Source organism: Crocuta crocuta, unplaced genomic scaffold (genome assembly GCF_008692635.1).
Source record: "Crocuta crocuta isolate KB4526 unplaced genomic scaffold, BGI_CrCroc_1.0 scaffold223, whole genome shotgun sequence".
In the NCBI taxonomy this organism is placed as follows: domain Eukaryota; kingdom Metazoa; phylum Chordata; class Mammalia; order Carnivora; family Hyaenidae; genus Crocuta; species Crocuta crocuta.
The window spans coordinates 52,834-124,922 of NW_027529426.1; the positions used below are offsets into that span (position 1 = coordinate 52,834).

The 72,089-nt window shown below is 36.4% G+C and overlaps 1 protein-coding gene across 1 annotated transcript; it reads left to right on the plus strand.

Annotated features, from left to right (window-relative positions):
* The first annotated feature begins 24,298 nt into the window (after positions 1–24,298).
* Positions 24,299–49,468, plus strand: LOC144227288 (BTB/POZ domain-containing protein KCTD8-like). The gene is made up of 2 exons (XM_077758867.1): positions 24,299–24,371; positions 48,135–49,468. Exons 1-2 carry the CDS (start codon positions 24,299–24,301, stop codon positions 48,593–48,595), a joined length of 534 nt encoding a protein of 177 aa, XP_077614993.1. The 3' UTR covers positions 48,596–49,468.
* Positions 49,469–72,089: the final 22,621 nt, after the last annotated feature.

Genomic DNA, 72,089 nt, shown 5'->3' on the forward strand with positions numbered 1-72,089 from the left:
AATAATATATAAATCAATAGGAAAATATTTGAAATCACCATATTTACACACTCTTTATAGAAATGCTCTACAGTATGTTTATGCCAATAATCCACAATGTTAAAGAAACCCTGATTCTTAGAAAAAAAATACATAAAATTATTAAGGACCATATGAAAGATGTTTTTCCTTTCTTAGAAAACAGAACCCTTGCAGTAAATTGTATTCTCAATCTAAATGTTGATAACCTTTGATATCCCACCCCAAGATACAGAATTTATATGAAAAATAAAACAAGGTCAAATCAACATAGGATACCTGACATTTCTATATGACGGTCACCCAGTCTCTATCCTTCAGTTCATTGTGTCTAAACCTGGGGGCAATGGCTTTTGACACATTAAAGCAGGTTTAATCTTAATGAAATCAGGAATGGACAGATTCAAATGCTGTCCAGATTGCTCAGTGCTAAACAGCCCAGAGGGACTGGACCACCACACAGCACTGAGATGAATTAGGAAGCTACCTGGAAAAGAACAGATTCTATCTGTGATTGTTAGATTCACAGAAACACTCTGAATTGAATTGAAAGATAAAAATGGTAAAAGAATTAATCTTTAGGAAAATATGATCTTGAGGATTTAAGGCGCTGAAAAGACAGAAAATATTCAGGCAAACCAAACATGTAAAATAAAGAACCCAGATCATAATTGTGTAAAGATAACAATTAAAATGAATAGTAAGGAAAACACACATTTCTTTTTTTTTTTTTACTTTCCCTCTAGCAAGAGTTTTGTAAGGTAAGCACCTAAACAAATCAGTTTGCCTCTAGGAAACAACAAAACCAAAAAAAAAAAAAAAAAAAAAAAAAATTAAACAAAAAACAAAATAAANAAAAAAAAAAAAAAATTTAAGCCAAAACCAAATGAATATAAACATTAGCTAAGCCAAATGAATATAACCATTAGCTAAGCTAGTATGCTTTAAATATTTTTATTTAGGTTTTGCACTTATTTAGTAGTGCACAATGAAGTGGAAAATGTCAAATAGTACTATAAGATTTGTAACGAGAGTTCCCCATACCTTCCCCCACTTTCCCATTCTTCAGTTTAGCTTCTCTGAGGCAGCCATTTCCTTGCTCATTACATAATTTACCTCCATGTTTTAATGTAAATATATGAGACCATCTTATTTAAATAACTAACTAAATCAAATAGGCACAAATAATAATGGAATGAACCTATGTCCCAACTTTAGAAACAAAACGCATTAGCCAGAGTTGGACTGCCCTTTCTTTAAAGGAAACCATTATCCTAAATTTGTTGTTTATTATTTTTAGTAAGCTAACATTGTGATAGCTCTATGTATTTTGTTACATTTTAGAGAGTAAAACTAATACAAGGTTTCTTCTATTATAAAAGAACAAATGCTGAATTCCTTTTTTTTTTCTTTTTCTACAAATTGAGTGGAATGTTATGGCCACCTCATTCTCTGGCTATGCGGCTACTTTGACAACTGTGGTATGTTAATGACTCTCCCAGTCCTTCCAGTCAATCAGACTCTGCTAAGTGTACCGGATCTATGACAGGGCAGGTGACATGATGGATCAAATGGAGTTGGGACTGGCTTGAGTCTGCTCTGCTACTGAAGTTTTTGACAGCTCTCCTAACCACTCCAATCATTAATGATGGAGAGGTGAGATCTGGGCCCTGGGGAAAATAAAACAAGATCTTGAGACAGTAATCAGTAAGAAAGATATGAAGGAATGTTTAAGGCAAGATGAAAGAGCCTTTTAGTCTAGAAATAGTTGTTTCTGAAAATGTCATTTGTGGATACCTCAGCACTTAAGTGACCACTAAGACTCATCTGGACTTTTTCAAAAAATAAGTCTCACTTCAGATATATTGAGCCAGAGTTTCCGTGGTGGAGCCCTAGAAATTGCATTTTAACCAGCACAACCACTCCTCAGATTATTCTAATTAGATACAAAAGTCTGGGAATTAGTAATAGTGACAATATTACCCAATTTCAAACTGCTTACATCATTTTGTACACCCTCGAAGGTACTGAAGAGATTTCTCTTTTGGCCCTTGACTTTTAGAGCAACCTCTGGCATTTCATTTCTGGAGTCGCTGCATAGAATTAATCTGGTAGCAACTTGTTATTCCATCGAACAGACACAGGAAAAGAAACAGAGAGTCAGAGTCAGAAAAAAGAGAAGAGAAGGGGAGGGAAGGGAAGGGAAGGCAAGGGAAGAGAAGAGACTGATTCATTCCAAGACAAATTTTCTATAAGAAGTTGAAATTAAAAACATATATAGTTAATTGTTTTACTTTGCCTTTCTCATACAAGAGAAACATTGAAATGATTTTATCAGTGGGCTGCAATATTGATTTTTTTTAATGCTTCTAAAATAATGCTGAGATTATTTATCTATTTTTTAATTTATTTTTAATGTTTTATTTATTTCTGAGAGAGAGAGAGAGATAAACAGACAGCATGAGCAGGGAGGGTCAGAGAGAGACGGAGATATAGAATCTGAAACAGGCTCCAGGCTCTGAGCTAGCTGTCATCACAGAGTCCGACACGGGGCTCAAACCCATGAATCATGAAATCATGACCCTAGCTGAAGTCAGACGCTTAACCGACTGAGCCACCCAGGCGCCCCATGCTGAAAATATTTAAACTACATATGCAAAGATAGCATTTCATTTTGGTCAAATATAGCTTCATCATAATTGTTTGAAAAAATAAGATAAAGGCCATGTAGTATTTCAAATAAATGAACTAAAAACCAAGGTCTAAGCATCAACCAAGTCAGAACTGGTAAATGTCACAGGTGATTTTATATACATTTTATTACAAATAAACCCCTTCCTGGAGTTGAGTGTTCTGCATCAACACCTCAGGCTTACAGTGTTTGCTAATTATAGTGTCCTGAATTGATTTTCCTTAAATGCCCACTTAATGTTGTTATAGCATTGATTGAAGCAATTATAAAAAGACCTGAAATCAGAGATAGGGCCTGTGTGGGGAGAAATTGGGTGAGATATATGATCTTTTTCTGTCCTACATATGAAATGAATCACATAGCAGTTGGGGGATAACTGGGATTATTGAATAGCGACCAACTCTTGGCTCAGGTGTTTGGAATCCAACATAATCAACTAAATGTGCATATCTGAGTTTGTCATTACCACTTAGTGTCTCTGCTGCCCAGTGGAGGAATACTAAACAAATACAGAGAATTCAGAACCAAATTTATAAATTTGCAGGCGAAATCAATTTTTTCAGGGTGTTTGCCTGGAACTGCCTAGCACAGATGGCCAGATGGGTGCAGAAACCACTCTCCTTTCCCATCCATTATGCTTGAGAGTCTGGATATTCCCAATTGGTAGCTGATGAAAATGGTATGTGCTAATAAGATCTCTAAATCCTGAAGATGAGCTTTGAATATTAAGAGATTTTAATGGCAGAGCTGAAATGAAAGTTTGGCTCAAGAATTCCCCCAAGAGAATGAACACTCAAGAGTAAAAGGAGCATTGATGCTGAATTTTTGGTGCTTGAGAGAGGCCCTGAGACATCCTACTTTCTGCTATAGATTTCTGCTAGTCACTGGGTCCATTCAACCCTTAAAGAACCTTTCTTAGAAATACTGTAGGAGGAGTTAATTTGTAAAATCTAATTAAGCCCCTTTTCAATAATGCTTCTAGGAACACAACTTTGTAATCAAGTGACAAGAAATGGTGAAGTCAGTACTAAACAGCACCTTCCTTTTGATGTATGATGTATGATATATGATGCATAATCTTGTTAATTATATTCATGTTTATTATAATTATTACCCCCAATGTTACATTTTATGTTTATCTTCTTTCATATGCTTTGAATTAGTAAATTGAATTTTATTTGAATAACTTAACTTCTATAGTCTCCCTAACTGTATAGTAAAGTCCTTGTAGGCAGACAGTGGCCTTAATCTCTTTTTTATCAACTATAGCAAATAATACTATACTGTGTATATCTTTGGTAATAATAATGATAAAATAATAATGGCAAGTATCTATATGGCATTTACCATGGTCTGGGCATACTCTAAATACTGTGTGTCCAAGTCATTCAATCAGAGTAATGATCCAGTGTCATAAGTATCAATGTTACCTCCATTTTGCTGATATGACAATTGAACAACAAGGAAGCTATTCACTTTGCTCTAATTCAGAGCTATGAAATGACCAGGCTAGTATTGAAGCCCAGTAAGTTTGGCTTCAGAATCTATGTATTTTAAATCCAGAACATGGCAAGAAGTTTGAAAATATTAGATGATTGATCTGATTAACTTTCCTATCTTCTATGAAGTAAAAGGAACAATCATTCATTCATTCACCAATTGCTCCTTGAGGTCCTGTGAGACATGAGTCACTATGCTATGCATGGAGGGACTACGCAAGAAATGAGTGAGACTAACACCCTGCCGTGGTGTAGATTATATGTTAAGGAGGGACACAGACAATAAATATGCTAAAATACATTATGAGGGGGTAACAATGGTTTAGGTTAGTTGGCAAGGAAAGACCTCTCTGAGGATGTAACAATGAGAATAGAAAATAAAGAAAAATTCAGATATGCAAAGAGTAAAACAGTTTACTGTCTCACATTTCTGGAGGCATGAAGTCCAAAACCAAGGCGTCAGTAGCTCTTTGCTCCCTCTGAGTCCTATAGGAGAAACACCTTCCTTACCTCCAGCTTCTGCTAACTCCAGATATTTCTTGGCTTTTGGCAGCATCACTTCAATCTCTGCTTTATCTTCATATGACATTTTCCTTCTGTGTCTTCACATCATCTTTCTTCTGTGCGAGTTTATCTTTGTGTCTGACTGTTTCCTTTTTATGACACCAGTCATATTAGAATAGAATCTATCCTACTGACCTCATTATAATTTGATTATCTCTGTAAAGACCTTATTTCCAAATAAGGTCGCATTCTGAAGTACTGGTATTTAGGACTCCAACTTCTCTCTTTATTTTGTCTGAGGGAGGGGGAGCACAGTTCAACCCAGGACAGTTTCTAGAATTGTATAACCACATACTTCCTAAGACTATCATATATTTGTAGTAGGGACCATCTATGAATATTACCCTTACATCAAGAATATTGTCTCTCAGGAAATATTCACTGAATCCATTTCTTCCTGTGTCATCCAAATATCAATCTTAGTATTATAGGGATAAGAAAATTCTGGGTGCTTTACTCATAAAAATAATTTCCTGAACAATATATTCAAAATTAAATCCAATGCAAGGATTTTTCACTCATCACTACAGTGGATACAAAGAGTATTATGAATAATATAAAGGATATTATCAGCATAGTAAAATGAGAAATAAAGTATAAAAAGTAATAGAAAGACATATAATAAATATCTGATAGACCATGCTCAGAACCTAATAATAGATTTTTTAAAATGCTACAAATGTTGAATGGGAAACAGTGCTCATTTGAATAGGAAGGTAGTATGGAGATGTCCCATGAAGGATGGTTTGGCAGAGACTGCTAACTGCTCATCAAAGATTCATGCTCCTAACTGCTCACATAGACCTTTTGCTGAGAAGCAGATGCTTAACTAGGGACTTTATTTCTCAATTTCTCTTGAAATTAGGTGGGACCATATAGCTAGTTCTCACTAATGAACTGCAGGCAGAAGCAAGGCATATGACTCCTTTGGGATTAGGAAGAGGTGCCCTTTCTCTACCACCATTTCCCTTTCTGTTGGCTGGACATTATTGCCCAGGTTGATCTTGGATGACCTGAAGATGGGTGGTCTTGATTCACTTTATGATCTAAACTACAACGTTCACCACACCTCACCCCATACCACTGACCGAGAAACACCTGTATTGAACTACTATGGGAACAAGAAATAAATTTTAATTGTGTTATCACTGGAATTGAAGAGTTGGTCTGTTTTAAGAGCTAACATCTTAATAAATGCAGGTGAATATCACTGAAACTGCAAAGAGAATGTCAGAAAGAGGAGCTTTCTAGTACAGGGGATGGTATATGAAAAAAGGCATAGAGAGCAGAAATCACAAAGGAAAGAGACCAGTTTGGCCAAAGCACGTCTACTGAGGTGTAATTGGAGATAAGCCTAACTAATTAGGCCTTTATCATATAATGGAGGCTTTCAAATGCTAGATTGGATTTTTATATTTAATTCATAAGGTAGTAGAGGTCTGTGGAGAAATTGAGTGTGAGTGTTATATATTCAAAGGCATTTTTAGGACACTTCTTCATTTTTATTTAAGTATACAATGTCTCATTAAAGAAAGGATTATAGCAACCTTTGAAATATTAGTATAGCAGTGATGTTTAAGAAAGATTGGATTGAGGAAAGAGAGGAAACATAAAAGGGTATTACAATATTTTAGTCTAAATCAGGGATCTGCAAATGTCTCTTAAGAGCCAGATAATCAATATTTCAGGCGTGTAGGCGGGATTGCAGTTAGTCAACTCTGCCTTTGGAGTATGAAAGCAGTCATAAACCATACAGCAAACAATAGGTGTAGCTGTGTTCCAATAAAGCTTTATTTACAAAAACAGTTAAAAAGCCATGAGCCTTTAGTTTGTCCACCTCTGGTCTAAATGGAAGAGTAACAAGGCTTCAAATATGGGGGAATGGGCAAAAGGACAAAGGAGGAAAGATGTATAACACGAAGAGAAGTCAGTCAAACAGAACTTGGAGAGCTAATGTAGCACTTTCAATGTTGACTCTGTAAGTAGCATACCTACTCTTTTCTGCTACTACTAGACTAGCATCTCTGTGAAGTGAAGACTCAGTTGTATTCATCTTCATATTGAGAATGTACAAAGTTCCGAAAGAAATATTTACTGAATCAATTGGATAAATTTTGACTTACTGAATATGCAGAGTGAGAAAAAATTAACAAAGGCCCAAATGTTTCAGAATATCTATTAAGCTTGAGTTAATGTCAGTCCTAATGTCACTATTAGAAATATTCATGACTTTTACAAGTTATTCAACCCTTCCACACCTGAATATCCCAGAGGCATCTCAAAATTAGCAGGTACAAAGACCACATTTTGTTTCCCTTCCTCCTTCATCTCCGAATCTAATCTTGTAGTGTTCTCCATTTTCATCAATGTCTTTGCCATTTATCTAGTCAATAGAAACAGAAATCCTGTCAGCCATCCTTGGATGATTGCAACTTGGAAGAAAATGTCCTCTCTAGATCCTACACTTGAATTAAATTTATAAAATTCCATCAGTTTCTCTCCACCGTCATTCTTCATATGGATTACCGCAGAACAGCTTTGATTCCAATATTGATACCCTCCTTGCAATCTCTACATAAACTCATGATTTCCTATTGAATTTGTAATAAATCCATACTCCACATCATGACCTGCAAGTACATCCGTAATTACTCCGTTGCCTATATCTTCAACCTAGTATCTAGGCCACTCTCTACCTTACCAAATAGCAGCCCGTCATAGTTACTGCTATTCTCAAGCTCTTCTTTGCCTCCAAGTATTTTTGCTCTCCCTTCTTTCTTTCTGGTTCTTTCCTCCCCTGTTTGCATATTCGGCAAGTATAGTGGCTTTGTGCATGGTCTGACAAAAGAGGATACCCAGAATTTTCTCCTCTGTGTAGCTACTAGTTAGCCTTGGACCCAAAATATAATTTGTATGAGATTCAGAAAGTGGAAAGTGAGGAGTCAGCCACATTTTTAAACTTGCTGAGGGTCGCCTGGGTGGTTCAGTCGGTTAAGCGTCCAACTTCGGCTCAGGTCATGATCTCACGGTTCGTGAGTTCTAGCCGTGCATTGGGCTCTGTGCTGACAGCTCAGAGCCTGGAGCCGGCTTCAGATTCTGTGTGTGCCTCTCTCTCTGACTCTCCCCCGCTCATGCTCTGTTTCTCTCTGTCTCAATAAGAAATAAAACATTAAAAAAATAAACTCATTGAATGATGATGCAGAACATGAAGACCTATGGCATCTCACTGATATGGTGGCTTGTGTTTGGGTATGTGGCAGCACCCCACCCCACAGCTTCCCCAGCTCTGGCAAAAGCTCCAAAGTTAGCTACTCTGGGTCCCAGGCATATGTGTGCAGCTGTGGAAACATGGGAGTTTCCTGCAGGTCACCCACAGGATCAGGGTTGGAGTTCTTTAAAGACAGACCCAGTTTTAGTAGTCCTTGTTTTTCATTTGTCCCTGTAGGTTCCATTTTGTCATTGCTTTCATCCACATCAGCTTTCCCTCATGACTTCCAATCTTCAGGATTCTAAAGCAACTTTAGGTTCTCCTGTGCAAACAGAAGCAACAGGCTGCCTGTACTGTCCCATCAGCCCCCACACTCACATAAAGGGTAACTTCCTTTTAAGTTGGTAGAGAATCATGGAGACAGGAAGTCATGAAGGAAAGCCTAGGGTAGATTTCATAGATCCAAGTTTAGAGGTCTGGTATATAAATCCAGAACCTATCTCCTCTAACAGGCACATAATTGAGACCAGTTCTGCACAGAAATTCACTTTAAATTTTAAGGATGAACCTTTCTAGCTTATACACAGATTACAGCAACTCTCCACTCTATGTCTATTTGTTTTCCTATGTTCCAACTCACAGACCCTTTTTTGCCTATCTGAAACAATACCTCAAGATAGATCTAACAGTTCCTCATAGAAAATGCTTTATATCTTGTGTTCAAAGCCTTGCTTATTTTCTAGTCCCATAGAGTTAAGTTTTTCTAGCATGTTATCTCTCTGACCGTTAATTAAAGATTCCAGCTTATTAAGAAATGGGCTTATAATGAGTCTTAATTTTAAAAATTGAATAATTTCACTAGGGATTTTTGAAAAATTCCTTATTGATGAGACCTAAATCTCATCCTCTAAAAAGAATATCCAATTCAAAATTGAAGTCTCTAAAAATTATTTCAATTGTAGCATGCTCTCCACAGTCTCTTTTACTCTGGGTCCAATTAAGAATCAGAAACTATAAATCACTTTAAATAGAGAGGTTTAATATGAAGATTTATTAAGTGTGATAGAAGAATAAGTATAAAAATGTAGTAAGAACTCTAAAAGGTAAAACTCCTTAAGGCTGAGTGAAGGTGTCTGAGGAACGCCACAGTTGGAAGAAGGCCTTCCTCCTTATTATGGATCAAATCATGTTCACCTACATGTTGAAGTCCTAATCTCCAGTATCTTGGAATGTGTGACCTCATTCAGAATAAAGTTGGGGCAGATGTAATTAGTTACATTAAGATGAAGTCATACTGGAGTGGTATGGGCCCCTGACCCAAAATGGTGGGTGCTCTTATAAGATGACCGTGTGAAGACAGAGACACACAAGAAGAATGCCATGCGACAATGAAGACATATATTTGAGTGAAGCTGTTGTAAGCCAAAACACATCAGAGATTACTGGCAAATTACCAGGAGTTGGGAAGAGGCAAGAAAGTCTTCCCCTACAGGTTCCAGAGGGAACGTGGATTTGCCAACACCTTGATTTCAAATGTTTAGCCTCCAGAATTATGAGATGATAAGTTTCTGTTGTTTGAAGCCACCCAGATTTTGGTACTTTGTGATAGTAGCCCTAGGAAACCAATACATTCCCTAAATCCGACATCAGACCTTTTTGAAGAAGGTGAAATTGCAGCCGACAGGATGGAGACATTGCTCAGAAAACAGTCCTCTGTGGCATCGATGAGCAGAAGCTGGTGGGTAGGCATGTAGAAAAAGTAGAGGCACCAGTCTGGGCATGTGTCCTGATTCAGGCATTGTTCATGTTAAGAGAGCAATAGCAGTGACATCTGGAGTGCCCCTCTGAGCACATGGCTAAGACAGAGCGCCTCTGGAGCCCCTTCACACACACATGCAAACATATACATCTGATGGACCATGAAGTAGGAGGAAGGAAAGCAAAACACAGGACAAACCAGAGCTTCTCCATTCCTCCTGCGGAATTTCTCCTACCACCACCCTAAGCTACCAGTTCTGAACATCATATCCGTTGTAAAGGAGAAATACTGAAAATGCTTAAGGAATCTGGTCTGTTTTTACAAAGAAGGTCCTAAGGGCGAATTGGAACTGTGAGACAATAAACTGATAACTGCCACAGAGCCCTTTTGGTATGTTGGTATCATTTCAAGGACAGTCATGGAATTCCTGCTGATGTTTCCCCCATTTGTACACTTTTAAGTCCTGCATTATACAGTGACAATGACATGCATTTCTAACTCACATCAGGATGGTGCATTTATTCTGTTTATTCAGGTGTGTGTGTGTGTGTGTGTGTGTGTGTGTGTGTGTGTGCTGGCTATTGATCCTTAAGTCCAAACTCCATTACATGTCTCCCAAAATATAACAAGCAGAAAGCCAAGCTCGTGGTCTAGGATTAGAATGGTAATATGGTCAAAAGCCTTCAACCAAAAGTAATTTCTCAAACACTGTGAAGAGACATATAGCCCATGTTTAATTTTCATTTTTCATCTTCAGTTTATTTTCCTTACATTCCAGAGTAGTGAATCCTTCATCCCAAGTATTTCTGAAACTTTCCAACTTTGATTCCAGCTCCAAATAACTGTTGTTCTTCTCTTCTGACTTCATTTATCTCTGTTCAGAATTAAGATGGCCCAAAGTGCTTTGCGTAACAAGGCACATCCCCTCGTGGAGGGAAAGTTACAGGAGAGTCACAATCAAACTGCTCCTAAGTGGATAGTGTGACCAGTATGTCTAGTATGACAGACTTCATTTTGATGATCACATCTTTCTTAAAGAAATTAAATAGGGGCATGGAATGGCAGTTGGGGCATGATCAGGAGTAGAGTATGGTCTTGTCTTCCACCACACCTTCTCACTAGTCAAACCTGAGTGGACTCTTTAAGGATATTTCTTATGTGCCTTTTCATCAGTGCCTGCCTTACTGCTACTACGTCCTAGGTGTTAGACAACGTTAGGTGTACCCTTTACAGACCTACTTGTACCTACTCCCTATTGTAGAAAAAACAAGTGAATATTTCACTGTCACTCTGATTATTTGCAACCTATAAGGATACTCCTATGTTCCATCTCCAAAAAGTCCCCCACATATCCCTGTTTTTTTATAGGTCCCTACATATTAACCAACTCATTAAAACACAACGATTTTGGGATTAAACTATATAAAGGAGGGATCTGTGTCCCCATTAAAATTCTTTTAACCTCCTCTGACTTGCCACTCCACTATTAACTTTTTAAAAGGAACGAGCATGCTGTTTTATAACTCTTGTCATGGGTGCGATTGACTGAATTTATGAAAGCATGTAGTTTCTCAATACCAGTTTTCCTAAGATAGTAAGTAATTTAGATCTATCACTTTGGTGGCATAGCCTCATTCTCTACCAGTATGTCAAATGCAGGCATTCCCCTACATAGTGTCATACTAGATTGAGGCTCTATTATGTTATCAGTCATCACTGGGAATGCCCAATCCCACAAGGAAATCCATAGTACAGTTTAGAGATTTAGGTACAACAGACAAGTAACATTTTGTTTCTAGTTTTCTGTATTCTTTCAAATTGCTACGAAAACTATATGGCAAGCTATTAAGAATTTATCCTTTGGGGCACCTGGGTGGTTCAGTCGGTTAAGCATCCGATTTTTGCTCAGGTCATGATCTCGCGGTTTGTGGGTTCAAGACCTGCGTTGCTCTCTGTGCTGACAGCTAGCTCAGAGCCTGGAGTGTGTTTCGGATTCTGTGTCTCCCTCTCTCTCTCTGACCCTCCCTGTTCATGCTGTCTCTCTCTCTTTCTCTCAGAAATAAATAAAACATTAAAAAAAGAATTTATCCTTTAACTTAGATAAATATGGGATAAAATTCCAAACTCATCTTGAATCCAAAGGCAGGGTTCAAGGTACAATATCTATAAATGGGAAGTAACGCCAGTGGAACCATTAATGATAACATTTTGTGTACCAGAAGTGCTTCTTTGATTTATGTATATAAAAATTTTGTGCTTTCCTTCAACATGAGTGCAGAAATCAAGTCTTGTAATTGTTTATATCTTTATATTGTTTATATATAAACATTCAATTTTGGCTACATAAACACTGAAATAATAGTTTTCACTTGCAGGAAATAAAGTAACATTTTTATATTCATAAATTACACATTGTTTTGGTCTGAATCTTATAGGTAATTTGCCTTTGGCAGAATGTTTAAATCATCCTAACTTTATTCTCACTGATATAGGTCATTGTTGGGAACATGATTATAAACTTTATTTCTATACAGATATGGTGACCAAAAGTTGTGTGTAAACATCACTACTGTGACAAATATTTAATTATAAAATGATGAATTTCCTAGGGCCACCATAATAAATTACCACAACTGGATATCTTAAAACAAAAGAAAATTATTTTTCATTGTTCTGAGGCCTAGATGTCTGATATCAAACAGCCATGCTCCCTCTGAGACTCTGGGTAGAATCTTCCCTTTGCTTCATTCTAGCTTCTGGTGGTGGCCTTCAGTCCTCAGCATACCTTGACTTAGAGCTATATAACTCCAGTTTCTGCCTTTATCTACATAGGACATCCTTCTTTCTGTGTCTTTGTGCCCAAATTCTTCCCATTTTATAGGGACACTGACGATCATATTAAGGATCATCTTACTAATATGACCACATTTTAAGTTGATTAGATTGGCAAAATCCTATTTACAAATAAGATCACATTCAAGGTACCGGGGGTAGGACTTGAACACATCTTTTTGAGGATACATAATTCAACCCACAATATAAACTAAAAATCTGTTGGTTCTTTGCTTCACATTGACATTTCTATTTGCTTTCCATGATCAAAGTTTGACTTGCAACATTTAAACAATTTGTACAGATAAACTAATTAATAAAATCATGGAATGGGCCTAAAATCAGGAATAAATTGTGCTTCATAATATTAAAGCTTATTCACCAAGGGTATTTTAAGATTTCGTTCCTTTGTAACACTTTCTAAAGTTGCTGAAGAGAACCAGTGTTAGGCTCATGGTTGAGTGATGGTGGATGAGCCAAGAAAACATAGAGTTATGCCCTACGATATGAAACAGTGAACCACAGCACTGTGAATTGAGGAGAATGAAATTGCTTGTCTAGGTATATTTAGGAAAACACAGTTCCAGTGTTATGAAAATCAATGGCCATAGGGCCTTGGTTATGGTTTTATGAAGCAGAGGAAGTGTAATCATTATTTAACTCAGAATCTCACTTTTTCTTGTATCTCTAACTCTTGTTTCACTTGGCTACACTGACCCAGAAAGAGTGGAAGATGAGGCTCAAGGAAGGAATTTGGGGAAGGCCTTTGACTTAGCAACAAAAACAAAAACAGATGTTATGGTACTTCATGTTTCTTACCTTTGGAGACTAGTTCAAATGGCTCTTGCCCACTTCTGCGTAGGCGCTAATGTTTTGTTGTTATTGTTGTTGCTTTCCACGGGCGTTCCTCTTCTAGCCAATAAAAATTTCCTATAGATGGGGCGCCTGGGTGGCTTAGTTGGTTGGGCGTCCGACTTTCACTTAGGTCATGATCTCGCGGTTCGTGGGTTCGAGCCCCGCGTCGGGCTCTGTGCTGACTGCCAGCTCGGAGCCTGGAGCCTGTTTCAGTCTGTGACTCCCTCTCTCTCTGATCCTACCCTGCTCACGCTGTCTCTCTCTCTCTCCTAGAAATAAATAAAAACATTAAAAAAAATTAAAAAAAATTTTTCCTATAGATGAATTTAATAGTCCCTTTGTTCCTCTATCCCACCTTATTTGGGGGGAAGAAAACCATAATCCTTATGGCCTATCATTTCATTAGACTGCTTCATTTATTTTCTTGGAGTCTTAGAGATTCTTAGGGAAATGATCTCTGGGTGATTACACTAGGTATCTACAGATTAAAAAGTCACTTTGGCTAATAAGGATAAGAAAATTAATTGTGAAATTCCAAGATGTGTCTACTGTTAATCTTTATACGGCAAAGTCTTTCTATTGTCATCAGGTGTAGTTCAGAATTGCTACTCTGAAAAATTTAATGGCAGAGGTAGTTTTCACAAATAGTAATTTCCTGCTCTGTGCTATTTTCTTTCATTCAGCGTCTCTGTATAAAAATCGAAAATGCCTTTTGGCTAAGTGAATGTTAGCATTTGTCTCTTTCTGCACTTCACTGTGTTATCAACCTGAGTAGTTTTTTAAGCTGCAAATAAGACATGACACTGCCCAGGCAATCTGCTTCTGGTGTTATGTTCTAAGAAAGATACAGTAGTTTGGTCAGACACCCTGCTCTTTTCACATTTGTGGGTTCTTTCCTTTCAGGAGAACTAGACAGATTAATACTGGCCTACAAGTTTCCAAAAGCCCATTTTGTATTATATAATTCTGGATTCATTAAATCTCTGTGTAAATTTAATGAAGCATTACAAACTGGGAAGATAACCAGATCCTCAAAATAGTCCTGAGCTAAAATTCATGATCAGTTCTATGCAGCATTTTTTGTTACTTCTCTAAGAATCTGAATTAAGGATTTAACTTATTTAAAAAATAATGTTTGTTTTTGAGAGAGAGAAACAGAGCTTGAGTAGGGGAGGAGCAGAGAAAGAGGGAGACACAGAATCCGAAGCAGCTCCAAGCTGTCAGCACAGAGCCTGATGCGGGGCTCCAACTCATGAACTTTGAGACCATGACCTGAGCCAAAGTCAGATGTTTAACTGACCAAGCCACCCAGTCACCCCTAGAGATTTAACTTATTGACCTCCTTGTTAAATATCATAATAAGAATATATAAACCTGAAATTTAAATGTCTTTAGCTTTCAGTTAAAATGGACAAAAATGTTTCCATATAAAAATTATAATTACTTTTTAAAATGATATCTAAAGTTAAATAAGTAAAGAATTCTATTATTTTATTATATAAATTTTGTTTAAAAATGAATAATCACTCATTAACATTTTTTAATTGAAAAAAGATCTTAAAAATAAAACAATATTATATCTTGGTTATGGTATTTTATTACTTTATTTGATAAATAGTTTAACTTAGATTTAATATTATGCTGGTAAATATTAAGTTGTATAAGTTGTATAGTAGTGCTCATATTACTATTATGTATGGGTAATTAAAATGCATTATTTCCATTATAAGCAGAACTGAGAAGACTTTTAATATGGAAAAGACTGCATTTTTGTGTACCTCAGATACTACCCCAAGCAGAAAGAGAAGAGAGACCAGGTCAAGAAAGTAGGAGCTAAAGGGTCCACATGGATCCTACTGAGTCATAAACAATGAAAAAGCGTTGATTTTTAGAATTCACTTAGATATTCAAAAGGTAAAGGGATAAAGGGATAAGGCAATACCATTGCCTAACCTCAGAGATTTTCCAGTCTAGGGAGACAAATTGATATTCATTAAAAATAAATGAACCATAAAAATGAATATAAACTAAATGATGATGGATTGGATAGTTCATGTTATACTACACTTTGAGTTCAAAGGGGCTGATAATAATGGACTTGATCACTGAGAGTCCATTATACTTTCCTAACAGATGGAATAAATATTTGAATTTTATAATGCCACCTTTGCCATTTTTTATGTGTATTGCTTTAGAAAATTTGCATGATCTTTCTTTTAGTTCTTATATGTAAGATGGGTTAGTTAAAGGACTTGGTGTTTTTGTCATTGTTGATGTTGTTTTTGTTTGTTTGTTTTTTGTTTCTGGAGAGAGTGAGAGCAAGTGGGGGAGGAGGAGGAGGAGAGAGGAGATAGAGAGAGAGGGAGAGAGAGAGAGAGAGAGAGAGAGAGAACCTTAAGCAGCCTCCACACCCAGGGTAGAACTGGACATGGGGCTCTATCCCACACCCCTGGGAGCATGACCTTAGCCGAAATCAAGAGTCAGAAACAACCCACTGAGCCACCCTGGAACCCCAGGAATTGTTTTGTTGTTGTTGTTTTACAGCAGTAATCTTACCATACGTTCTAAAGAATATTCTAAAAAATAATCATTCTACAAGTAGATCATTGATAAGCTACCATAATAATTTAAGACTTTGGACTTCCAGGGAAATCCCCAAGGGTCAAAAAAAGAAGGAAGAGTAGGAGCAGGGGAAGAAGGAGAAGGGAATTTGGATAGTGTCTATAAGCCAAATGTAGACAAGCCCTATACAGAGACAGACACCAATAAGGGAACTAAGATAGCCAAAATCAGAAAAGAAGGATGGGTTGTATTATCACAAGTCAGAGAAGCCAAGCTGATATTGTGCATTAGTCTTGAGCTGATAGAGGTAAAAGTGCCAATTTGGGGAAACCTGGACCCAAGTAAAAGGAAACCCAAATTCTCTTTGCAAGAAAGTAATTTATGCAATTAATAAAATTGATAAACCCCTGGCCAGACTGATCAAAAAGAAAAAGGAAATGACCCAAATAAATAAAATAACAAATTAAAGAGAAGAGATAACAACCAACACCACAGAAATACAAACAAAAATAGGAGAATGTTATGAGTAATTATATGCCAACAAATTGCAAAATCTGGAAAAAATGGACAAATTCCTAGAAACATATAAACTACCAATACTGAAACAGAAAGAAATAGAGCATTTGAAAAGACCGATAACCAGTAAAGAAATTAAATTGGTAATCAAAAATCTCCCAACAAACAAGAGTCCAGGGCCCGATGGCTTTCCAGGGGAATTCCACCAAACATTTAAAGAGGAGTTAATACCTACTCTTTTGAAACTATTCCAAAAAATAGAAATGGAAGGAAAACTTCTAAACTCATTCTAAAAGGCCAGCATTACCTTGACTCCAAAGCCAGACAAAGACTCCACTAAAAAGGAGAAATACAGACCAATTCCCTGAAGAACATGTTGCACAAATTCTCCACAAGAAACTAGCACACTGGATTCAACCATGCGTTAAAGGAATTATTCATCACGATCAAGTGGGATTTATTCCTGGGATGCAAGCCTGGTTCAGTATCCACAAATCAATGAATGTGATACATCACATTAATAAAAGAAATAATAAGAATCACATGATCCTCTCAAAAGATGCAGAAAAAGCATTTGACAAAATATAGCATCGTTTCTTGATTAAACCCTCAAGAAAGTAGAGATAGAAGGATCATACCTCAAGATCATAAAAGCCATATGCCAAATACCCACAGCTAATATCATCCTTAATGAGGAAAACCTGAGAGCTTTCCCACTAAGATCAGGAACACGACAAGGATGTCCACTCTCACCCCTGTTATTCAAATACTGTTGGAAGTCCTAGCCTCAGCAGTCAGACACAACAAAGAAATAAAAGGCATTCACATCAGCAAGGAGAAAGTCAAACTTTCAGTCTTCGCAGATGTCATGATACTTTTGGAAAACCCAAAGACTCCACCAAAAAACTGCTAGAACTAATACATGAATTCAGCAAAGTCACAGGATATAAAAATCAATGCACAGGAATCTATGGCATTTCTATACACCAAAAATGAAGTAGCATAAAGAGAAATCAAGGAATTAGTCCCATTTACAAGTGCACCAAAAACCATAAAGTACCTGAGGATAAACTTAACCAAAGAGGTGAAAAACCTATATTGTGAAAACTATAGAAAGCTTATGAAAGAAACTGAAAAAGACACACAAAAATGGAAAAACATTCCATCCTCATGGATTGGAAGAACAAATGTTGTTAAAAATGTCAATACTACCCAAATCAATCTTCACAGTCAATGCAATCCCTATCAAAAAAAGAAAAAAGAAAAAAAAAACCCTAGCATTCTCAGACCTAGAACAAACAATCCCAAAATCTGTATGGAACCAGAAAAGACCCCAAATAGCCAAAGCAATCCTGGAAAAGAAAAACAAACCTGAAGGCATCACAATTTATGGTATTACAAAACCATAATCATCAAGACAATATGGTACTGACACTAGAACAGACACATAGGTCAATGCAACAGAATAGACAGTCCAGAAAAGGACCAACAAATGTATGACCAACTAATCTTTGACAAAGCAGGAAAGAATGTCCAATGGGAAAAAGACAGTCTCTTTAGCAAATGGTGTTGGGAAAAGTGGACAATGACTTGCAGAAGACTGAACCTGGACCACTTTCTCACACTATACACAAAAATAAACTCAAACTGGATGAAAGACCTAAACATAAGGCAGTAAGCTATCAAAATCCTAGAGGAGAAAATAGGCAACAATCTTTTTGACCTCAGTCACAGCAGCTTCTTACTTGACTCCAGAGGTAAGGGAAACAAAAGGAAAAATGGACTACTGGGACCTCATTAAGATAAAAAGCTTATGCATAGTGAAGGAAACAATCTGCAAAACTAAAAGGCAACTGACAGAATGGGAGATGTTTGCAAATGACATATCAAATAAGGGTTAATATCCAAAATCTATAAAGAACTTCTCAAACTCAACACTCAAGAAAACAAATAACCCAGTGAAGAAATGGGTAAAGGACATGAATAGATACTTTTCCAAAGAAGATATATAGATGGCTGACAGACACTTGAACAGGTGCTCAACATCACTCATCATCAGGATAATGCAGATCAGAACTACAGTGAGAAACCACCTCACACCTGTCAGAATGTCTAACAACTCACGCAACAAAAGATGTTGGTGAGGATGCGGAGAAAAAGGAACTCTTTTGCACCATTGGTGGGAATGCAAACTGGTGTAGCTGTTCTGGAAAACAGTACAGAGGTTCCTCAAAAAATTAACAATAGAACTATCCTGTAACCCAGCAATTGGACAATTAGGTATTTATCCAAAAGATACAGGAATGCTGTTTCAAAGGGGCACATACTCCCCAATGTTTATAGCAGCACTGTTGACAATAACAAAAGTATGGGAAGAGCCCAAATGTCCATCGACTGATGAATGGATAAAGAAGATGTGGTGTATATGTACAATGGAATATTACTTGGTGATCAAAAAGAATGAAATCTTTGACATTTGCAACAATGTAGATGGAACTAGAGTGTATTACGCTAAGTGAAATAAGTCAGTTAGAGAAAGACAAATACCATATGTTTTCAGTCATATGTGGAATTTAAGAAACATAATAGATTAACATAAGAGAAGAGAAGCAAATATAATACAAAAACAGAGAGGGAGACAAATCATTAAGAGACTCTTAAATACAGAGAACAAACGGAGGGTTGCTAGAGGAATATTGGGTGGGCGGATGGGCCAAATGGGCAAGAGGCATTAAGGAGGACATTTGTTGGGATGAGCACTGAGTATAATATGTAAGTGATGAATCACTAAGTTTTATTTCTGAAATCATTATTACACTATATGTTAACTAAATTCGATTTAAATTTGTAAAAAGTAAGAAAAAAAGTTAAAAGTTTGAAGAAAAAGAAAGTAATTTATAAAAGAAATATTTCAAAAAGAGAGAAAATCATTCTAGCAGAAAAGCTCAATAACATAGAAATTAATTAGCCTCTGTGCATATATATATATAGTTAAATATAATAATGAGAATGTCTAAATTACAGAATTACAAAAAAAAAGTTAAAAATAAGACAGTACTGGCTAACAATACCATATACTCAGAGAGGGTGATAGAGTTCAAATTTCTACTTCCTTGTTTTGTTCAAGAGTGTGACCAAAATATTGATCAAGCTTAGGCTTGAAGTATAAAGATGTTACATATTCATGGTAAAATTTCATACCCACTAAAAAGAATAAAAACAGAGTTTATAAATCTCAAATTAGTTGAAGAAAAAAATATGAAATCAGAATAAAAATATAATTTAAAATTTCAACAAAATAAGAAAAGGAACAGTGGATGAATATGAGAGTGGAAAAAATAAAAATTAAAAAGTAAGATAGTAATCCAAATAAATATAAATGAACTGAAATTTCCAGCTAAAATTCATAGATTTTCAGATAAGATCAAAAACAAAAATCCAACTAAATACTATTTACAAAAATCATTTAAAACATAAGGAAATATACAATTTGAAAGTATGTAATGTAAAAAACAAATACTGAGTTAAGTCTAATAAAACAATTTGTATTTTTTTAATTTAAATGTTTTATTTTAAAATATTTATAACATCACATGCAATTGTAAGAATGGGACAGAAGACTCTTGTGTACCCTTCATTCTATTTCTTCCAGTGATAATGTTTTTTAAATTGTAGTTGAATATCACAAATGGGAAATTAACATTGATGCAACCCATTTGACCTAATTCAAATTACTGGTTTTTGTGCACTCATTTTCATGTGTGTATTTATTTCTATGCAGTTTTGCCATGTGTGTAGGTTTGTGTAATCACCACCACAGTAAGATACAAAACTATTCCTTCACCACAACTATTCCTCATGCTGCCTTTTGATAGTGACACCCTAACCCCCATCTCAACCCTCTACCAACAATCAGTCTGTTCTATTTCTATAATTCTGTCATATTAAGATGTTATCTAAGTGGAATGACATATTTTTAAGCCCACAAATAGATTAAGTAAAAACAGGAATACTATGAAATTATAAAAAAATGAATTTACCAGGAGTATATAAATACTACAAAACTATAATAATAAAATACAACAAAAGTAAAATAATAAAATGATAAGTATGCAAAATATATAAGTAACATGGGGAATTTTACAGATTATGGGAATTTTTTCCACTTTCAATTATATAGAAGTCAAATGGACAAAAAGAATTAGTAAACAGGGAAAATGTGAGAAAGTGATGTGGCATTATCTTATAAAGTTAAAATATTCCTGCTTATAATATACTCTACAGAATTTGTACATGTGTGTACCAGAAGACATTAGTCAGAATGTTCACAAAAGCAATGTTCATATTTGCAAAAAACTGGAAAATGCCCCAGCATACACTGATGGAAGAATAGACACACAATGGTATAGTAGACAGCTGTGAAAAAGAATGAACTTCAGCAACTCACAACTTGGCTAAATCTTAGAAATATAGTATTAGATTAAAAAAAGACTAATAAAATAGGACAGTCTTTTCAGAAAGCTCAAATATAAGAAAACCCAAAGCAAATGTGTGTGTTCATGTGTTCTAAAACTATTTTTTTTAATTTTTTCAAAGTTTATTTATTTTTTAGAGACAGAGAATGAGTGGGGGAGGGGCAGAGAGAGAGGGAGACACAGAATCTGAAGCAGGTTCCAGGCTCTGAGCCGTCAGCACAGAGCCTAATGCGGGGCTACAACCCACAAACTATGAGATCATGACTTGAGCTGAAGCCAGATGTTTAACCAACCGAGCCATACAGGTGCCCTCTAAAACTATTTTTAAAACAAGGTAAATTAATTTTTTAAATGAAGGATAATAGCTAACTTTAGGGGATACTCAGAGGAATAACATCAGAGAGAAGCTACAGATTTTATGAGGAATTCTTGTCAAGTGTTACTTTTTAAGTTTGGTAATATAATCAGTTATTTGCTGTATTATGTTTCACCACATAACACATATGTTGTTTGTGGTTTTGTATGTATGATATAGTATGTAATAAATGTTTTAAGTAAATAAGATGAGCCTAATAAATTTCCCCCATATTATTATGGTATTTTAAAGATATTTTAAGGATATACGGAGCTAATGTAAGAGGAAGTCTCTTTGCCAAATATAAAATTGTTTACAAACATTAGACAGAATCATAATGAATACATTTCTGCTTCTAGATTACTGGTGAGCTTCGTCTCTGCTACAGTCCCAACTTGCCTGCATGCTTAGTTCTGCTGTTACGCTCACTGATGGTGACAGTAACTCTCTGCTCACCGCCGGAGAGCAAGCTTTCCTGCTTCTCTCTTTTAACTTGAAGGGAAAACTCTCCGAGAACCTAAACTGTTTAATATCAGGCTACAAGCCCCAGCCTCCAAGCACATCTTAAAACTAGAACCAGTGGTCCCCCCATTCCTGTCTTTCCATCAAAGATAGATTGTACCCAATCTCCCCATACCTACAAGAATTGATATTATCCCCTTCTTCCAAGCATTTGTTGATCAGATTTAACTGAAATCTCATGGGGGATTTTTAGTAAGACTTTTTTCCTATATGATTATCAAAACAAGTAATGGAGAGGTGCTCTTTGAGGTAGACAGTGACAATGAAATAGCAGTAAAAGAACTACTCATTTTTACAGCAAACTGCTTTATAATTTCCTAATCACTTAGATATATATCCTCATTTGATAAGATTTCTTTCTTGGTTATTTTACTTAAAAATTTTCCAGATTATGCTCTTACTTTCAAAACAAAATTATTGTGCCTGATAGGGGGTAAATATACAAGATAAATGCTTTAGCATTATTTTTCCATTGCCGCAGATATACCCAGAGAGTTAGAGAATCAGGAAACCTCCATACTGTGATCTTCTGACTTCCTGAAACTCTCTCTCTGTTTTTTTAATTTTAATTGTGGTAAGAACAGATGACATGAGATTTACTTTCTTAACATATTTTTAAACATACAGTATAGATTGTTGACTATTATCACATGCTGTACAGTGGATCCCTAGAATTTATTAATATTTGACTGAAACTTTACACCCATTAAATGGCAACTCCCCATTCCCGTAACTCTTAAAGGATTTAGAATCACTGAGGACACTAATGTTATACAGGCTGGGGGAAAACACTTTCAGGGAAGGAATTGTGAAGCAAAGGTAAGAGATAAGCGCTATCCGATTCACTGGAATCAGTGAATATTTATATAGTGCCAATCAGTTGGAATATTTACATAGTGCCAAGAAAAACATATATGATGGGCATTCAAATAGAGAAATTTCAGAATGAGTTCAGAGAGGTTAATTTGCCTTGAGGTCTCTCTATTTTAACTGTCCTTTTTATTATACCATTACTCCATTCTAGAACTCAAAGCAGCTTTCACCTCTTAGAGTTACTTAGCTAGAACTCAGCAGTGTCCATTGGTCTCTGTAGATTATGTAGCCCTCCCACTTAACATTTTACAGCTCAGTCTGTCCAGGTTCCTTAATATCCCTCTGCCCATGCATTCATTTTTGTTTTGTGATTTCACTTACAATCTTGTGTTTTTATTGTTTGTAGTGAAAGAAGGAGAAAAGGAGACCCCCTTTCTAAAGTCTATCAAATAAAATGTTTATTTTTTATTTTATTGGCTTCAAGAGTGAACTCAAAGAGATGAAAGTCATATTTGAACCTGACATTCCCAGTGGGTATCTTGCCTTTGAATAGGAAACCTGCATTTCATATTCTTCATTTAAGTTCCCTGCTCTATCACATCTTTTCTCTGTTTCTCATTGCAAGAAAAGCCATTTTAAAGCAAGCCCTGCTATGGATGCATAATAAAAACCCTTCAGAACAAGCCCCATTTTAACAGATCATTAAATTTATTGCTTGTGAGGGGGTAAAAATCCAAGATTTCAGAACAAACACATTTTTATTCTTTTTGTTTTAATTTTTCTATTAGGATACTTAAACAGAAAGTGCGTGCCATTTCTATAATAACAAATCCTCAACTAAAATCCACATACAAGAAAACTAAATGTCTCCTAATAAACAAACACATAAAATCCTTTTCCCATATTGCTAGAGATTTAGATGGTAGATTAAAGATGGATCTTCAACTTTGTGATTTTCTCTGTCTTGACATCAGTTATCAAGTCAGAGCTGACAAGCACCATAGAAATAAACAAATCCTTGCTGGTCTTATTTCTAATTCCAGTATGATGACACAGCCTTCGCTTTATTCAGTAGTTGTGGTATTTATAAGTGGGGAGTTTCCAGTTGAGTTTTATGAGGACAAATGAATGGCTGGTCAGGGCAATATATCAGCGAGAGTTAAGAGGCACAGGGCTTCCATAACAGGAGCCCAATTATTCTACTCCTAGACAAGAGCTTTCTCTTTAGGATGACAAATTTGCATACATTGTACTTTTGGAGCATACCAAACTTCTTATTTGGGTTTATTGTGCAGTTTTCAACCTACTCCATAGTGCCTTCTTGTGGCCTGATATGATGACCCTCATTAGGGAATGCCTCATTTTATGTAAGTAGTGATAAGAGGTGGAGGTGCAGATTCAAAGGCTACTTATTAAGATGCATTCTGGAGGTAGTACAGTTCCCTGACGGTCCTTGTTGCCATGCTCCCAGGTAATTACTCCCCTGCTAACTGGCCCTTCATGGCGCCAGGATACAAGGGAGCAAATCTGAGAGATGACACCAATCAGTATCGACTCAGGAAAACCATTGTAAAAATAATTACCAATCGTGCCCTTGGCCAAACACTGAATGCAATTACCATATTACAATGATTAAGGTAGTGATCAGAAACTCTCTTTCCACAGAGAAAAGAAACGAAGAGGACAGAGATCATTGCTGGGGTAATTGAGAAATTTTCTTTTCTAAGGAAAGAAATTTTCTTTTCTAAGCACGGAAACTCTTCATAATGGTTACAGTCACCGCTTATACTCAAAAAGTAAAACACTGTAATAGATACAGGCTTTCTTAGCCTGTCACAGTTTCCTGGGACTTCTTTAATACTTGTCTCTTGAACTCCACAAGAAGTTCTGATGTCACTAAATAGGTCAAGTGTGATCATCTCAGCTTGGTCTTTGTACCTGTGATTCCCATCCCTGCTTACTCCGCGCGTGTTTATACTGCTAGCAACTCAGCAGCAAGCCATTCCCCGTGCATTGGAGCACCTCATAAAACTCCTCAAGCAAAGCAATTTTATCTTTCAGCATTATCCTAGGCTTCCTGTGGAGAACAGTGTTGTTGTTGTTTTTTCCACTACAAAGGAGTTTTTAATATATCATGTTCAGTGCTTATGTAGCAATTGAATGGGTGACATGTACCAGCAGATTTTCACCCCCTCCACAGAGTTAAAGAGATCCATGTTTGCTTAAATACATTAACTTTACAAGTTGACACACACATTTGGTGAGAAAGCAGTTTTGTATCCTAATAACATAGGACAGAGGAGACGGAGGGGTGAGGACTTCCCATCCAGGGTGAGAATCAGGAGGACGGAAGTGGACGTGAGTTATGACTTAAAATACGGTGGTCAGAGTTGAACTCACTGATCGAACACATGAAAGAGATTGTGTAACATGATGTACCATTCACACTCCACTTAACCATTTGCATTACATTTAAAGATCTAATCAGTTATTTAGTTAAAAATATTTATGGAGTATTTACTGAATACAAGGGGAACACTTTGTGAAAGACACATTTTAATCTCTGTTTTACATATAAGGACTAGAAAGGTTGGTGAGTTTAAGTAGCTTGTTCAAGATTACACAGCTGGGAAGTGACAACACAAGTATTAGGATCAAGCCCTCTGCTGTCGCCAGTACCAGGTTTCTCCTCTGATACTTGGGCACAAATAGACTATCCCACAAAGTCGTCCTAAGTACAGCTGTTAGAAAAGGACCTGGCAAATAGTAAAAGTTTATTTTGAGTGATTAATAGTTTTGTATCTTATAATTCTGAAGATAATCATGAAAGCCTACTATATAAAAATGTGGTGTTTGTAGAACATGTCTCATGTAACCTTACAACAACCCTTCACAGATGGCAAGTCTCCGATTGTAGGGAGATGTTTGCGTACCTTCCCTAAGGTGACCTCCAGCCAGGAAGTGATCAAGCCTGTACTAGAACCCAGACCTGTTTTGAAAGCCTGGGCTTGTGGCAACTGTTCCAGACACCGTTCCTTCTCAGTTAAAAGTGTCCAGTCTAACCAGAGATGAACAAAGTTCCATGTGAGTTTAGATGAGATGACCTTGCTCTGGCGTCCAGAGCAAAGAGAGCAGTCAGCAAGTTTATCTAAGGACCACCTTGCTGCTGTGCTTGGGTCACTGGATACATATCTCATTTCCCTTCAATAATCCACACGAAGTCCTAGACAGACACAGCAATGACCTGGTTATTTAATATAGAATGGTTTCATCTTCATCGCCAGCAGCTGTAAAAATTGGGAACACATGCTGTGGGCTTGTGGCTGGAAGCTGTTTTCTGTCAATGGGATAGATACTAGGTCTTACAAGTAGGAAACAGTGGGTCCCAAATCTCCATGTCCTTCAGCTGGGATGTTTGCAAAATTCAGAGCCAAAAGGGATCACCTTGTGGTTCTCTTAAAACTGTTCTCCAAAGTGAAGTTGGGGTCCAAATTGGTGGAATTCCTTCTCAAAATCCTTGCTGGTCTCTGGCAGAACTGAGTCTTGAAGCCACGTCTTTTGTCATGTGTCCCTCGGGCTCTTTTACTCACCAAGTAATGGAAACATACTCATTGCAATTAAAATTTTTTAAGAAATTAAGTGTATGAGGGAAGTCCTTCTTCAATGCCCTCATATCTAGGCTCTTCTCCCTAGAGAAACTACTCTTATCAGATCGGTGTGCTTCCTTTCAGCCTTTTACCATCTTTTGTTTGGGACCCTAACACTTCAGGAAAGATGAATTTGCTTTGTGTCTCTATGCCATGAACTTTAGAGGGGCCAAACCTCCATGAGATGTGTGTGTGTGTGTGGTGTGGTGTGGTGTGGTGGAGGGTGCTTGTAATTGTCCATTTCTCCCTATGACATGGTATTTTAATTCTGCAATGCAGTGATAACAAGATTGTCCCTCACACCTAAGTTCACGTCTTCTAGTGGTTTTATCATGGATATGTATGCCGTTTTTTCATCAGCCTGACAACTTGGTTTATCTTTCAGTGGGGTCAGAATACATTATATTTGTTGAGTTGTTTCTCCACTTTGTCACTAGTCTTTAACTTTGTGTTGATAACTTATATCCTATAGAAATTTTATATTTTTATGAAACAAGTCCTTCATACTTTACCTTTATTGGACTTATATTAACCAGCATAAAATTATTTTTAAAAAACTGTATTTTCTTTGAGTATATTAATAGTTTTATTATTTGTTTATATTTGGCTGTTTAATTCATCTAGAATTTGTTTTTACATATAATGCAAGATATAAATATATGTGCTTTTCCAAATGGATGACCATTACTTTAGCACAATTTATTGAATAGTGCATTCTTTATCCACTGAATTCAAATTCCATATTTCTACAGACATATGGTTTAGTTTTTGCACTTTCCATTTCATTTCATTGACATAATTTTCCACATTGTTGCAATCATGATAAAGTTTTAAAGTATAACTTGATATCTAAGAAGGCCTGATTCTCATCTTTTTCTATTTCAAATTAGTGTAGGTTATCCTTGTATATTTCCTTCCCCAAATTATTTTAACATCAGTTTTTCAAGTTACATAAATACCTTGTTGAGAGTTGTATTAATTTTGCATTACATTTATACATTTATTTGGAGATAATTAGACCTTTACAATACTATTCTAACAGAGAACATATTTTTTCTCTCCATTTATTCCATTTCTCCAGGTCTCTCAATAAAGTCCAGTACTCTTCTTCATATACCTCTTATACAGTGTGAGACCAAAAAAAAATCAAATTACCCACAGTTATTTTGAACTTTGTGCTGCTACACTGAGCATGACCTATTATTTATTTTTATATGTATATATATGTATAAAATATATATTATGTATATATACATATATACATGTATATAATATATATAATTAATATATATATAATTAACACTGCTCATATATAATTAGCACTGCTCATATATAATTAACACTGCTCATACAGAGGAAAGCAGTTGGTTTTTCTAGGTTGATCTTCTACCTAGCTTCCTTGTGAAACTCTCTTAAAGAGTTTTCAATTGTTCTATATCATATCACCTGAAAATAATGATGCTTCTTTTGTCCCTTTTCAGTATTTTTACTTATTGTTTATTACATATTTTATTGACTATTCTCTTCAAGACAAAAATGAACCTAATAATGATAGGTGTTTTGGGCTGAATTTTGACTTTAATAGAAATGATACCTCACTATCAGTTAAGAAATTATTTTTCTTCCAATTTCTAATTTGCTACTAAAAAATAAACCAGGTATGGGTATTGGGTTCTATTCAATGTAACTTCATATCTATTGTGATGATTACACAAGTTTTCTCATTTTGTCTGATAATTTAATGTATTATATGTTTCATGGTGATAAAATCTCTTTGATTTTTGAGATAAATATCACTTGGTCATGATACAGCATCCATTTGATATATTGTTGGATTAAAGTTATATATATTTTATTTAGAATGTTCACATCGGAGTTCAGAAAGTAGATAGACCCACAGGATTCTTTTTGGTGTGTATTTTTTTCTGTATTTGAGATCAGGATTATGATGCTTACAGAATTGGTTAGGAAACTTTCTCTCATTTTCTATTCTTTGGATCAGTTTCTATAGCATAGATCGTATCATTTCCCCAGAGATCTGAAGGACCAAAGGGAAACTATGGATTTTCCTCCCTTTCCCTTTCTTTCTACGCCATTATGTTTAGTATAATGATGAGTAAGAAAGGATATGATTGAATTCTTGGTCATTCTTGTTACTCAGAGTGTAATTTGCTTTCCTTCTGAATTCAAGCAAGTTCTGGTTGGAACAGAGGGCATGGCCTCTGGGACTGTAGTAACCCCCTTTCTTTTGCCCCTTTACCTAGTGTTAAATAGGATGGTTATACTTGCTTTGAGTCTCTCTGAAATCTTACAATCATGAGGCATACAAATACTATAAGCAAATACGGTGGCGAGGGACTATCTCCCCTCCTCCCCATGCTCCCTTGTTCTGTTGGACTTCACTCACAAAACACAACTTCAAATAAAACAACCATGCAGACTTTCTGAGTGGGGAGCCCTGTGTGACTATACAGGTTGTGAACCCATGAAGTTTGCCTTGTTTTTTTGAATTATTAAATTATAGTTGCATACAGTGCTTTATTACTTTTAGGTATACAATTTATTAATTCAACAATTCCATACAATTCTCAGTGCCTGCCACAATAACTGTAGTCACCATCTGTCACCATATAATATTTTACAATATTAATGACTATATTCCTGATACTGTACTTTTCATCTCCACAACTTACTTATTTTATAATTGGAAGTTTGTAACTTTTCATCTCACCTTTCTCCCACCTCCCACCACTCTGGCAACCACTAGCTTAATTTTTTCTCTTCGTTTGCTTGTTGCTTTGTTTTGCTTTGTCAACTCCACATGCAGGTGAAATAAGGTGATGTTTGTCTTTCTCTGAGTTATTTCACTTATATAATACCTTCTAGGTACATACACGTTGTTGCAAATGGCAACATCTCATTCTTTTTATAGCTGAGTAATATTCCGTTCTGTGTGTGTGTGTGTATATATATACATATATATGCATATATATATACCACATCTTCTTTATCCACTCATCTACTGATGGACATTTGGATTGCTCCCATACCTTCACTGTTGTAAATAATGGTGCAGTAACATAGAGGTTTCCATTTTCTTTGGGTAAATACCGAGTAGTGGAATTATTGAATCATATGGTATTTCTATTTTTAATTTTTTGAGGAATCTTCATATTCTTTTCTACAATGGCTGTACCAATTTACATTCCCACCAACAGTGCACAAGAGTCCCTTTTTCTCTACGTTCATACTAACACTTTTAATTTCTTGTCCTTTGATACTAGCCATTCTGACTGGTGTGAGGTAATATATCTACTGAATGAGAGAAGATGTTTACAAATAATATTTTTAATAGGGGGTTAATATTCTAATTATATAAAGAACTTATATAACTCAAGACCAAAAAGTTAAATAATGCAATTTAAAAATGGGCAGAGGTTCTGAATTGACATTTTCCCAAAGAATACGTTCAGACAGCCAATAGACATGTGAAAAGACACTCAGCATCACTCAGGGAAATGCAAATCAAAACCACAATGAGATGTCACCTCACACCAGTCAAAATGGCCTGTATGGAAATGTGCCTTGTTTTTAACCAAAAAGCTGGTTAGGAACTATTCAAATATTAAATATATTTTGAATATTTAAAATATCCACACATGTTGAATATTTAAAATATTTGAATAAGAAAAATGATTAAGTTATTTTTACCTCTGTTATTTACAGATTTTACTTCACATTAGTCATCTATTAATAAATATCCTCCTTTTATTCTCAATTTACTCCTTTTTTGGCTTGATATTTTTGTCTTGATAATTTATAGTCTATTATATTTCATTGATCACTTATGTTGTTCCATTTTATTTTTTACTTCAGTTTTTCCATGCATGTTTTATATTTTTATTGTTAGTAGCTTAAAATTTTTAACACATGGTTCACATATTTTCCAACAATATGTAGAATTAATCAGCATCTATACTCCTTCCCAATATCCTTAATATACACTTACTTTCTCTCAGACCCCTCACATTCCCTGTTGTAATCATTTGGATCTTTGTTCTAGATTGCTTAATATAACCGTGTATATGGCTGGGTGGCTCTTGACTTCGGCTTAGGTCATGATCTGACAGTTCTGAGATCAAGTTCCACATCAGGCTCTTCACTGAGCATAAAGCCTGCTTGGGATTCTCTCTCTCCCTCTCTATCTGCCCCTCCCCTGCTCACACTCTCTCAAAATAAATAAATAACCATTTAAATATATATAACCATATTTATATTATGACTTTGTGATTTCTTTTATCAACAATTTTTCTTAGACTATCTGCATTCTTTCTTGGACTCAGAGGGCTTATTTTTGGAGATACAAAGAGTGGTCCAACTTGAGCCATGTTGCATAGGTGTGCTGAATTTATTGAGTTTTTACGACTTTTCATGCTTTCATGCAAATGGCACCTTGCTCCTGCTCAGGTCTTTTGCTCCTCTTTCCCCTAGTCATCCAGTACCTTCTACAATTTCTTTACCTTCATGACTCCTTCCTGAGAGAAGCTCTACCTTTACATTTTGGGAAACATAACTTCCTAAAATATCATGATATGAGTGATAGCTCTTATTGCAGCTATAGCTCAGCATTTCTTTGTGTGATTGTTAAATGAGTGTTCACATCATTAGATAAATTAAACACAATTGTACATTTTACATATTTCTCCCATTGTCTGTCAAGATCTCTTCCATGTGTTGACTCTCAACAACTATTAAATATATGAATCAACAAATGAATAAAATGATATTCATTTTGACTGGGTATAACCTTGGCAAATTATTCCAGTGAGGTCCCTTGGATGGTAAAGTATTTGTGTGTCTCTACAAATAATTCCTACATTTGAGTGCTAAGATAGCTGGAGACGAGTCTCTAAGTTCAAACTACTTTTTTTTTTTTTTTCTAAAATCTTCAAAGGCTTTGACTCATGATCTAGAAAAAAGGGTAGTCAGTGAAATTTTCAGGCTGAAGCTTTTCCTTAAATTTTTTGTCTGTAAGATGCTTTATTTTCCTCTGAAAGTTTTTAGAATTCTCTCGTTACCTTGAAATTCTGATAATTCACGGAGATGCATTCAGGAGGTAACTAATTTTTTATTATGCTTGAAACTCAGTGACTCTTTTAAGTTTATGTTTATTCTGAGAGAGAGAGAGAGAAAAAACAAGTGGAGGAGGAACAGAAAGAGAGAGAGGGAGAGAGAGAATCCCAAGCATGTTCCACATTGTCACAGTCGAACCCAATGCCACGCTCAATCTTACAAACCTGTGAGATCACGACCTGCACAGAAACTGAGAATTGGATGCTTAACTGACTGAGCCACCCAGATGCCTCAACTCAGTGACACTTTCAAATCTTAAAAGTATGCCTATTATAGGGGCGACTGGGTGGCTCAGTTGGTGAGGTGACCGACTTCAGCTCAGGTCATGGTCTCTTGGTTCATGAGTTTGAGCCCCGTGTGGGGTTCTGTGCTGATAGCTTAGAGCCTGGAGCCTGCTTCGGATTCTGTGTCTCCCTCTGTCTCTGCCCCTCCCCTGCTTGTGTTCCCTCAGAAATGAATAAACATTAAAAAAAATTTTAAAGTATGCCTAATATAGACAATGGACATTTTTCTTCTATAATTTAGTTTGTTAGTATTGCCACTTACTTCATTCTGCTCTTTTTCTAAGGAATCCATATTATTTAGATATGGATGTGATGGACTGATTCTTCTCTTATACTCTGTCTGTGTATCATTTTGCTGCAAATTATAAGAAACTATCATGAAATTGTATTCTATACTATTAGTTTTTAGCCATATGTTCATTTTATTACATTCTACTTTTATAATAAAATATTTAGTTCCCCCCAAAATATACTTTCTTAGTTGTCAACTCTTTAAAGACATAGTATCTTCTCCTTGCTCTCTGAGGATTCTAAATAGAATTTTTAATTTTTTCTTCTGTTCTCTGAAATATTTTTGTTCCAGACAAAAGTATTTTTGTTGTTTATCCAAGTCCCTCTCTTTAATGCTCTTATTTATATAAGATGTCTATTAATGTTGTTTTGTTTCCTGTTATATTAATGAATAGCTAAGTATGGGTAGATGGCATAGGCTTAGGCCAGCAGATTTTCAGGTATTTTTCTCCAACAGGATATTGTAGTGCTTAGGCTCTGCCTTACCAGGGTAAGGGGGTAGTAGGTATTGACTGGATGATCTTATTCTAGAATGTGTTGAGATTTAAGTAGTATATAGACTAGGCTGTCCCAACTACACATACACAATACCTGCCTCTTACCTGCAGCCAGATCAAGGAGAGGTTTCTGTTTGCTGGTCTTTTACTGGATATATCACCTTTCTCTTTACAGATTCATCCATCTACCCCCTCACTTATAGCCGACATCTGAATTTACCTCAAAGCCCTGCTCCTTCATCCACTGAAGGAATTATCTCCAGAAAGGCAGTTGATTAGAGAACAGTGGGATTTTTATCATAGGATCAGTGCTTCTGCCTTTGACTTAAGAAAATGGACCACCCCAGCCATATAAATAAGGTCTACGTCTTCTGATAACTGACCCCAAATTCCTTAAGTTTCTTTTAATTAATTTACTCTGGGCTTTGAGTTCTACTAAATTATTCTTTATTTTTTTATTTTTTCCTTTGAACATGTCAAGCTAATGTTGTCTCTACCCTTCTTTAGACTGACCACATCTTCTTTCTGTTACCCAGTATTTTCCCAGTATTTGTTCTGTTCATGACAGTTGTTTTGTTTTCTAACACTGTCAGAGATTTAGTTCATTTGTTCTCTCTCTTTCTCCTTCATTTCCTGGCCATAACATATTAAAAGGTTTTATAAGAGATTGAACAATTAAAAAAAAAAAAAGGTCTGTCATCTTGATTCACGCTCCTCCATTTCTTTTTCCTTCTATACTATATTACACTAGGGTGGAATATGTTCTGTAGTCTCTATGACATCAAGCATGATGCCATATTACCTGATGATTTTCAAAAATCCATAGTACTAATAAAAATGATGTGGGTTTAATTTAGTTTTCTTTGAGTTTTATAGAATGCACTGTGCTAAAATGGAATATTTCTAACAAATATGTATTACCAAAAATTGAATTATGAAACAACCTTTATGTTATTAATTAAATGCTTAATTATAGACAAATTGGACACATAACATTGAAGATTTTGATTATAAAGTTTTAGTTTATGTCAAAGTACATTTTTGCTATTATAAACCAAAAAATATAAATTAATAGAACAAATGCAATAAAAATAAACATTAATTGTTCTCATTTGCTTTTTGACTTACACACTCTGAATCTTCTCAGGCTTCTGTATGATCTTTGACCTTGACCTTGCAGCTCTACTTGTAAATAGTTCACAGCACATTAAAGGCAATTGGAACAGCCAGCCATTCAAGCAAGGGAATTGTGAATCTTTCATCGTTGGTTAAATATATTCTTTTTGTACTGCTCTCCTACTGATATACAGTCACAGTTTTATTAAAATGAGTCATAATGTAAGCCATAATTCCCAATTAATTTGTGATCTTTATGTACATTTCTTGTAATTGAGAACATGTAGCCCTAGTTAAGTTTCTTGTTATGGAAAAATTTGCCCTGAAAAGACTACATATATGTGAATTTTCATTCAAACTGTACACAAGTTGTGTAAGTTTTGTAAAGTGAGCAAATAGTGACTACCCCAGATTATATCCACTGGACTACATGGAGTCAAAGCAGAATATTCATTTCTTCAGAGCTTTATGGAGAGTTCTTTAATATATCCTACTAGGAGCAGACTCTATTATAATGCTTCATATATTTTAAAAAATTCTATCTTTGAGATCTTAATAAATGACTGTTAGTATATCTTGTAATTAAACATCGTTTCCCAAAAGTATTCCCAGTGCAAATTCTTCCTTTATGTAGCCATTTTGATTGATCCACACAGAAAGTATTACTAGTACATCTTTTTGTCTGGTAATGGTTTCATTAGCACCATTTCACAATCTTTTACTTTTAATCTGTCAGCCCTTAATGTCAGAGAGGGAGATTGATATTACTGCTGCTATTGAAATATTAGGTTTAGACTAAGTGCGCTATAAAGTGATATGAGAAGTTCAAGGTGGCTCAGTCCTGACAGAATCTACTCATTATTTAATTAGGTTCTGAAAGCTCTTAGCAGAAATTTCTGGCCTTATGTGAAAATTTTTCCTGATCAAAAGGTGCACATCATTGAAAGGCTCAGTTTTAAAAGTGCCTAATAGTACAAATATAATTCTGATATTTTGGAAATTATAGTATCTGACAGGTCATGAGTCTTAAGATAATTTCTTCATCCTCTCTGGTTCTTCTCTGCTATAATTCTACATCTGCATATCTATTTTCCTGATTATTTTTGCCTTGTAAATTTTATAGTGGGATTCACAACTCCTTTTTTTTCTTGTTGAGAGAGAGAGAGCATGCATGTGCGTGAATGGGGGAGGGGCAGAGGAAGAGAGATTGAGAGAGAGAGAATCCCAAGCAGACTCCGGGCCTAGCATGGACCCTGACACGTGGCTCAACCTCACAACTGTGAGATCATGACCTGAGCTAAAATCAAGAGTTGGACACTCAAACGACTGAGCTACTCTGGCACCCCTCATATCTTATTTATAATGTTTTTCTTTAAACCATATTTGCTTTTTGACCTGTGTTTATCTAACTAATGTAAAAGACCCTTTCTTTGAAATTGGCCTAAATTCAGAAAATTTTGCTTTTCTGAGAATATTGCAACATAAACATTTGTTTTCAATGTAGGGAAATCTTAAATTTGATAAATAGAGATTGCCTGGCTAAGGTGCTCTGGCCCCAGTAATGATGACAAGGAAAGAAGTTAGAAGACACAGTCCTCATTTTAATCTGTTTAGACCTTTTAATTTATTTCTTGTTAAAATAGCCAAGCATGATATAAAATAATAGTATATTGTAAATGATCTAAAGAAATTCTAACACTTAGGTAAAGTTAAGCATTTTTATCCTCAGATTTTTACAGCTGTGCATCACAGTTTAATCTTACCAGATGCCTTAAAGCTCTTGAGTAATTGTAGCTCTAGTTTACAATTTTAGGGAAGCGGATTTAAATAGCATTTTCAAGTTTTTGAAGCAGTGTATCTAAGAGCTTAACTCAGCATAAGATCTGAAGTCTGGTAGATGAACGTCTGAAATCGGTCACTCCTAAATGTGACCCTTCAAGTCACATAACCTCTCTAAGCCTTGGTCTCCTCATGAGTAAAAGAGGCACGATAGTCTCTTACTTTATAAAGTTATTGTGAGATGTAAATCAGATGCTATGTATATGCATTTAGCATGGTGCCTGGCCCATAGTAAGTGTTCAATAAAAGTTTAATATTACTATACTATTGTACTCACTTGGGAAAGTACGAACTAAGACAAACTCTCCTGGTTGCATTACTATGTTTTTCTAAAGTCATTATCTCCTTTAACTAGTGACTACACAGAAAAAGATGGCATACAGTGATGGTGTGAAAGACTTATTTTACTACAATACATCTTGCTTTCTGCATTTGACCATACTTCCAAAATGAAATATATATTGGCTGGTGTGTCTGTATCTTTGTGTTATACCTTTATTTACTTTTTGAAACAGATCTTTTCTCCCAGGACACAGGAATGGATGAGGAACTTAGTGTAGGACAATAGTAGTATTTTACCCACTCTAGCCACAGGTTCTCAGACAAGGATGAGAGCCCATGGCCCTGTTAAGTAAAATAAAAGTAAATCCCTGAGATTCCTTCAATAGTGTATATTCCTAAATACATAGTGATTTTATAGTTTCTGTTTAATATAAATCTCTCCAGATTTTCTGATCAGTAACACAAAATGTGCATTAAAAATTTAACTTTATGCATTTACCATTAGGTTTTAGAGTTCTCCAATGACAATACAATGAACATGTCACTCAATTTGCTTAAGAAAAGAGATTTTAGGGGGCTCCTGGATGGCTCAGTCGGTTAAGTGTCCGACTTCGGCTCAGGTCATGATCTCATGGTTCATGGGTTCGAGCCCCGCGTCAGGCTCTGTGCTGACAGCTAGCTCAGAGCCTGGAGCCTGTTTCAGATTCTGTATCTCCCTCTCTCTCTGACCCTCACTGCTCACGCTGTCTCTCTCTCTCTCAGAAATAAATAAAACATTAAAAAAAAAGAAAAAAGAAAAGAGATTTCAGTTACATTTCAAAGTTATATGCATCTAATAAAATATCTAAGCAGATGCATTAAAATGATTTTTCTGATAAGTTAATATTTTATTTGGTCTGAAATACTTATCTAACAGGTGGACCTGGCCACCTATTAGAGGCATTATGGAGTCTGACACCCAAACCCTGTTAAAACTTCCTTTCTGCTCTTCCTCTCTTCTGCTATAATTGGGACTGTGGGACTTATACACACAGCCAATAAAAACTTTACTCAATTTAGGGCATCTGGGTTGAGCATCAGACTCTTGATTTCAGCTCAGGTCATGATCCTAAGGTCATAGGATCGAATCCCAAATCAGGCTGTGTGTGGAGCCTGCTTAAATCTCTCTTTCTCTCTCTCACTCTCTCTCTCTACCCCTCTCCCCAGCTCTCCCTCTCTCTGTCTAAAATTTTTTTTAAAAAGATTCCATTTATTTAATTATGGTACAAAGCAGAAATCAACCTATAACTTACAGACATGAATAATTGAAGACAAGACTACATGTAATAGGATAATATCAATATCTCCAACTTGGCTTGAATAGAGAGTGGAAGTAATAGAAGAATGACTTTTGGAGTTTAAGTTAAGAATACACCATAGAAATTTTTGTTTATGGGGCTGAGAGATTTGGATATGTCACTGAAAACCTTTCATATTCTCTGAGAACAAGTACTATAATAAGAGCTATGTTTCAGTGCTATGTAGCTGGAATTTTAGTATGGATAGTAGGAAGTAGATATTAGAGATGAAAAGATCTCTAGAATGTGACTTCAGTAGATTCAGGAAGAGGTTAGAAGGTGATTACAATAGACTCAATATGAGTTAATGAGGCTTATAACTGTGGGGAGAAGACTAGAATGAGGGAATGCCTGGGATTATCAAAGTTTGTGTGGCAGGATTAGGTGGCTGTTACATAAGCAGGGAATCAATAGGGGGTAGAAATAGAAATAATGAAGAAGACTCTAAGACGGCAAACTTGGCTGATTACAAAGATTGTGCTGCTTTTATAAAAAAGAAAAATAGAAAACATAGGAGGAGGAACTGGTTTACAGGGAAAAGAATAATGAGTTCATTTTTTGGCATATGGTATTTGAAGTTTAGGAAGTGTCCAAAAAACAGCAAACTCATGGTGCTAGAATTTCATGAATGATCAAGTAGGTGCTAGATATATTGATTATATAGATATACTATGTGTATATATGTGTGTAATATGATGTGTGTATATAATAAATGCATATTATATATACTGTGTCTATATATAATATATGTACATGTGGGTAGGTGAGTGTGAGTATGTGTGTGTGTGTGTAGATAGAGAAAGGGGTATTTTGTGGGAACATTACTATGTATAGTGTATTGGGATGTGACATTAGAAGACTATAAACCTCATTATTGCAAGTAATGGTTAATTCATATAATTGGGAAAAACAGACTAGAGATGATAACTGTTTTCTAAAATCTTATGGCCTATTAGTTGAAAGAGAAATAAGATGACAATCTGGCAGGACTGGAAGAGATTGTATTGTATTTTTTTAATGTTTATTTATTTATTTTTGAGAGAGAAAGAGAGCATGAGCAGGGGAGGGGCAGAGAGAGAGGGAGAAAGAGAGAATCCCAAGCAGGTGCCATGCTGTCAGCAAAGAGCCTGATGTGGGGCTCGAACCCATGAACTATGAGATCAGGACCTGAGCCGAAATCAAGAGTCAGGCAGTTAACCAGCTGAGCCACCCAGACACCCCAGGAGATTGTTTTTTAATACAGAAACTAAGATCCTGCAATTCAAACCCAATAACATCCAGTTGTTAAGGATAATATTTTCACTTATATAAATGTCAAAACGTACCATCTACCGAGGGCTAGACATCAGACTAAATAGACTTGTATGAAACAGTGGCTGCTATAACAAATCACCACATCCTTTGTGATTTAAAACAATGGAAACTTACTGTCTCACAGTTCTAGAGGCCTGAAGTCCAAAATCACTTTGCCTGGGCTGAAATCAAGGTATCAGCGGGAACACTCTGCCTCACACACATTCTAGAGAAAGATGGGTCGCTTGTCTCTTCCAGTCTGGTGGCTGCTGTCATTCCTTGATTTAATACCACATCATTTCAATCTCTGACTCGATGGTCACACTGCTGCCCCTTCCTCTATGTATATGAAACATCCTTCCAATCCCCCTTGTAAGAATACCTGTGACTGACTTAAGATCTAATTGGATAATCCAGAATAATTTCACCATCTCAATATCCTTAGTCACATCTGTAGAGACTTTGTCATCCAAAGTAACATTTACAGGTTTCTGGTATTTGAACCTGATATATTTTCTGGGGCTGCTTCTTAGCCTACTCGAAGGCTGTTCCTCACACATATCTTGACTTAGAGCAACTCTAGGAGGGAGGCATTATCTTTTTAAAATATGGTTTTTAAGTTTATTTGTGTATTTTGAGAGAGAGAGAAGGGAGGAGCAGAGAAAGTGGGAGAAAGAGAGAATTCCAGGCAAGTTCTGCACTGTTAGCACGGAATCCAAGGCAGGGCTAGAACTCACAACCGTGAAATCATGACCTGAGCCAAAACCAAGAGCCAGAGGGTGAACCGAGGGAGCAACCCAGGCACCCCAAGGCACCCTATTTTTAATCCCTTAAGCAGGATACGAAAATGATCTTGAACACGCCCATACCTACATATAACTAGTAGGCGTCAGAACTTCACTTGAAACACAGTTTTGCTATTTCCAAAGGTGGAGCTTTCTTTTTTCCTTTTTTTTTTCTTTTACTGTTACACAACTTCACATTAAACTCTGCTTTGAGCATATATGCTTCCATTTTCCTTTCACTTTATTGATTCTGCCTAAGCCGCCTCCGTCATAGGCACACTTTTATGAATCTCAAAGTGAGAAGAGGTGGCACTCACATTCAATAGTATGGGCAGCTACAAAATGTTACATCTCGCTGACCATTGTTAGAAGTACTTGAAAGTCCTTACTGGCAGGCAGGCACTCAAAATCTGAAGAGATCTGACAAATAAAAATGCCCTCAACTATGACTTTCTGACTGCAATTGCTGCTGCTTCTGGAATCCGAGTATTACTCTATTTTTTTTTCTTTTTGCCCCATCACAACCTCTTCTTTCCCTGTTGTCATCGAGAGTTTTTTCTCAAGCCTGGGGCAGCTGTTTAGTATTTATAACAGGCAATGATAATTTACAGCCAGCATGCTTTTATGTTCACGTAAATGTGTTATACACAGCACATCGTAAGTGTACCCCCCGCCTATATTTACAGAGTGCATTTCTTTCCCCTCCCAGGGCCATCGGATGTGTTGCAGATAACAACTTCTCATTAATCCTTGCCAAGCACCTTGGAGGTGTTATGATCCACAATTTATGGATGTGAAATAAGCAAGAGTAGGCTTGTGTTCACAAATGTGAAAAACAGATAAATTTATCAAAGAACGTGACTGTGAAACGGGAGGTCATTAGAAGGTCACCACCTAGGCAGGTGGAAAAACACTCTGACAATATCAATTAATAAGGATTGGCAGATTTGGAAGTGGGAACCCGGAAATAAGCAGGTTCTTAATGCCCGGGTCCAAAATAAGCCTGAGCATCTTACTGGAGGTTTTCTTGGGTGGGGAGAGAGAGTTTAAGGGGGGTTCATTTATTTATTTAAACCCCAAAACAATGTATGTGTCACAAAATCCTAGCTCCCATGAGTGAAATGTGGAGGGAAGTTTCAAATGCAGATCTCATACAAGGTGTCTGTAACCATTCTGCATGTGATCGGGCTTCCAAAGGGCAAGTGAATATTTAGATGCAAGAATCCAGTACAATCGCATAAGTGATGTAGAATTCTTCTGCAGAGCAAAGGAGATAGATTTTCCTCATTATTTATGGTTCCCAAATTATTTCTTTTAAATAACCTGAAAGGAATAATATAGGAACCTTCCCAAAGGAAGATTTTGAGTAACTAGAGGGACTGTAAGGTCCTTCTTATAACTCACTGCCAAAGGCTTATCTTCGCCTTTTTTGCTCATTTTTGTTACACCTGGTAAGCTTATTTATATTTGGTTTATCATTTTTAGTTTAAAGAAAACAAAACAAAAAAAAGTTCTTGGGGGTACAATTCCCTATGTGCTTAGACATTCTTTTGTAGGTAATACTAATTTCATTTAATTCAATTCAACAAAGAGTTACTAAATCGATATGAGCCCAGGAATGGGAGTGGTGCTTCAGGAAATGCAAAGATACAAAGAAAGAATTTCTGTTACATAGTGACTAATGTAGTTTGTGTGTGTGGGTGGGGGGGTGTCTGTGTGTGTGTCTGTCTGTTTGAGATAGATTCAAACAAACTGCTCTGGGTTATTAAGAGAGTAAGAAATTATATCCAAATGTGAGAATGGAAGGTTTTATGCTGCAAACATCATTTGGAGTAAGCTCTGAAGGGTATGGAGCAAGAAGGAATACAGTCCAGTCAAAGGGGGAAGGAAAACCCACGTGAATTAAGCAAGGCATTTACCAGGCACAGGAAGTGTATTCTGGCTGCTCTATGGAGATCACTACAAGATCAGCAGGGATAATCATTTGGGTCACACTGAGGACACTCCTCAATGTCAAACTGTGGTATTCAAGTTTCATTTTGTCTGCAGAATAAACTACTTAGAAGGTTTTGTACAAATGAGATACTTGATGAAATTAGATTTCAGGAATATTTGTTCAGCAATGGTGCAAAAATAGTTTGAAGTGGGACCAAAGTGACATCAGAGAACTAGTTAAGAGACACAGTAAGAAGTGATGAGAAACTTACAAGACCTGAAGTAATGGGAAATAAAAAATGAATGCACTGAGCAGCCAGAGGTGACCTGGGGTATCATCTACAGAAATAACTAATAGGAAGACACAGATGTAGAAAATGGAAGGAAGGCAATTAAGACCACTTTTGAAAACCTCCTCAAGTATATGTTCAATTAAACATATATTTTCTCCCACATTTTTTCCCAATGCTTCATTACATTTGCTTATTCACTTTATTAGTACACTTGGTGCCACGACTAAACAAATCAGCCCCTGAACTGAGTGTTACAAGGAAACAGAAGACACAGTCCCTGCCCTCATGGAAACTGTAACCATTTTGAGGAAGAGAGGACACCAGCTGTGTGGCTTTGGGACAGATATTTGTATGGGGTTGATGGGAGATTTCTTAACACTCGATGCTCATCATGGTGAATACTTAGGAAACTAAAAGGTAGTGAATGCTCAATTGGTAACAAATGATATAGTAAGCAATAGGTACTGTAGAAATTCAGAGAAGTGAAGAACATTTTATTAATTTGCTTAAGCAATTACTCTGATTGGGGCTTCATAATAGGCTAGAAAGGCAATTTCTACCTTCAGGTTATTGACAGTTTAGGAATGGGAGACACACTGTAAATAAATCATTACAGTAAAAACTTAACAGGTGCAGGATGGATCAGAACAATGGACTAGTGACTTACCATGTCAGGATGTAAAAAGAAATTCCACAGTATGTTTATCTCTTCAAATTGCACTTCTTTTATTTTCTAATTAGTCCCCTTCATTCATAAAAATGGCTAAGTAATGACAGTAGAGACTAGGGAAAAAATAAAGAAGTGAGTTTAATTTTTCTTATGTAAAAACTAATTTTTATTTTTTTAAATAGCCCTTTACTCTAAGATGAACCCATCTACTGTGTGAACTCTAAGTTTCAATGAAGTGTGAGAATTTAACTGATGAATTAAAAATAATTCCCACTCCTTAGTTCACTCCAGTCACAATTCAATGCTGCTGCCTCCTCCCTGTCCTAGACAAACTTCACTTACAGCTGCATTACCGTCACCTTAAGCCTGACCTACGTGTGTGTGTATGTGTGTGTGTGTGTGTTCCTTCCTCTTGTAACTAACATGATGCCTGGTACACAGTAGGTGTTCAAAAAATGTTTTAGCAAATCAAAATGGAGCCTTTTCCCCTTTGATTCAACTGCTTAATACTTAGAGACATGTGGTGCTAATATTTAAGATGGATTGGTTCATTCTGTTCAAGTACCACATAACCATTCACACACCATTGGATTTAGCACTATTAAAGGGTAATTTCCCTTCTGGGAATTGTGCCTGTTGCAGACATATTTTACATATTCGGTCTTTTTTTATCATCACTTGGCAGGTAAAGAGATTAAAATTAAAAGTTTTTTCAAGTGTGCAGCTGTACACATAGACTGCCTTTGGAAATGCCTGTGTATTCCAAGAAAAAATATGGAATCCCTCTTACTGAACATGTCTATGCCCAAAACGACCCAGAAGTCACTTGTCTTTTTTAAAGATGAAAATATTAACATTTAAATTCTGTACTACACTAGCCAACCAAATGACTTAGACAAGCTGTAACATCCACTCTTTTGTATCAGTGCAATAAAACTCAATGGAATTAATCGAGAGCCCTGTTTTATCCAATGTTACAATTTTAGCCCATTGAGATACTTTCAATTTGTTTTATTTTGTTTAATGTGGTGTTTTTACTACTTCCTTTAATTCACATACCTTAATAACTTAAAAGAGAGCTTTTGTGTTTTATTTTCTCAAATAAATTACTTCTCGCACATGAAAATTTAATACTTCATAGCCTCTCAAATCTATTGTGGCGAACTTCACAGCAGATTGCTTCGACATACATTTTCTCCTTTCTGATGATAGCCCTGTGACTACATATTCCTATTCTTACCTCTTTTTTACCAGACAAAAATCTGAGGCCTGGAGGGGCTGCAAGACACCGGAACCTCATGTTTTCGTAGGTAGCCTATGTAGAGCCAGAGTTCAAGTGGAAGTATTTGAGTTCTTCTGTTAGCCCTGTCAATATTCAGATAAACAAATAGACCATGCTATGGCCAAATAGCACGGATGGTTTTGCTGAGTCATAGTCATTAACATTTTGGACATTTATACATACCAGGCCCCTCCTAAGTGCTTTATATGTGTTAGCTCATTTAATCCTTGCTACAACTCTGAGCAACTTAAACATAAGGAACCAGAGGCCCAAAGAAACTCACCCAAGGAAAACACACCTACTAAGTTGTTGAACTAGGATGTGAGCCCCACCAGTCTGCCTTACACATTATTCTCATTACTGTGTTTCCATTACAGGAACAGTTAATCAAACAAACAAACAAACAAACACTGAGCATGTCTTCTAAACTATACTTCCTATCAGTAAACTTAGAGAAATTATCCTTGAACCCTTTACTGCTGTGAAGTGCTTTAGTGGAAATTGAATTTGTTTCCACATTTTAACAGGTAACTTTTATTAATAATAACTCTTTAATGTTATATGTTAAAATCTGATTAGAATTTTATTGCCTGGAAAATCCCTTCCTATTCATTATATAATTAAGAAATACTGAACTTTATAGCATAAAGGAACTTAGGGGCCAACCCCAACATTTTAACCAACAAAAATCGAACTTTAGAGAGGTTACATGATGAGTATAAAATACTTTCTTAGAGTGGCTTAGCCAAGCTCAAACCCAATCCTTCCAAGGCCATTCCCACATTGAAAAAAAAATGTGAATATAATACATGAAGATAATGTGTGTGTGTACGTGTGTGTGTGTTGTACACTAACTGTTCCTTAAAAAAGTAATAATTGAAAGATAATAATTGTGGAGAGGCATGCATGACCTAGTTAGCTGGCTTGCAAGTCTCGTAGGTAAGGCTCTCATTCTCCCTGAAATGTGATCAACACCTAGATGAAAATCCATAGTCTATTTAATGTCAAATAGCCAGATGAAAAGTTTTAATTCTCTAAATACTTTATGGAAAGTTTCTAGGTATACATATGTATTGTATACTTTTAAATAATTAACTCCTTTTGGGGCACCTGGGTGGCTCAGTCCATTGACTTCCGACTTCTGCTCAGGTCATGATCTCACAGTTCGTGGGTTCGAGCCCCGCGTCGGACTCTGTGCTGACAGCTAGCTCAGAGCCTGGAGCCTATTTCGGATTCTGTGTCTCCCTCTCATTCTGACCCTCCCCTGCTCATGCTCTCTCTCTCTCTTTCTCTCTCTCTCTCTCTCTCTCTCTCAGAAATAAATAAAACATAAAAAAAATTTTTTTAAAAAGTCTTCCTGGATGTTCTGCCTTATACAAGAGCAAGTAATTTGCAGCATACATATGTTGTTTCTATTGTATTGTGGTCTTTCTGTATGCGTGTGTGTGTGTGTGTGTGTGTATTGGAAAGACAGGGAGGAAGTTTATTTCCATGAATAAACTGTAATGCCATTAGGCATAATAATTGTTTATAATTTATTTAGCTAATACATGGACTTTATATAGCTTTGTACCCTTCTTAGCATATGTCTTTAAGCATCTTTCTTCCAGTGAATCAAAATGGAATGAATCATTTGCTCTGGTGGTACCTACTACCCTTTTTCTGTACTGTTTTCCACTCTGATGTTATTACTTTTCTGCTGGGGTATCTTTATCAAATGGTCTATTCCCCTGCCTCTTAACAGAAAATTATTTCTAATCTTTCAATTATCCTTAGATATAAATTGGTTTTCCCAGGTATTTGCAGTTAATCCTTTAGTCATTATTGGGAATGAAATCATGGATTCTTCTGTAGGGATTTCTGGTTAAAGTAATGAAGGAGATTGACCGAAAGGGTAAAGAGCATTTATTTATATCCTATTTTAGAGTGGCCTGGTGGACATCATGCTAGCTTGAGGTCACACTCACCCATAAAGATAATTATATAAATAGATGCCGCACCTCCCCCACCACTCAGAGCTCCACATAACCCCACATATACAAACCCTTCAGCTAACTCAAAATCTCCAGCGATGGCCCAGAACATCTGCACATTAGAAAGAAAAATCACAATGATATACTCTCATTGTTGAGATTTATTGTACTAGACTCTTTTGCATGGTATTTCAGTTAATCTCAAAATAACCCTAGGAGGAAAGTACTACTATCCCATTTTACAGATAAGAAAATTGAGGCTTAGCAGAGCTATGCATCTTGCTCAAGGCCACAAGACTATTTGCCAGAGAACTAGAATTTGATTCCAGGTCACTAGGACTTTAAACTCATTTCCTTTTCAATATTATTACCGGTAAAATCTGATGTTACTAAAACACTGATCCTATTAGTAACACTGGAGAATATGGTTAGTGCCAGTGTGGGGATAAGAGTCAGAGTTCCAGAAGACAGAGAAGGGATATCCAATCGGGTAATTTTAGAAAAGTTAAATATTGACAGTTTACAACAGAGTGATGATACCCTCATGCCAATTACAGTGGACATGGCTAACACTTGTTGACCTGAAGATGTGAGCCTCTGTTTAATAGAATATGGAAAGAGGGGTAGCAGAGGGAGGGAAGGGGTAAGTGGAAAGAGCTGCCAGACAGACCCTATGCCACTTAGTCCAGGGATGCAGACCAGGCCACAGAAATCCTTGAGGGTGGGTCTTGCCAGTCTTTGTCACTGGCTGAATCCAACTGAGCGCCAGAGGCCAAATGCACCTGAGGACATAGTTTGTGGCCATCAGCTACTAAGAACAGGGCAATGTTCACAATGAACCTGAATAAGGCAGCAAGGAGTGCTACAAGTGTATCTCCTTGGTCTCCATCCCTCAGATCCACTCCCATTATCTCTTAGCATAAAAGAAAATGGCAGAGCCTTAAAAAACAACAACAACAACAACAACAACAACAACCCTGCTTATTTTTGTGTTCTTTTATCCATGGTTGCAATGTTCTTAGAATGTATTAGGGTGCTTTCTTAGGAAGCATTCATAAGTATCAGCATTTCTTGGACTTTTACTGTATTGCAGACAAAGTATGAAATATTAGTTAAGAACTTCCCACAAAGAGGTACATATTCTTTCAGGGTTTCTATCTGTTTGTTTTTGGTTATGTCAATTGTGATACAGTTTACCTACCAAAAGACACCCATATTAGTCATACAATTCTATCAGCTTTCACAAATGCCTACACTCCTATAACACTACAGACAAGGTATAGAATATTTCCATCATTTCAAACAGTTCTTAAGTATTTTTTAATCTTTAATCCTACCCAACTCAAACTTCACCCACTCAAATATTCAGTTTCCTCTTTTGTTTCTTCTGATTTTAAATAGGAAAATTGGCAATGAATGACAACCAATAGCATGTTGCATATAGTAAATGCTTTTATGAAGAGTATTTTTTTTTGCAAAAGTTGGTTTGTTTCCTCACTTTTCTGAGTAGTATGAAGTGTTCATATTGCTTATTAACTCATTTAATTATAGTAGACTGAGGAAAGGTTCATAATCTTGGCTACCGGTTGAAATCACCTGGATCTATTAAATGGCCCAATAGCCATTAAACTAGCTGGCATCTCATTAAACTAGGATGTCTGGGGTTGAGACCAAGGCATCAATAATCTAAGTTTTCCGGGTAATTCCATATGCAGCCCAGATTGAGACCCCATGAATTAGACCAATTGTTCTCAACTCTGACTGCACAATAGAATCTTCTGGGCAGTTTTGCTTAAAAATACTGATGCCTTTCCCCACTCCCCATCCTGATTTATATAATGTGTTTACAAAAGTTGACTACAAGAGAAAAATAAGGTTTGAATAACTTATTTTTCAATGGTTGGGCTTTAGTTAATCAAGGTTTTATTATAGTTCTGGGTATCTGGTAGTGTTCAATAAATGTTAAATGGAAGTCCTAATCTCACAGCACAGTCAAAAAGAATAAAATATGCTTCCTCTTGGAAATAAACCGTTTGTGTATTTGAAATAATTATCTTGGCAAACTGTCACTTTCTGAAAATTGTCCTCCTAGGTAATTTACCTCAAATGGTAATTCCTGTATTTTAAGAAAATACTATATTTCCACTATATTTTTCACCATTATAATAGGCACCTATATATCTTACATCACTTTCATAATGCTCTTCAAGGAAAAACAAGAAACAAGATTAAGAGATTGAGGACATGATTTAAACCAGTCTCCCACTTGGAAACATAATGCTGTTGCACCTCAGGGCTTCACGAATACGGCTACTTTGTAAAAAAAGAGCAAGGATACTTTCTGCTTTTAGAGTGAAAAATATATACACAAAAGACTCCTAGCCCAATAACTAGAACCAAACCGAAATGAACTAAGTTTCTAATGAAACAGTTGTGGGATTAACAAAATATTTAAATATCACATCTGGTTCGATTTCAGGATCTAGTAACTAAAATAACAAAAAAGCTTTTTAGAGTAAAAGTTATTGATGATCTAGTCTGGCAGAAATGCTCATTTAAGAAAACCTCCCACACTTGATTGTATAAGTAATTAACCAGATTGCTGCATGCTTCAAGATGCATTAGTAGAGTTAGGTGCTGTTTTCAACCCCTCAAATATAAAGGAATACAACATGGAACATTATTTAAGATAAATATCCTTTGTTTAAAATTTTAAAAATATGAAGCTCATTTAATTTAACCTTCTCACTTCTTACTTAATTGTTCTACTTGTTTTTGTTGTTTTTTTTTCTTCCTTCTCATTTCAGGACCACCTCAGAAGATAGTGTCACCTAAACAAGAACATGAAGATAGGAAACATGACAAAGTCACAGATAAAGGGAGTGAAAGTGGGACTTCCTGTAATGAGCTCTCCACTTCCAGCTGTGACAGCCACTCAGAGGCAAGCACTCCCCAGGACAACCCACCCAGTGCCCAGCAGGCGACAGCTCACCAACCCAACACCTTAACATTGGATCGCCCTTCCAAAAAAGCACCCGTGCAATGGATGCCCCCGCCCGACAAACGCAGAAACAGTGAACTCTTTCAGACACTCATCAGCAAGTCCCGGGAGACAAACCTATCCAAAAAGAAAGTCTGTGAGAAGCTAAGTGTGGAAGAAGAAATGAAAAAGTGTATTCAGGATTTTAAAAAAATCCACATTCCAGATTATTTTCCAGAGCGCAAACGCCAGTGGCAATCTGAACTCTTGCAGAAGTACGGGTTATAGTAATCATCACATTCCTGCAGTATTTCAATGGCATTCGACGTTTACTACGGTGTCACCATCTGACTATATCCTAACAATGGTCAGTGTGATTCTTGCTGCTCTTCCTTTTTGTGAACAGTGGATGTGGGACAGTATTTTCTTTCATTCTTTTTTGTTGTTGTTGTTTTTAGACATATGATTTTGAAAAAAGAAAACAATACATAAATGTTTAATCAAAATGGCATATCTGATTCAAACCATTTTGCAAGATTGAAAGTAAAATGTGCATGATCAAGAAGATTAGAATCTTGATTTTTGAACTGTGGTCAACTGGATATGTTTGTCATTTTGTAACTCACCGAAAATAAATCATCATATCACTCCAACTAAAATGACAATATGGATGAAGCAACATCAAGTAAAATGTTAGATGATGGTTTTGGGACCCAAATCCAAAACTATTTAAATGTTAATGCAATAAAACAAGTATTATTTTTGCATGAACACAATGTTACAAATAAATCACATGACATAGGGAAGATCTGTTTGTTGCTTGGAAAGAAATAAAATTACAAAAAAAAAAAAATAAAGCAAAAAAATGTTTCAGGCAAAGCCTATAAATGTAAACTGTCTAAGAGATTGATTTTATTTGTCTGGATCTGTGACTTTTTTGTGTATGTGTATGGTGTTCTGTATGTTAAGATGGTGTAAATATGCCTTATGCTGTTGTGTTATGGCAATGACATTCATCTATTAATGCTAGTCATTATTTCTGTGAAATGAGTCCTTACATCAGGCTGTGAAAATTGATATAATAATGCTCTGAAAGATCCTATTATCATGTTAATCAAAATAATTGAGGGAAATGGTAAAAAGCTTTATGTATTTATTAAAAAAAGGAAATATATTGGAATTCCTTGATTTCTATTGACTCTTATTTGAAAATACTCAATTGTCACACTGTCTTCAATGTTCCTTTAAAATCTCAAGCTGGAGAATGATTTGTTCAACCATAATGTTGACAGGTTAGAGTTTTAACATAAATCAAAACGGAGTCCAATCCAGATACCCTTAGTATTGATTAATAAACCCTTAACCTACAAGAGAAAAAGACTTAATCTAAAAATGCACTAAAAATTTTATTTTAGCTGACAACCAGATTAAAAGATTCCCCCAAAACAATTGGGAAGTTACCTCTTAGAAATTAAGAGACAAAAATGTTAATAGCAAGCTGAAAGGTCAGCCTGAATGAAGAGAGATTTTTTTTTTTATTGCATATGTGGAAATAAACATTCTTAACATCAGCCACACAGTTTTTGTCATCTCTACAGAACAAAATGCATAATATCGTGAAATTTTACTAAAGAATAGAATGAGAGAGAGTAAAAATTTCTTCCAGAATTATAGAGCTCACCTCCTCTGTGGTTAGTTTCTACAAGCTGAGTAGCACTTGAGGTTTCATTTCTTTAGTGTAATATAGGGAGATAAGCATTATTGACTTCAAATTCCTTGATCTACATATATTTTTTAATATATTCTTAGGTTTCACACTCTACTATTAAATAAAATACCATCTACAGTGGACTATTGAAGAAAACCCGATATATGATTGACTTTGAATTACCTATCAGGCTTTAGGGAAAGAGTTATTCTCCAATTCTGCATTTCATTTTGGGAAGGTTGGGAGTCCTGCCGTGGCTTGATGTAGCTGCAACATGCTGACTAAATGAATAAAGGTGGGTGGGTAGGTTGCCACAGTTTAAAATTGTTAGTGTTTACTTTTTTTTGAGAGATAGAGACAGAGCTCAAGCAGAAGAGAGGCAGAGAGAGAGTGAGACACAGAATCTGAAGCAGTCTCCAGGCTCTGAGCTCCAAGCTTTCAGCACAGGGCCCAACACGGAGCTTGACCTCCCAACCTGTGAGATCATGACCTTAGCCAAAGTCGGATGCTCAACTGACTGAGCCACCCAGGTGCCCCTACGTTGCCACAGTTTCAAAATCCCATCTTTACCATTTGTGACCTGTGTGACCTTAGGGATAATGGGGATGATATTAACATCATAGAGAAGGCTTAACTGAAGTAATTGAAGAAAAGCATTACCACCACTCCTGAAGATGGAGGGGAAAGGAGAAGTGGTGGTCTTTCTAGAACCCAGGAACCAAAGCTATCAAATGGGGAATTTGGAATAGAGAGGAATAAGTTGTCCACTAAGAACTGTAAGTCACTAAAGAATCACAGTCACGTCCCAAGATGCCTCCCAAAACAAAAAGGGAGGGGGAAGTTATCTTAGTTTCCCACATTTTAATATCCCATCAATGTTTCCTATTGTTCCAATATAAGTGGAAGCCAGTTGGCAAAGAAGCATAGGAAATGTAATTTATAAAGGTGACCCCCTTGTGATACAAAGCCCAGCAGTGGAGGGCAGGGAATAGAGCTGAAAAACACCTCACACCCTGCTCTATTTTTTCCCAACATAGAACTGCAAATAGAATTGCAGTGAAAAGAACTTAGTATGTGGACTCTTTGAGATCTTCTTATCTCTATGTCACAAAAGAAGTGATGCCAGTAAGAATGTCTATCCTTTTGGTCCTGAGTAAATCAGAACCCATTTCAATAATCATCTACTGAACACTTACTATACACCAAGTTGCTCAAATACATATCAAGAAATATGAATCACCAGCTATTGTCTATGGGAAGAAACGTTATGGTCTGATTCTTCCAAACCATTATGCTTTCTCCAGAGGCTAGAATCTGGCTGGCCTCAACTGGGGTCACAAGGGTATCAAGGAAGGTGGCTAGAATGTGGACACTTCCCTAAAGAAAAAGAGACTCCAGACTTAAAGGTAAGTTGGGCTAAAACTGGTGTGTAAATCTCCTTTAACAAAGAACCAAGAGATAAAATCTGGAAAATCACCAAGAGCCCAAAGTGCTAGAAGCTGGTGCTGAAGATGAGCATTTATGGAGAATAAATGTATTTTGGAGCTCACATATATACTTTTTGAATATTTATGGAGTTCACATGGTATACCTTTTGTTTGATATACAGTAGACACTCAACTTGTGACCTGATATCTTTTTGTTGTTATTTGAAACAGAAACATATTGACTACTAAGATGAGAAAAGAAAATAAAAATTGTGAGACCTTCAAGTTTGGAAAAATGGATAAAACATACTTTTCCCTATTCTACCCACTAAGTACAACTGAAAATCCTAGACATTATGTATAAACACACCTCAGAGTCTCTGAAAGGCTGAGAGAAGGAAGGCTTAGTAAGGATATTGTAACCCAAACAATAACAAGGTAATGGGTTTCCTGGATTTTCTTTTTGCATCATATGGCCCAGTCTTGGAGCTGATGAAGCAGCTATTACCCCAGAAACAGTAACAGGTGCAGAACACACACACACACACACACACACACACACACACACACACATCCTGCTCTCTCTAGCCACAGTGTTAGGAAAGGGACAGCTTAGAAACTTAGCAAAACAGAAAACTTGTAGATAATAACTACAGTGCCTTTTCAGGTTGCAGGTAAATCGACACAATCACATTACACAGTAATTTTAAGACTTTCCACTTTTTAAAAGACTTTTTTAGAGTAGTTTTAGGTTCACAGCAAAATTGAGAAGAATGTACAGAGACTTCCTCCTTACCCCCTACTCCCACACATCCCTAACCTCCTCTATTATCAACATCCTCCATCAGACTACTACATCTGTTGCAACAAATGAACCTCCTTGGACACATCTGATCTTTTTACCATCTACATTGTTTTTCCCTTTCCAGAATGTTATACAGTCAGATTCATATGGTACAGACTTTTCAGATTAGCTTCTTTCAGTTGCTAATATGCGTTTCAGTTTCCTCCATGGCTTTTGACTTGATAGCTCATTTCTTTTCAGTGCTGAATTAATTTTATTCCATTGTCTGGATGTCCTGCAGTTTATCCATTCACCTACTCAAGGTCAACGTGGTCACTTCCAAGTTATGGCAACCATGAATAAAACTGTTGGAAACTTCCATGTACTGGTTTTTGTGGGACATATGTTTTCAGCTTCTTTGGGTAAATACAAAGGAATGTGATGGTTGGATCATATGGTAAGAGCATGTTTGGTTTTGTGAAGGATCCATCAGATCATTTTCTGAAGTAGTTGTACCATTTTCCATTTCTATCCATAGTGAATAAGAGTCCCTATTACTTCACATCCTCACCAGCATTTGGTATTGTTAGTGTTCCAGATTTGTGCCGTTCTAGTAGTTTTGTAGTAGTCTCTTTGTTGTTTTAATTTACATTTCCCTGATGACATGTGAAATATCTTTTCATAAGTTTGTTTGCCACCTGTATAACTTCTATGGTGAGATGTCTGTTAAGGTCATTGGCCCAGTTTTTAATCAGGCTTTTTTTGTTTGTTTTTTTTTATTATCAAATTTTAAGAGTTCTTTGTATATTTTGGATAACAGTCCTTTATCATATATTTCTTTTATGAATATTTCTCCTAGTCTGTGGCTTATTTTATCGTTTTCTTGACATTGACTTTCACAGAGAAGAAGCTTTAAATTTTTAAAAGATTTTGATGAAATCCAGTTTATCAACTATCTTTCATGGATGGTGTATTTGATGTTTGATATCTAAAGGTCATTACCATAACTAAGGCCATCAGATTTTCTTCTATGTTATCTCATATCCAGGATATTTGCCATTTTTCATTCTATATTTAGATATGTGGTCCATTGTTTTTTGTCTGAGATTCATTTTGAGTTAATTTTTGTTAAGGGTATAGATTCATTTTTTTACATGTGGACTCCCAGTTGTTTCAGGACCATTTACTCCATTACATTTACTTCCTTTTATCAAAGATCAATTGACTATATTTATATAAGTCTACTTTATTCCATTGATCTATTTATCAATATTTTTACCAATACCACACTGTCTTTCTTATTTTTATTTTTTATTTTTTATTTTCTTTTGAGACAGAGAGAGAGAGAGACAGAGCACAAGTAGGGGAGGGGAAGAGAGAGAGGGAGACATGGAATCAGAAGCAGTCTCCGGTCTCCAGGCTGTCAGCACAGAACCCAGTGAGGGGCTTGAACTCACTAACCACAAGATCGTGACCTGATCCAAAGTCAGATGCCCAACTGACTGAGCCACTCAGGTGCCCCAATACCACACTGTCTTGATTACTGTAGTTTTACGGTAAGTCTTGAAGTTGGATAATGTCAGTCCTTTTTGTTCTTATACAAAATTGTGTTGGCTATTGGATCTTTTGCCTCTCAATATAAACTTTAGAAGAAGTTTGTTGATATCCACTAAAAACAAACAAACAAAATACCCCCACTTTTCTGGGATTTTACTTGGTATTACATTGAAACTACAGATCAAGTTGGGAAGAACTGACATGTTGGCAATAGTGACTCTTCTATCCATGAACATGGGATATCTCCTTCAATATACATTTATTTTACTTTTTTTGAGAGAGAGAAACAGAGAGACAGAGAAAATCTTAAGTGATCTCCACTCTCAGTGCAGAGCTGGCTTGGAGTTTGATCCCATTACTCTGGGACCATGACCTGAGATAAAATCAAGAGTGGGAAGCTGAACCATCTGAGCCACCCAGGCACCACAGAGTATCTCTATTTATTTAGCTCTTGTTTAATTTAATTCATCAGATTTTTGTAGTATTTCTCATCTAGGTTTTGTACTAATAATGTCAGTTTTATATTTAAGCATCTAATTTTGAGGGTGCTAATGTAAATCATAGTGTGTTTTTAACTTCAAATTCTACTTGTTCATGACTGACATATCAGGGCCTTCCACTTTTTGAAGAAGAAAATCCAAACATTCTAGTATCACATGGGCCTCAGTAAAGTGGCTTCATATCAGCTTACCTTTCTGGGGCAACAAAACAATGACTTAAAAAACAATAACCATTTATCAACTCACAATTCTGAGGACTGACATTTTTGGCTGAAATCACCTGAGCTGTTCTTCCACTAATATCACATGGCTTACTCACATGGACAATTTACTGATAATTACCAGTTGCTAGATAATCTATAGTGACCACACTCCATATCTGGCCTTTGACAGGCTTCAATCAGGGTGCCTCAGTTCTCTATATATCCTCTCCAGTAATCTTGCTCACATTTATTCAAATGAGGCCAGAACTTTTAAGGCCTCTGGAAGCCAAGCTCCAAACTGATTTGAGATCACTTCTCCTGCATTCTGTTTTGATTAAAGCAAGTTTTCTCAAATTCAAGGGGTAGGGAAATATACTCTACCTCTTTATGAAAAGAGCAAGGAGTTTCTGACCATCTGTAATCTACTATGGATCCAATCTATCCTTTCTAGATTCACAAACTCTGCACACTAATTATCAGTGATTTGCTAAAAGTAAAAATTATCACACACTCCCCAGTCATACACACATACAAACTTTTTTCACATTTGAAATCTTACCAATTTTACAAGTTTTGATTCCAATGACACCTACTCTCCAAAGCTTTCTTTAGTCCCTCAAGACAGAATTATTAATCATTCCATTTTCAGATATCTCAGACCATTTAAAAAACGTCCTGACTTGATGTGTATATTATGTTTTATAATATGAAAGAGTAACAACATGCATTTGTATTTCCCATTAGTATAAAGACTTTTCGTGTAGGTTAAGATCTTACTTTTCTTTGAATGGGGGGAAACAATGAGTAGACAGTTTTTAGCACACAGCAGTTGTTAATAATTTTGGCAAATGAATAAACACCCTTTTCAAAGTAAAAATTTCTTCAGCAATCCATGATAGATACTACTGCTACCTTGCTATCTGCTAAAAACTATTTTACAATGTTTTCAGGCCAAATCCTACTCACTGGTCCTCACTGCTAATCATTCACAGAGAGATTACTCAAATGAGTATTTAAAAAATATTTCAGGCTGTTCCAATTTGGATGAATGTGATTTTAGCATCTCCTGCTAGAGCTTCAATGAGTAGGCCTTAAAATTACTTCTCCTCCATAGGGTTTACTTTTTGTTTAGCACATAATAAACATAACCCATGACCATGTATATTGGCTTTTTTTTTAGTTTAGTTTAGTTAGCCAAGTATTACAAAAGAATAGTTATGCTTTAATAGTTCTAAAAAGATGCAGTTTGGAAGAGTTTCCTAGAAAGCCCATAATCATTAAATCTATTTTTTTGACACTATTCTCCTCCTCCATTATGTGGTCCTAAAAACTTGAAGCATAATATCTCATAGGCTAAAAGAATTCCACAACCACAGGGTCAAAAGAATCTTAAAAGTCATGTACATTTCTATATAAATGAATTCAAAGGAATCTGTGCCTATTTCTAGAGTGCCTACTATGGGCAAGGCACTTTACAGATGTATTGAAAATACAGCAGTAAATAAGCAATAATAAAAATGCCTAAAAGCTTATAGATTTAATTTCAACCATACGATGTGTACACAATCACTATGATAAAGTGTAGGAAGTAGTGTGGGCTATAATAAAAGCACAAATATTGCTACATAGATTTAGAGGAAAGAGACAGTTTTATGGTAGAAGTAGAATTTGAGCCAGGATGTTAAGGAAGGGGGATTTGGATTTGTACATATAAGGATGTTGCAAAGGAGACTCTGCAAGGAAATAAACAAATCTTAAATATGTAAGAAGACTGTAGTAGGTGAAAATATCATGGAAAAGCTTTCACACAAAAATACCATTGAATATATTTCTGAATATAGCTTTTTTCAGTGAACAAACCATTCTTACGTTGAAGGGTATGTTAATCAAAACTATTTTAATAATAATTTTCATATTCAAGATTGTGTTCTCATAACTAAATTCTTTTTACTTCCACTCAGTCTGTTTTTCTCCATGGACCTCAGTCTCTAATTGCAGCAGCAGGAAGCCAAGGTAGAAGCATATTAAGTTTTCCTTACAATGCTGTTAAAAGACTGAATGGAAACTGGTTAATTAAAACTAATGAAAAGAAACAAGTGAATTAGAACTCAGACCAACAAAATATTTTTTCTGGGGAGGAGTATTTTAATTTAACATTGTTTAGAATTGTGGATGCATGATGATAATAAAAAGCAGATTAATTTATAGTTGGTTTTATTGGCATTTTAAAATTATCTACTTTTATTGCCTGCACCCAGGACAAATTGGGCCCATCACTTGTGCTCAATATTCATCACAGTTCAATGCAAAAGACAAACTAGAAATTATGGCATAGTTTAACAAGTGCTAAACTAGAGGCATATAAAAAGATCCTCTCTACTGCAGCTTGAAGTTCACTCCTTTATCATTTTCCACTTTGGCTTCAGTCATAAGGACTACAGTAGTCTGCCTTCAATCTTTTTTCTTCTAGTCCATTCTTCACGCCACTAGAAATGTGATCTTCCTGAAACACAATTTTTCATATCTTCTTCTTAAAACCCTTCATCTCACTGCCTGTGAGGGAAAAAATTACAAACTACTGCATAAATTAATGAAGCCTCCATTTTCTGCCTGCTCACTTTCTTCAGGTTAATCTCCATGTATCCATGTGTACACATGTACACATACACACACACACACACACACACGTATCCTTTTCTCCAGTTATTTCTAACTACTAACTCCTAAAAGAAATTTGCCACTTATTTTATGTCCACCATTATAACATTTATTATGACACGGACAAAATTCATTAACTGGTATGAACGTTCCCTCTGTCTCTTCCAAACTAAATACAGTTAGCCAGTTCAGTTCTCACCTGTCTGGTGATATAAAGTAAAAAGAGGTTGAGAATGAAAGAAACATGGTACATAGTCCTTTCCTACCATATTTTTCCACTTTCCTTTAGGTTTTGTTTTCATAGCGGAGTAATAAAAATAAAATACCACCATTTTGCAAACCCTGATGAAAAAAAAATGGACCTAAGCAGTAGTTATCCATGGCTGCCAAAATGATACATGGAAAGATAAAGGGAAACCTTACAATGGGGGATCAGGCTGCTAGTATCTGATCCCACAGCCTAATCTTAACCTTATGTGTAGACAGGACCCAGGCATTAGCACCTCTTGATGAGAAGCAATAGGAAGCTTACAGCATCAGCTATCGTGTACTTTGCCAAAAACATGAGAGCTGAATCTGATAGGTCTCTAGATCTATGCCAATGAAAAGATGGGCCTTAAAAATTCAAATGGATTTTTTAAAACTAAGTGAATAAAAAACAAAGCAATAGATAGGGGATAGTGTGGATCATGGAATGCATACTAGGCTAGAAATCTCCTGAAATCAAAGCATGATCTCAGAAAGAATGGTTGTATATGCAAACTAGAAGCAATGGAGAGTGTGGTCATAGAAAGTGATGATTTTTATTAGTGGTTTTAATAGTTTAGATTTAAAGAGAATAAAGAAGTGCCCAAATCATTTGCATCTACTTATTCTTTCTTTGCTAATGGCTTGACTTCCATAATTCTGACATTATTGCATGATTGGTTAATTAATACCTGAGGGCTCTCTCTATATCCTTTCAAGTAAATAGCCCATTATTCTACTCCCTCACTCAAAGCTCTCAGTGGCTCTTGTCTGCCCAGATTATATCCAAAACTCCAGTCTCTCATCCCCAGTCCTCTCTCCACTGACCACACTTTGTTCATTTCACTTTCCCAGTCACTAATTCCTATCAGTCTCTGTTCCAGTCAGGCATATCCGCTTCCTGTTTGTTTCTGCTCTTTCTATTCTCCAAATTTCGAATTCTCTTTTTTCTCTAAGGGTTTTCATACGAAGTCAATAATCCCAACAAAGTCCAGGAAAACACATCACACCAAAGGTTGCCTGGATTCAAATCCTACCTCTACCACATAGTAGATGTATGGAACATGGTGATAAATAATAATAGAGACTATCCTAAGAGTTGTGAGATTTAATATATGTGAGGCACTTTCTTTAAACAATGTTTGGCATTGGCCAAAAACGTTTTCAAGTACCTACAGAAAGATCTTCTTGCCATGAAGATATTTTCTTATTTGAACATCTTTAATAGAAATATGTAAGTGTTATACCTCCAAATATTTTCACATGCTGCCTTAAATCAATTCTATAATTGAACAAAAGAAGAGTTATAATCTCTGCTATTTTGTATGTATTACGTTTAAGTGGTATTTTCCATAATTAGCTACCTAATAAATGCTTATAATTAATTAAATATCAAATATCCAAATTAAATCAAATAAATGAACAAATAAATACATTAATGAATAAGTAAATGAATGAATGAATGAGAGATTAAACAAAGTAGCATGAATTTGTAAGGTGAAACTTCAGGACAAATGAATGATCTCCCATTCCCAGCTTATAGTACCATCTAGTGCTAATTCTTCACTCAGCTGTAACCTTGAGATTCCTGAGTTATGGTCTCCCATTAACTATTAATCAACTTTCTGATTCAGAAAACCAAAGCGTATCTACTTTTCATCATTATAGCTGCTCCTTGTTTGTTAGTAAAGTTAATTTGCTATACAAACTTTTTGAGAAAGTGCTATTTTACAGAGGTTTCAAAAGCACAGCTAAACTTCATAGAGATCTTCTGTGTGCTAAGGTAATTTTTAAAAATAAATTCTTGAGGTGCCTGAATGGTTCAGTCCATTAATCGTCTGATTTTGGCTCAAGTCATGATCTCACAGTTTGTGAGTTCCAGTCCCATACTGGGTCCTCTACTGACAGCTCTGAGCCTGGGTGGAGCCTGCTTCAGATTCTGTGTCCCCTCTCTCTCTACCCCTCACCCCCTCACACTCTCTCTCTCTCTCTCTCTCAAAAATAAACATTAAAATTTTTTAAATAAATAAATAAACTCTGAGGGGTGCCTGGGTGGCTCAGTCAGTTAAGCATCCAACGTTGTCTCAGGTCAAAATGTCACGGCTTATGGGTTCGAGCCCCTTGTACGGATCTGTGCTAACAGCTTGGAGCCTGGAGCCTGCTTCAGATTCTGTGTCTCCCTCTCCCTCTGCCCCTCCCCCACTCGTGGTCTGTGTCCAACCCTCAAAAATAAATAAAAATGTTAAAAAAATTAAAAATAAACTCTGCACAAATCAATGTTGACATTTTACGCTTATCCATGTAAATGTTTGCTCTAAGATTCAAATCTATATCAGTGTAGTAAAACTGAATTATCTAAATGCAAATATACCTTGAGATCCTGCTAAAGAGTTTTTTGGGAGTGTTCTTTTTCCACAGATAACATTTCTTCTAATGTTTGCTTAATATTTTTTCTTATTATCTGATTATTTTCAATGTACATAAAAATTGGCATCAAAATGAAATTTTTTTCTCTTCTTTAGTGAAAAAATGTTATCTGTTTTTTTTAAGATACAAGTCACATACCATAAAATTCATACTTTTAAAGTATCCAATTCATACTTTTAAAGTATCCAATTCAATGGTCATTAGTATATTCACAACGTTGCAAAACCATCTACTTCAACACCATTTTTATCATCCCTTAAAGTCCATACTCATTAGCAGTTATTTCCCAGTGCTCTTTTCCCCCCACCAGCCTCCTGGCTATCACTAATCTACTTTTAGTCTCTCTGGATTTGCTTACTCTGGACATTTCATATATGGATTCATACAATATGTGACCTTTTGTATGGAACTCCTTTCATTTAGCGTAATGTTTTCAAGGTTTATGGATGGTATATCGTGAATCGATACTTCATTTATTTTCTTTTTCTTTTTCTTTTTCTTTTTTATTTTTATTTATTTCTAGGAGAGAGAGAGAGACAGCGTGAGCAGGGGAGGGTCAGAGAGAGAGGGAGATAGAGACTCTGAAACAGGCTCCAGGCTCTGAGCTGGCAGTCAGCACAGAGCCCGACGCGGGGCTCGAACCCACGAACCGCGAGATCATGACCTAAGCGAAAGTCGGACGCTTAACAGAGTAAGCCATCCAGGCGCCCCAGATACTTCATTTATTTTCAAAGCTGAATAATATTTTATTGTATGGATATGGGACATTTTTGTTTATCCATTTATCAGCTGATGGACATTTGGGTTGTTTCCACTCTTCAGCTATTATAAATGATGAACCTTTGAACATTTTTTATATATTTTTTAATGTTTTATTTTTTTGAGAGATACAGACAGCGTGAGAAAGGGAAGGTCAGAGAGAAAGGGAGACACAGAATAAGAAGCAGGCTCCAGGCTCTGAGCTAGCTGTCATCACAGAGCCCGTTGCTGGGATCGAACCCACAAACCGTGAGATCATGACCTGAACCGAAGTTGGACGCTTCACTGACTGAGCCACCCACGCGCCCCTTCTATGAACATTTGTATACACTTTCTTAAGAAAATAATTGTATTTAATTCTTTAGGGGATATACGTAGGAATGGAATTACTGGATCATAGGGTAACTATATTTAATTTTTTGAGAAACTTCCCAACTCTCTTTCACAGTGGCTGTAACATTTTTACAACCCTATAAGCAGTCTATGAGGGCTCCAATCTTGGCATCCTCAACAACATTTGTTATTGTTAGCTTTTCTGATTATAGCCATCCTAGTAGGTGTGAAGTGGTATTTTGTTGCGGTTTTGATTTCCCTAATGACGAATGATGCTGAACACCTTTTTATGAGCTTATTTGCCTTTTGTGCATCCTTTTTGGAAAATGCTTATTCAAGTTATTTGTTTGCTTTTAAATTGTATCATTTGTCTTTTTATTGTTGAGTTGTAAGAGAGTTTAGGACATTCTCAGGTCTGTCCTAGGTGTACACAACCACAGACTGCACACAGCCCTATAAATTCATGAGACCTTGTAGGTTCCCAGAAATACGTTACACTTTTCATTTTCTTTCTTTTTTTTAATTTTACAAATTTTTTTATTTTGGAAATTTTCGAAGTCCCCTATGGGTATATCATTCCCTAGCTTTTCTTTTTAACTGGTCTGGTCAGTTCATTGGTTGCCCCAACTATTAGTGCCTTAGGTAGCTGTGATGGTAAACAATTTCCACTGATTATCTTCAACAACACCCTCAAGAAGAGACTGTTTACACTATAAGAAGTCTGCGTCAGGTCAAATAAAAACAAGTCTTGCCTGTGGAATTATCCAGGACACCAAGGGGATTGTGCTTTAGAAGAATCCCAGTCCCATCCCATTTTCCTGGAGAAGATGTTAGGCTTTTGGTTTTTGTTTTGATTGTGGGTTGTTGGTTTTCAAGGTCACCACAGACCTAGGAGAGAGAGTTCTAGGAATAGGCTGTGTTGAAACGCCATAAAACTCACTTTTATTGCTAAGATTCAGTAACATTTTGAATAAAGACTCCCTGTGGGGAATAGGCTTAGGAATTCCCTCAAGCTTATACCAATGGGTTAACAAGGCATAGAGAAATAAAAAGCCATAGCATTCTCTTACTCAAGTTTGGGTAAACATGATTGGTACCCCTAGAATAGGATGGTGCAAAGGCACCCCAAGAATAGGGGGTGCTGGACCCCAAAGATAGAGAGGGATGGGCAAAGGCCAAAGGTTGGAATGGGCGCAAAGGCTCCCAATACAAAGGTATACAAGGTAAGCAAGATTAAGCATGCAAGGCAAAAGCCACCCCCCCCCCCAATTTATTACGATAGCAGTGAAGTTGCTTTCACAGGAGAACAGGGCCAGGTTAGGCAAAACAAGTAAATTGGACTATAGACCCCTGTGCTGTAGGCTAAGCAGCTCACAGCAGAGATGGTTAACAAAAGAAAAGGTGTCTTGTCAACCCTGAGGTTATTTCCCCTATCTGTCTTCTCCCCTAGGCTAGCTAAGATAAATAGACAAGGCGCCTCCTATCTACTGTTAACAACAGGCTGCAGGTTCTGAGCTGGCAGTCAGCACAGAGCCCGACTCAGGATTCGAACCCATGAACTTGGGGCTGGAACCCATGAACCATGAGATCGTGACCTGAGCTAAAGTCGGCGCTTAACCAACTGAGCCACCCAGGCGCCCCTGCCATTAACAACCATATGCCCACCTGCCCGGTGCCTGGATTTTGTTTTATACTGACCCAAACCCCAAACACCGTATATCTTTAAAACCCCCCCTTCCCTCATGCCCATAAGTTAATGTTCACAGTTTCTTTGTCTCTTTGGGCACGTCCATCACGTTTGTAAGCCTTGATCTTAATAAATATGGGGCAAGGACCCTTATTCGGGGTTCTTGTCTTTTCCCAGACATTAGCCATCTCTCTCTCCTATTTTTTAATCCTGCATCCCACTCTTTTGCTAAGACAAAAGAGAACTTTACACCCAGAGTCTATGACAACTCCCTAAGCTGTTGCAAGTTTTGGTTAATTTCCAGAGTCTTTTAAAAGTTGATTTTCACTTTTGCTAATTTTTTCATTGGTTTTTTGGAGGGAAGGAATTTTAAAAGTTCTCATCCATTCCTGCTCTATCAGTGGGTTTTTTAAATATGTATTTATATATTTTTGAGAAAGAGAGATAGCACATGAAGGGGGAGGGAGCAGAGAGAGAGAGAGAGTGAGTGAGAGAGAGAGAGAGAGAGAGAGAGAGAATCTCATACAGGCTCCATGATCAGTGCGGAGTCTGATGCGTGGCTCAAACTCACAGGCAGTGGGATCATGACTTAAGCCCCAAATCAGGATTCAGATGCTTAACCAACCGAGCCATACAGGTGCCCCTGTATCAGTGTCTTTAAATTTAACATAATCTTAATGTTTGTCTTTTCTGAGAAAATTTTTTCACAAATAGGAAATTGCATATTTTGGATGCACAGAAAATCTGTGCTTATCCAGTGGTTTTATACAGAATCTTACAGGGTCAGGCCTTCCCTCCACTGTCTTCTCGGAAACCCTAATTCAAATTCAACATAGTTTAATGCCTAAAGAACAGAAACCACAGGAACAATCATTTTCCTCTTTAGTCATATTTTTGCTTCTTGATTTTATCACTCTGAGATTGTATTATAATCCTGTGATGAATTATGCACCATGCAAAATAAGAATGCAGTGGAATAACATAAATCAAAGAATATGTGATATGTTGAAAGTTGTATTTCTCATAACTGAAAATACTGGCAGTTCTGATCTAATGATAATAAAAACACTGATTGTTATATCTAGATTTCTTTTCCAGGACAAAGACTGATAGTGATCAGTAGAACATCCATTTTTCATAACTGCCTTCATTGTTCTAGAGTTTCCTGCATTCTAAATGGCATAAGAATCAGTTCCCTCAGTACCTAGAAATCATGTTCCCACGTGATAGGGGCCAAGCTGGACACTGTCACACTCAGTAATCAATTTAAGCACTTCGGAAGAGCTCATATCTTAGTCACTGTCAGATCAGAGTGCAGGAACAAGTTTGCTGTTTAGAATCGTCACCTTTCTCACAATCTTTTTCCATGGAGGAATTATTTAACTTGGAAAGTTCTACTAAGGAAACAAGATGGCCACTCACCGGTGGCAGTGCAGGTTCAAATCGCTGGTGACACCAGTCTCCCCTTGAACAGGATGTGTATGCACAGTCCATGTGTACGCATGGCCTGGCTTGTAACAAGATAGCCTGATATCCTTTTAGAAACTTATTTTTAAATAATCCTTTTCAATTTGAAATTGGAACAAAATGCTTTTGATATGACAGTAATAAAGTCTCAAATGAATTAAAGAATTAGCATACTTTATAGATTGCCTTCTCACTTCTCCCTCATTACTTCAACACCCTCAGACTTTTTTCCTATTTGAACTAGGACAGTGGAAAAGCAGGGAGAAAGCAGCCATTTCAAAATCACATAAAACTCCTCATAGTCAGTGTCAGTGATATTTCAGGGTAAAACTCTGAATATGTTTATACGCAAACCATACCTAATTAAATTGATCCAATATCAAACTAGAATCTTGCCAATAGTAAATAAATTATCATTTATTATTATTATTTCTTGCCACTGGGGACTTGAAAAAAATGAAGTGTGACATAAATACATTATTTTATATTCAGCAATCTTGTTTTAAACAATCATCAATGCATCATCAATGCAGTCCTATATGAAGACTATTTTTTTTTTTAATCTCAGGGGCACCTAGGTGGCTCAGTCAGTTAAGCGTCAGACTTCAGCTCAGGTCATGATCTCATGGTTCGTGGGTTCCAGCCTCATGTCAGGCTCTGTGCTGACAGCTCAGAGCCTGGAGCCTGCTATTCTGTGTCTCCCTCTCTCTTTCTGCCCTGCCCTGCTTGCACGCTGTCTCTCTTTCTCAAAAGTAAATAAACATTAAAAATAAACTTTTTAAGAATATTTATTATCTCAAAGAAAAGAGTAGGTCACTATTCCTAGAGTTGAAAAACAAAACACAACAAAATAAATAAAGCATCATTAAGTCATTTAATGCTCTAAATATTTCACTGAAGAAACTCAAATGGTTTTACTGACTTATTTTTAAAGCAGAGCTTTCTAATTTCTCCATCTGATAGTGGAGATCACCTATAGATAGAGAGCAGATAGGATCTGTGTTCCAATTAGGATGAAATTTCCATTTCTCATGTGCTGTTGACAATGTCTATATTGAAACAGGTGCATGTGTAACACAGTTAAGGATATAGTTGAAATTTTGATTTCAGATTATCAGAGTTTCCTAGACTGATATAAGTGTACCTTATTACCAGATACCACTATATCTGTTCGTTCTCTATTTGCAAAGTATGAATTCTTATATTTTAAATATTTGCTCCATAAAGAATTATTAACGTAGAAAACACCCATAGGTTGGCATGATGCACTAGTCATATTGGCTTTTGAAGTATTGGGCTGTTTTACTGGGTAGTTGGAAAGAAAGCTACCTGGAACTCTGGCTGGCAAACCATTCATTTTTTTTTTATTCATATATGTACCATTTTATTTACACACTCATTCATTATAAATTTTTGCTTATTTTGGTTTTGTTTTTTATCTATCAAATTAAACATCAATGCTACAGTCATAAGTAAGAAAGATGTGGTGGCCTCACAGAGTTTGTTATCAATAAATAATGCTGGTGTCAAGAAAGCTTACAAAATGGAAACACAGATGTCATAGAAGATCATGTGGTTCTCAAGTGATCTGAGAGAAAAGGACAGGTCCCCCAGAAGACAACTGGCCTGTATCTGAAGAATTCGTTGGATTTTAAAAATTAAAAGAAAAAAGCGAGGGCTAGGTACCTGGGTAGCTCAGTCAGCTGAGCGTCTGACTTTGGCTTAGATCATGATCTCACAGGTTGTGGGTTTGAGCCCAGCATTGGGCTTTGTGCTGACAGCTCAGGGCCTGAAGATTTCTTCGGATTCTGTATCTCGCTCTCTTTCTGCCCCTCCTGCTCCCACGCTGTCTCTCTCCTCTCTCTCTCTCAAAAAAAAAAAAAAAAAAAAAAAAAACCCAGACAAACATGAAAATGGTGACAGACATTGAGGAGGCACTTGTTGGAATGAGCATTGGGTGTTGTATGGGAACCAATTTGACAATAAATTATATTTTAAAAAAAGAACAAACACTAAAAAAATTTTTTAAAAAGAATTAGTTGAATTCTTCTAGATAGGTAGTGAAGGGGATGATACAATGCTTTTGTAGAGAGAATAGTATTTTCAAATTTAAGACAAAGGCTTGAAGGAATAAGAAATCTTTTTTTCTTAAGTTTTTTAAAATTTCTAGGAGAGAGAGACAGCGTGAGCAGGGGAGAGTCAGAGAGAGAGGGAGTCACAGACTCTGAAACAGGCTCCAAGCTCTGAGCTGGCAGTCAGCACAGAGCCCAACGCGGGGCTCGAACCCATGAACCGCGAGGTCATGACCTAAGCAAAAGTCGGACACTCAACCGACTAAGCCACCCAGGCACCCCAAGAAAAGAAATCTTGAAGACAGAATGCAGAAAGATGAAGCTGTAGTAGTCAGTGGAGACTTTAACCTTTGAGCATCTCAAAAACTGTACATTTTTCAAATGGGAAACCAAAGAATTTTGGAAATTGGAGAGAATGTGAAGACTTTACACTATTTCTGTAGTTAACAGAAAAAGGGATGTAAGAGTTTGTATATAACCAGATGGAATTCTATCCCAATAATTCAAAGGGGAAGTTATCTATTTAAACAGGGTGCTAAATCTGGGTATGGAGAGAGATGAATTAGAAAAACTCAGGGCTATTAGGAATATACCTTTTCTTAGAATATCTCAGCACATCTGATACAAATGCCTCCAGTGAGCTTAACCCTTTGATAAGCTTTTTATGACCATTATAACTTAACTGTCAGTGGGAGTTAGAACTAAGTAAAAAGCATAGCAGATGAAATTCAAGTTTATCATTCACTATCTGCTGGGAAGTCACTTAGTCTTTTGGAATTAATTCTTCCCTGGCTAGATAGTGGAGATCCTCAATATCTTAGCACATAATGCATAATATTTCATAAACTACAAATATAAATAGCATCATTATTAGCAGAAAGTATATTCAAGTAGGTGGCAGCAATAATTAGGAAGACAGGAGTCTAGAGATGGGGAATAAACTATTCTTAAAGAGACATTGGGAATGGGAAGTTTAATACTCCATTACACATTCTAAGTCACAGCCTGTTGACTATTTCATCTATTTATCACATCAAACATCTGCAGAAACTCCATTAGCCTATAAAAACCGATTTAGAGGCCAGCTTTCCAACTATAATGCCAATATCTTTTTTTTTTACCATGCTTTATATGAGTATCAGACATTTTCTTCTCTTCCTTTCAAAGACCACCAGAAAGCTGACCCAGCACTGTTCAGCTGCTATACCTACAACATATATATCATTTATATCATGTAGTTCCAGGACCAGAAAAATATATGTCCAGTGCCTCAAATGTTCCAAGTTCATGAATATCCTCTTCTCATATTTTTATTTACTAGCAAAATTCATGTATCTCCAAGAATAAAAAAAATACATAATTATCTCTAAATTAAATGACTACAATTTCCTGGCATGAGTCCATGTTTTCAGAGTTCCCAATTAAGAAATAACCTAAATAATTATGTATTGCCTTTGAATCTTTTCATTTAAATCACTCTTTGTTGCAAGAGTAATTCTAAATGGCCAGATACAAATATCCTCTTATTATTTGAAAAATGAGGCCCATTGGAGTGTTTCATTGGATTTAGATCAATTAAATCCAACCACTGGATATGTTTCAAAAGTGTCAGTGTTTAGATATGGGATGTCAGGTTGTGCATAGAGACTCTTTATTGCCAGAAACCTTGTATCTTTCTTGCTGAAGCCTTGTGTGTTTGCTTTGGCCAGACATGCCTTTGATCCTAAAAATGCTTCAGTTAATGTCACTGGAGGTAGTTGTATAAAGGACTTTTTCCATGTGTTTGCTTTTCCTCCCCTGCTTGACTTTGCTACATTATTCATGGTCACCTTTACTCCATCTGACCACATTTTTTTCTTTATTCCTATCTCTACATACATGAGATAGCATCACCAAGCATGATGATGTTTGACTAACATCATCTAGTGCGAAAAGCAATAGATGGAAACTGCTTGGTACAATCTCACTCTCCTATCTCCCTGACCGCCCCGTTATCAGTGACAAGTTGCTAAGTAGCAGTGCCATTTACTGTGCTGATTTGTTCTGATTTGGCTTGTTCTCAAATGTGACTTCGAGTTTTATTCCTAGACAATAAGAGCTATTTAATTTTCATTAAACTTTTCTTTGGATTATCAAAACTAAATAAAACTGAATCTTACTCTGTGAATGGTAGTGTGTAACTAAATAAGAATTCTAGCACATGTATTATGTCAGTGCTTCATTATTTTGCATCTCTGATGAATTCGAGGTGTTAATTAACTGAGCTAATTTAAGTGCCTCTTCTATTTTAAACTTTGTTGCTACGTTTTTGTTTGTTTTCAAAAAAAACCCTTTTTTAAAATTTCTATTTATTTTTGAGAGAGAGACAGAGAGACAGAGTGCAAGGGGGGATGAGGCAGAGAGAGAGGGAGACAGAATCGGAAACAAGCTCCGGGCTCTGAGCTGTCAGCACAGAGCCCAGTGCGGGGCTTGAACCCACGAACCGTGAGATCATAACCTGAGCTTAAGTTGGACGCTTAACCGACTGAGCCACCCAGGAGCCCCTTTGGTTTTTAAAGAAGTCTTAAGAAACTACTTTTCTGTCTTAGCAAGTATGATATAATATAATCGACACACTCTCTCATGAGAGAGGATCTTGCTTCAGCTCTCTTAAAGTTTTAGCTATTTATTTAGATCTATGTAGACAGGCAAGTTATGGGCCTCCTGACATACTAAAAGGCATGATTAATTTGCTATAATTTTTCCTTATGTTTATCAAATAGGTGACCCTAAAAGTTTTTATATAGAGATCATTTTGTCTCTTTGCCATAAGCACACAATGAACCCCGAATCCTTCAGTTGTGAACAAATGTACTTTGTTTTTTCTACAGGGCATTTAGAATGTTGGGCATGGGCTCTGGTGGTTGAGAGCTGCAATGGAGAAATAGTAATCAAAATGCCCTAAAGGACACTTGATCTTTTCTATAGGTTTTCCTGGTGCCAGTCTTCAACTCTCCATCACTTTTCTGTAAAATGAGTGCCTATCCCTTAGACCCAATGATAGCAATCTAGGTCTGCATTCAAGTTAAAAAAAAAAAAAAAGCCCCAATGAGTTTGCTCTCAGCCATTTTTAGCCTTCCCTGGATAATCTCCAGTTCTTCCAGTGAAGATTTAATAGCTTCTTCAATAATAGTTAACCTATCATCTTAAAGTTGAGGATAATCATATCCTACATTTCCCTTGCCTCACTTCAGAATATATTTATAGCCTGGATCATTGTGCCAGAAGGTCCTCAAATGATCCAGTCTGAGTAAGCGGAGAGAGCTTGGACATTTGTCTTGAGACAATGTTTATTTCAACTGTGAACACATAGACTCAGCAAACTATTTTTATGCGCCCAAGTGACTACATAGTCTAGGCCATTCCATTTCCAAGAAACAATTTATATAATCTGTAACAGGGTGAAAAGAACAAAATAAAGCATAATATTTCTTCACTCTTTCCATCATTCACAGTCAAGAGACAGTTTTGCTTGCTTGCAACTCTGTAATATCTCTGTTAGCAAATAGAAGAGCCCCCCTTCTTCATGCACCAAATAATAAAGAAAAAGATGTTAACTGGACTTTATCATTGTCATTTTGGAAATCAAGGAAGGAAACAAGTCACTGAAAAGGAAGGAACAGTGACTAGGTTATGTCATTTGTCCTTGCTCAGGTTTTTGTAATTGTTCAAAACATAACTCCTTGGCAGAGGTATGAAAAATTGGTAGGTAATATTTGATTATTATTTAATGTCACCACAAATAGAAAAAAAGGGACTTTACTGAGAAGTTCCTTAAACTGGTATCCATTGCTTGGATAAGTGAACCTTTCATTTATGCTTTATTAAAAACTAATTAATTCAAGGCCTCATCAAGACCAGCAAGTCTTCTCTGATTTGGGGGAAAAATCCTAAAACAAAGTCCTCTCAGTAAGTATATTTATTGACCATTTCTTTTAATAGCTGTATTTATTTTCTTTCAGTATTTTCACCCAAACAAATGGTATGCTACTTCATTTCAGAAATTTACATGATTTCCTTTTATTTCTACAGCATGATGAGTTTCATCTCTAGGGAGTTGATAATCAGTAATTTTGCCACAGAGCATTTCTGAGGACATTTATTATCATTCATAAGGTAAAACGACTTGCTTTATTTTTTCCTCAGGAAATCTATGAAATTTTCTCCTTCCAGTTTTGCACTCTTTGGAGAAATTAAAGTCCAAATAGCCAGAGACACAGTATTAATCTCTACATTATTGGCTTTATATGTTAATTTTTCTCTACGTGCATATAACATTGCCATTAGTCTAGGAGAATCATAGAGCTGACATTTTATTGGTTTCGAGATTGACAATCAGTTTTGAATGATCACTTTGATGACCTTAGCATAAAGACAACACATATTCCTCTCATTTAGTGTCTTCTCTGCTGTTTCCTGATTGAAGTAGTCCTCTGACAAGATAGAGCAGCTTTGTATCCCCATGTCACTGAGTCCTTGTCTCAGATGCACCAAAGGATTGGGAGACCTGAAGCCAGAATGACGAGATAGAGTTTATTCAGTAGATAAGTACAGTTCCTTTTTTAAAAATGTTTTTTAAAGTTTTTTTTTTTGTATTTATTTCTGAGAGAGAGAGAGACACGTGAGCAGGGGAAGGTCAGAGAGAGAGGGAGACACAGAATCCGAAACAGCCTCCAGGCTTATGAGCTGGCTGTCAGCACAGAGCCCGACACGGGGCTCGAACCCACGAACCACAAGATCATGACCTGAGCCGAAGTTGGACGATTAACCGACTGAGCCACCCAGGCGCCCCAAGTACAATTCCTTTTAAAGAGAGAAAGCAGACCACACATGGAGCATGAGTGTCAATGACCCCAAGAAGCTCTAGCTACACTTTTCTCTCTCTCTCTCTCTCTTTTTTTTAAGTAGGCTTTATGCCTAGCCCCAAAGTGGAGCCCAACATGGGGCTTCAAGTAAGGATCTTGAGATCATGGAAGGAGGGGGCAAGATGGCGGAGAAGTAAGGAGCTCGTACTTGCACTCGCGCCCATACATCACACAGAAAAGATCTGAAGCCATTGGAAACCTTACNACTAGCTGAGCCAGCCAGGTGTCCCATTAGCTGCATCCTTTTAAGTCTGTTTTTTAATAAATATTTAAATTTGGCTTTGACTGACATTTTTTATATGACAGATGGTGGTTATATAACATTTTGGTTTCTGTGCATATACCTACCCGTGATGCATTCTGTTATAACAGTATTTATTTATGTATTATATATTTATGAGGTTCTAATGACCTTTTACTGTGACCTTAAGGGCAACGTGTACCTTTTGTGTGTACATGCTCAGCTCTTAGCAGTCCCCTTGTGGCTTTTGAGCCAGCTCTGTGGCTGGGCCTTTCCTGTTGTGTTAGACCTTAGAAGTGGCTTTTAAAGTGTGGCTGGTAAACCTCAGGGGATGGCTCCCAGGTGTGGCCAGCATCTGCTTTATTCCGCCTCTATCATGCCTGACTGTCTACCACAAGGAAGTCCTTTTATCCTTTTTAAGCTCCCATACTTATCATTTTTATATACCTTAGACTATAGCCAAACTGGATGGATCATCATTTCACAAATAAACCTGGGATTCTATCATGCTTACACTATTTTACCATCTAAAATTTCCTTCTGCACTCATAATGAGATAACTGTTTTGGGGCACCTGTGTGGCTAAGTGGGTAAGCATTAGACTCTTGATTTCAGCTCAGGTCATGATCTCACCGTTCTTGCGTTCGAGCCCCACATCAAGTTCTATGCTGGCAGTGGGGAGCCTGTCTCCTGGGATTCTCTCTCTCCTTCTCTCTCTCTGACCCTCCCCTGCTCACTCTTGCTCTATCTTTGAAAAGAAATAAATAAACTTAAAATAAAAAGAGATAACTGTTCCTTCAAAATTGTCT

What these genes read in the sequence shown, in the direction of transcription:
- LOC144227288 (XM_077758867.1), top strand. Translation starts at nt 24,299, where the DNA reads ATGATTAAGGTAGTGATCAGAAACTCTCTTTCCACAGAGAAAAGAAAC. An exon ending in GGACAGAGATCATTGCTGGG is followed by an intron (nt 24,372 to 48,134) that starts GTAATTGAGAAA and finishes TTCTCATTTCAG; the next exon opens with GACCACCTCAGAAGATAGTG.